Source organism: Polypterus senegalus, chromosome 2 (genome assembly GCF_016835505.1).
Source record: "Polypterus senegalus isolate Bchr_013 chromosome 2, ASM1683550v1, whole genome shotgun sequence".
NCBI lineage: Eukaryota > Metazoa > Chordata > Cladistia > Polypteriformes > Polypteridae > Polypterus > Polypterus senegalus.
The window spans coordinates 201,171,108-201,243,196 of record NC_053155.1 but is presented as its reverse complement, the minus strand read 5'-3'; the positions used below and the strand labels follow the sequence as shown (position 1 = coordinate 201,243,196).

General features: G+C 37.5%; 3 protein-coding genes across 5 annotated transcripts in view; 1 reads left to right on the top strand and 2 right to left on the bottom strand.

Annotated features, from left to right (window-relative positions):
- Positions 1–69, bottom strand: part of cpox (coproporphyrinogen oxidase) — a 20,572-nt gene extending 20,503 nt beyond the window's left edge. The window contains exon 1 of the mRNA XM_039745186.1: positions 1–69. This exon is cut by the window's left edge and continues 555 nt beyond it. The gene's annotated coding sequence lies outside the window, so the exon portion shown is untranslated.
- Positions 70–13,134: 13,065 nt separating this feature from the next.
- Positions 13,135–46,592, top strand: ccdc181 (coiled-coil domain containing 181). Of its 2 annotated transcripts, XM_039745185.1 has the most exons (7): positions 13,135–13,307; positions 17,048–17,093; positions 27,113–27,231; positions 38,136–38,957; positions 41,476–41,622; positions 44,179–44,336; positions 44,761–46,592. In XM_039745185.1, the coding sequence occupies exons 3-7, from the start codon at positions 27,124–27,126 to the stop codon at positions 44,930–44,932; spliced, it is 1,407 nt and encodes a 468-aa protein (XP_039601119.1). In that variant the 5' UTR covers positions 13,135–13,307; positions 17,048–17,093; positions 27,113–27,123; the 3' UTR covers positions 44,933–46,592. The 2 variants fall into 2 exon arrangements, with proteins under 2 accessions (XP_039601119.1, XP_039601118.1); XM_039745184.1 differs by lacking the exon at positions 17,048–17,093.
- A 5,123-nt stretch (positions 46,593–51,715) lies between these two features.
- blzf1 (basic leucine zipper nuclear factor 1) overlaps positions 51,716–72,089 on the bottom strand; it is a 24,976-nt gene continuing 4,602 nt past the window's right edge. Inside the window, exons 3-8 of one of the 2 annotated variants that reach the window (XM_039745181.1) lie at positions 71,469–71,521; positions 65,918–66,354; positions 64,658–64,857; positions 62,343–62,471; positions 54,639–54,858; positions 51,716–54,059 (exon numbers count right to left, since the gene is read on the bottom strand). In XM_039745181.1, coding sequence (XP_039601115.1) covers positions 53,874–54,059; positions 54,639–54,858; positions 62,343–62,471; positions 64,658–64,857; positions 65,918–66,354; positions 71,469–71,490 — 1,194 coding nt within the window. In that variant the 5' untranslated portion in view covers positions 71,491–71,521 and the 3' untranslated portion in view covers positions 51,716–53,873. The remainder of the gene's footprint in view (positions 54,060–54,638; positions 54,859–62,342; positions 62,472–64,657; positions 64,858–65,917; positions 66,355–71,468; positions 71,522–72,089) is intronic. The other variant, XM_039745183.1, reaches the window with a different exon arrangement.

Sequence of the window (72,089 nt, the reverse complement as noted above, 5' to 3'; positions counted from 1 at the left end):
CGTACACGGACTGAACGCGATACTTCACGTGCAAAACTGTTTCAAGAGTTCTGGGGATTGTAGTTCATACTAAGCGTAATAACTGACTGGCATGTCAAGCCCCAGGATGCAGTGCGCTAGGAAAGAAGGCGGGATCTGGTGGGGCCAACTCCTGCATAATAACTGATGCCGCACGGTAAATGCAGATAGCAAAAACTAAAGGCGTCATCCTTGAGAGATAGCTGGGTGTAGATACTAACGGAATAAAAGAGTGCTTTAGTTTGGCACGTATTGTTTCGGGTTTCAGTGTTGAGAATGTTAGTAAAAAAATAATTTAAAAGCGAATGACATTGAGGTCTCAAACCACCATGCAGTCCATAAATTGGTGGATTGAAGGCCAGATATCCACATGACTATCATCATCTAATTCTTCCATGTGAAGCCTGAAAACCATGAGAACTGATTTAGATCGTTTATGTTAGGTAGAATTCCAAGTAGGTGCTGGGCGGTGTCGTGGCCTCGGAACCCCTGCAGATTTAGTTTTTTTTTTTTCTAGCCCTCTGGAGTTTTTTTTTGTTGTTGTGGTTTTTTCTGCCCTTTCTGCCATCAGACGTTACTTTATGCTTTGTTATTTAATATTGCCTAATCTTATTTTTATATTTTTATTTCTTTATAAACTTTACTTTATTCATCTTGTTAAACACTTTGAGCTACATCATGTGTATGAAAATGTGCTATATAAATAATTGTTGTTGTCTCTCTTTTGCCTAACATTGGTAAATGTCCAACAGTGTTTCATAATTATGATACTTTGTAAGTAAGAAAAACATACCTGTGAAGGAATCCTACTGCTTCAAAAAAAGTCAATGTAACAAAAAAGGAAAAATTCACACATCTTGTGTTTTTAAGCATGACAATGTTAAGCTCATTCTAAAATGATCATAGTAATCTAGAAACTAGAAAAATGAAAAGAGCTGGTAAGCATTGTACAGTAATGTTTCCATGCAGTATACCGCATATTAGAAAGTATGTGACGTAAAACATTAATAATTTTAATTCTAAAAAACTTTGTTTTTTTAGTTAAATATTGGTTCCTGCCTTGTGCCCTGTGTTGGCTGGGATTGGCTCCGGCAGACCCCCGTGACCCTATTCGGATTCAGTGGGTTAGAAAATGGATGGATGTAATATGTAGTAGATACAGTAGCTTTGCTGCTTCAGAGAGCTCAAATCCCACTTTGACAACTTTGTAGAATGTGCATCATCTTCCTGTGTTCATGCAGCTTCCTGCTGCAATCCAAGTGTATGCAGTTAGACTGAGGCAAATATGAGTGATTGTTTTAAATGATGGAATAGTGTCCTATCCAGAGCTGGTTCCTTCATAGCATAGACTTCAACTAATTTGCAATACACTTATATGATGGGTACAATTAAAACAGCATGTTAAATAATAGGGGATATTTATTAATTTCTAAAGAGAATTGGTGGGGCACGCATCATTGATATTTATAGTACATTTTCCCTGAATATTATTGCATCTGAAATATGTCGATGAGAGGTGGGGTTCTTTAAAAGGAATTGTGTTTATTCAAAAGGCATTGACCAACATTTTTATTGCCTTTCATTTTTCCTGACATTCAATCCTCCACTTCCAATGCTTATTTTAGTTCTTGAGTTCCTTTTGAACCTTGACATAATCAGTCACAACAAATGATGTAGTCAAATACTTTATGTACACAGCTCAGTATGACTGCTCAAAACCTTTTCAGTGCTACAATACTAACAAAAACTACGTACACTACATTATATTATAAACAGAGTGTCTGCTGTTACTTTTAATAAAAAAAAGAATTCTTCTGTAACCAATGGTGCATTGCTCACAACTCTTAACTTTATACAAGTACTGTAGTGTGTTGGTATACATGGATTTAGGGTGGCATAGCTATCAGTGTTTTCCTATTAATGCTATTAATGAAGAGGCAGAAGTAGTAGAAAGCATTACCACATTTGGTAATCTGGTGTGACAAATGTGTTGTCAGATTTTTCAGGTAAGAAATTTTGAGTTAAGGAAATAATTTTAAGGAGGAAAGACATAAATTTCAAGGTAAGGTAGTTCTACTCACTAAGCATGGTACTAGAGACTGTTGATATTTTACATGTTCATTAGGTAGATAGATAGATAGCATATGCAAGTAACAATTTCATTGTGCTCTGTGTGTTGACAAATAATGACCTTCTAAATCTAAAGATTTAGAAGTTCTAAACAATAGGTTTACTAAAGCTTGTTTACTAAAGCTGGCAAAAATTGGGCTACTATTGGCCGAAGAAGGAGAAGGGGGGAGACGTGTCTGGAGGCAGGAGGAGAGGAGGAAAGTAAAGAGAGTGGAAGTGAGGGTATTAACTTTGAATGTTGGCAGTATGACTGGTAAGGGGAGAGAGTTAGCAGATATGATGGAGAGAAGGAAGGTTGATATATTGTGAGTGCAAGAGACTAAATGGAAGGGGAGTAAGGCCAGGTGGATTGGAGGTGGATTCAAATTGTTCTATCATGGTGTGGATGGGAGGAGAAATGGGTAGGAGTTATTCTGAAGGAACAGTATGTCAAGAGTGTTTTGGAGGTGAAAAGAGTGTCAGGCAGAGTAATGATTATGAAGCTGGAAACTGGAGGTGTGATGATGAATGTTGTTAGTGTATATGCACCGCAAGTTGGGTGTGCAATGGGTGAGAAAGAAGATTTTTGGAGTGAGTTGGATGAAGTGATGAACAGTGCGCCCAAGTGACAGAAAGTGGTGATTGGAGCTGATTTCAATGGACATGTTGGTGAAGGGAACAGTGGAGACAAGGAGGTGATGGGTAGGTATGGTGTCAAGGAGGGGAATGAAGAAGGTCAGAGGATACTGGATTTTGCCAAAAGGATGGACATGGATGTGGTGAATACGTATTTTAAGAAGAGGGAGGAACATAAGGTTACGTACAAGAGTGGAGGAAGATGCACACAGGTAGATTACATCCTATGCAGAAGAGTTGATCTGAGGGAGATTGAAGACTGCAAAGTGGTGGTAGGGAAAGTGTAGATAAGCAGCTTAGGATGGTGGTTTGTAGGATGATGTTGGAGATCAAGAAGAGGAAGAGAGTGAGGGCAGAGCCAAGGATCAAATGGTGGAAGCTGAAAAAGGAAGACTGCAAGGTTGAGTTTAGGGAGGAGGTGAGACAGGAACTGGGTGGCAGTGAAGAGTTACCAAATAGCTGGGAAACGATGTAGTAAGGGTGACAGCAAGAAGGGTGCTTGGCGTGACATCTGGAAAGAGGAAGGAGGAATAGGAAACCAGTTGGTGGAATGAGGAAATACAGGAGAGTGTACAGAGGAAGAGGATGGCAAAGAAGAAGTGGGACAGAGATGCAGAAAGTAGACAAGAGAGAGATAAGGCGCAAGGTGAAGAGAGAGGTGGCGAAGGCTAAGGAAAAGGCGTATGATGCGTTGTATGAGAGGTTGGACACTAAGGTGGGAGAAAAGGACCTGTACTGATTGGCTAGACAGAGGGACCGAGCTGGAAAAGATGTGCAGCAGGTTAGGGGATAAAGGATAAAGATGGAAATGTACTCAAAAGCGAGGAGAGTGTGTTGAGCAGATGGAAAGAGTACTTTGAGAGGCTGATGAATCAAGAGAACGAGAGTGAGGAGAGGTTGGAGGATGTGGAGATAGTGAATCAGTAAGTGCAATGGATTAACAAGGAGGCAGTAAGGACAGCTATGAAGGGGATGAAAAATGGAAAGGCTGTAGGTCCAGATGACATACTTATGGAAGCATGGAGGTGTTTAGGAGAGATGGCAGTGCAGTTTTTAAAGAGATCGTTTAATGGAATCTTGGAAAGGATACCTGAGGAGTGGAGAAGAAGTGTACTGGTGCCGATATTTAAGAATAAGGGGGATGTGCAGGACTGCAGTAACTGTAGGGGAATAAAATTGATGAGCCACAACATGAATTATGGGAAATAGTAGTGGAAGCTAGGTTAAGAAGTGAGGTGATTAGTGAGCAGCAGTATGGTTTCATGCCAAGAAAGAGCACCACAGATGCAATGTTTGCTCTGAGGATGTTGATGGAGAAGTTTAGAGAAGGCCAGAAAGAGTTGCATTGTGTCTTTGTGGACCTGGAGAAAGCATATGTCAGGGTGCCTCGAGAGGAGCTGTGGTATTGTATGAGGAAGTCGGGAGTGGCAGAGAAGTATGTAAGAGTTGTACAGGATATGTATGTGGGACGTGTGACAGTGGTGAGGTCTGCGGTAGGAGCAATGGATACATTTAACGTGGAGGTGGGATTACATCAGGGATCAGCTCTGAGCCCTTTCTTATTTGCAATGGTGATGGACAGGTTGACAGATGAGATTAGACAGGAGTCCCCGTGGACTATTATGTCTGCTGATAACATTGTGATTTGTAGCGATAGTAGGAAGCAGGTTGAGGAGACCCTGGAGAGGTGGAAATATGCTCTAGAGAGGAGAGGAATGAAGGTCAGTAGGAACAAGACAGAATACATGTGTGTAAATGAGAGGTAGGTCAGTGGAATGGTGAGGATGCAGGGAGTAGAGTTGGCGAAGGTGGATGAGTTTAAATACTTGGGATGAACAGTACAGAGTAATGGGGATTGTGGAAGAGAGGTGAAAAAGAGAGTATAGGCAGGGTGGAATGGGTGGAGAAGAGTGTCAGGAGTGATTTGTGACAGACGGATATCAACAAGAGTGAAAGGGAAGGTCTACAGGACAGTAGTGAGACAAGCTATGTTATATGGTTTGGAGACAGTGGCACTGGCCAGAAAGCAGGAGACCGAGCTGGAGGTAGCAGAGTTAAAGCATTGGGTGTGACAAGGATGGGTAGGATTAGAAATTAGTACATTAGAGGGTCAGCTCAAGCTGGACGGTTGGGAGACATAGTCAGAGAGGCGAGATTGTGTTGGTGTGGACATGTGCAGGGGAGAAATGCTGAGTATATTGGGAGAAGGATGCTAAGGGTAGAGCAGCCAGGGAAGAGAAAAAGAGGAAGGCCTACGAGAAGGTTTATGGATGTGGTGAGAGAGGACATGCAGGTGATGGTTATAACAGAACAAGATGCAGAGGACAGAAAGACATGGAAGAAGATGATCCGCTGTGGTGACCCCTAATGGGAGCAGCTGAAAGAAGAAGAAGAATTGTTTTTCCACTCTGTTGGTTCCATCTGGATTCAAACATTTTAACCATGTGACATTGAATGATAGCACAATTTATTGGGTACCCACATCTAATTGTGAATTGACCTCAGTTTTTAGAGTAGCAAGGAGTACTCAAGGAAGATTTAAAAAAATGCAGCACAGGGATACGGAGTCATGTTGACTCCAGAGTGTAACTTGGTTATTATGGATTTCTAAAAAAGGGCAGAGCAGGCTCTTTTAATGTGGGAAGTGACATTCTTCATATCTTCTATAACTATGCAATGTCCTGTGCAGTTTTCTACAAGATTGGCACACTGAGTCAACAAGCTAATTAAAAAGGAAAGCTTAGTTATAGGACATACTCTGGACTCCTGGGGGTAGTATCAAAGGAGAAAGCAAAAATGACCAGTGCTGCACATCCTCTGGCTAACACACTAACACTAATACTTTCACCCAAAAATGTATAAGCAGAAGTGCTTTAAGAAACACTACTGGGGCTCATGTTTACCAACACTATTATGTCTACATAATATCTCACTGTGACTGTAACAGCCAAGTTAGAAATTTTCTTTCTTCTTAATTTTATTCTTTAATCAGACCAAATTGCATGTATTTCAATTTATTTATTTACTATTCTACCTATTTATGTATTTATTTTTAAAGAGCTTCTGTAAAAAAACAAATTTTCCCTTGGGGACAAATAAAGATCTATCTATCTATCTATCTATCTATCTATCTATCTATCTATCTATCTATCTATCTATCTATCTATCTATCTATCTATCTATCTATCTATCATCTTGTTTGCAGTGTACACAGAGTTGCTTTGTGGGGGATATAGTATTTGCAGATAATATGCTTTTCTGCCATAAACATTCCATTGTTTAGAAAGGCTGCTAAATCAAGCTTAGATCACTGTAATCCTAGGACTTTCATCGATGTGTGGTCTGGAGTATTGTCCAGTTGAAATGAATGTTAATTTACAAATGGATGCACTTGACGAATGATAATGTTCAGAAATCCTGTAGAATTCAGATGTTGCTCTGCTGCTTTCCATGAACCCAGTGTGCCACATTACACATCTAATAGCACTATAATGCTATAGCCAGCCTGCATTGTTTAAATCCTGTGGTTTGGAACTTACGACATTTTTACCATATATTGGTACACTGGTAAGCATGAATAAGCATTACAGGGTTCATCACACAAAATAACGCTTTTCCAGCATGTGCCATCTTAGCCTATTTTAACTACTCACTTGTTTTTCATAGACAGGATTGGAACTCATGTATGTGTTGTAATTTGCCTCAGCATCACTGTTGTATTTACCTGTTAGATGGTTTGATGTTAAAGCTATTACTCTATACAAATGGTATCAGTTTATTTCAGACCCCGTCATTCACAGTCTATTTACAGTCATAAGAAAGGTGCCCCATCCTTGATACATTTATGTGAAAATCCCTTAGGGTTGTTGCTGCCACTGAGTGAGCAGTGAGCAAATCAGGAAGTACAAATATACCTAATAAAATGACCTTCAATATATTCCTGTCTCTGCTGGTTTACATTATCTAAACTGAGTATGGTAATTAAAAAAAAAAATCAAACAAAAATGAATTTACATTTAATCACAAAATAGAAGAATCCTCCAAGAAATCCCATACCTGCTACTACTCTCAAAGACTGATAGTTTTCACTTCTAATTTACAGGATGCAGCATATACAGGGTGGTCCAGATCAAATTATGCAATTAGGAAAAGGCAAACACATCGCACCAGCTATTTGACTGACAACTGTCTCCCCGCCATTTTGGAATGCAGGGCAGGAGCTGCCATCTATCGGCAACAAAAATTTTTTTGTGTGAAATTTCTATGTAATAAACTTAATAAGTTATAGCGTAATGAAAATTGCATAATTAGATCTGGACCACACTATAAAGGATTGTGTTATGAATCATTATATAGCCTGTAACTTTTATTGCCCTCAAATGAAAAATAGCCTTGTGCAAGACCTTTTTTCAGGTTGAAAAAAGAGAGGAAAACCCTCATATAAACGAACCACAAGTCCATTATTTAAACCTTGCTCACATCCATTTTCATTTTATGCAATCCATCCTCCAGAACAATCTTCAAATTTGACATCAGTTAGGCTCTGTCAGCTATGAAATATTTCATTCAGAATAAAGGTTTAAATATTCTTTCTATATTTATTAATTAATATCAGAGGCATCTGAACTATTCAATCAGCATTTGAAGTAGTACACATTTGTCACATTCATCCATCCATTATCCAACCCACTATATCCTAACCACACGGTCACGGGGGTCTGCTGGAGCCAATCCCAGCCAACACAGGGCACAAGGCAGGAAACAAACTCCAGGCAGGGCACCAGCCCACCGCAGATATCTGTCACATTTTCAGCAAACTTATCACTGTTAAGTATGATATCAGTAATAGTGATACAGAAGACCAAAAGAGTAGAATTACTAGAGAACCTAATATTATGGATGGTTAGCAGTGCATTTGTTTGTATACACAATAAAAATGCACAGTATAAGCAGACTTTTTTCTTTATGATACAGCAAGTAAATTCAACTTAGTCTAATGTAGTTTTTAATTGAAACGGGCCATATTGGTATGAAATTTGTAAAATGGTAAACACGACTATTAACAGAAGTGAACATGGGTGTTCTGGACAAAAAAAACTGCAAACAAATTTTGTGTGATTAAGTAGCTGAAAGCAGCCTCTAGCAGTAGGAGTTAGTGTATAAAGCTAAATGGAGACTTTTTAATAAGAGAAGAATATTAACATTCCTTAAACATTCCTTGATTTTGTACAGTTTTGGAACCCAATGAAAATGTCATTAAAGAGGAATATTTAATTTGTTTTCTTAGAACAGTCAAAAAAAAAAGATCTACTTCATTGTTTAGAGTCCTTTATGTTACAGATATGCCCTTGTGCTTTTTTGGATGTTGCACTAAAAACTAGGTGAGACTCAATGTCATCTGGCTGGCTGTTTAAACTTGTTTATTGATTCAGGGTGCAGTGACAGACAAAGCTGTCTACTGGTAAGCACTTTTGTTTTAATGTGACACTTAATCCGCATCACATGCCACACGCACGCACGCTCACACACACACACACATACTTATAATCTTGAGACTCAATGAATAGAACATAAAAGGGGCCACACAATTGATGTACTGTAGCTGAGACATGAATAAGGGCAAAAGTTCACTGCAGTGGGAAACCATGTGGTGTTGTCAGATCATTAGAGAAAGAGTATTAAAGGACTGTGGTTTTACAGGCATTTGAAGACAAACATGTGGATGGGCGAACTCACTGATAGAGAAAGGCAACACCTGCTAAGCTAGATCTGGTGGAGCAGATAATAGTTTGTTCAGTATTTACTTTGTGTTTTTATTTTTCAGCAATGTGACCCATCTGAGGTATTTCATGATTACCAAGATGAATACTACAGTATTATTCCAAATATAAACTTAATTTAAATGTAAAAATGTAGTGTTTTTGAATAAGGGAAATGTGCTGTTGCAGGTCTTTCAAGAACAGTGTCATTAAATGAACAATAAGTAGGGGAAACTTGCAATGTCATCGACTGATGAAAACAACACCCTTTGGAAGCTTTTGAATTACCTAGTAATGGTATTAGTTTACAATGATGTGAATTACAGAGGCACTGTTGAATTGATGATATGATGGATCCTGTTGACAGGAAATACAGTTTAATACATTATGGAAACTTAAAGAATCTCCTTGCACTGTGTTTCTCTTTCAGCTAAATCATAACACTTACTGTTGCTTGTCCTTATTTTGCTTTTGAAAGTAGGTGGGTTTTCAGTTAATTAATCTTTCATTTTGATATTGTGAGTACCGTACATAGTTTTGTAATTTTCCAAATAAATTGCTTTTCATAGCATGCAAAAGTAAGTACCTGACAAAAATAAAAGCCCTTCAATAGATGAAAAATATGAATTATACAGAAAGCTGTAAAATGATCAAGGAGTCAACATCCCATCATGCTTAAGATCATGTTTAAAAATGTAGAAAAGGCCCATTGGTTCATTATATTGGCTGCCTTGACTTTAGGAGGAGATTTCAATGACTTTGAGATAGGACATATAATTGGGGCAGAAGACTGCTGAACTTGGAAGTACTGTATTTCTTGGAGAACAGTGGCTGAGGTGATGATAGCATGAATGTCAGTGGGAAAGATTTTATTAGCTTGCAGTGTATAGGAATGAAAGTACAAATTCCATAATCATAATAATGTCCATGAAATGGAAAGAAAAAAATATGGAACTGTGTATCATTTTCCTGCAAATAAAAACTAAAAGTAAATAAAGGAAGTTTTATGTACTACTACTCTATAGAAAACTTTACAGAGAGGGGTACCACAATCAGGGTGGTGTATATAAAACTCTGATTACATATGAAAATATATTCATTCCAACGCCCATATAAATGAGGAGCTCACAAAACTGGAACAGCCCACAAAGGGAGACAAAACTAACGGGGCCTCATTGATAAGTAAATATCTCTGCTGCTGAATTTTGTGATTGTATTCGGCTGATCAGTTTATTTTTGGGACAAAAATGTTTGAAGTTGCTTTGCTAAGATTATGATTGTGGGGTCACAATCATAGTAAGGTACCTCTTTATTTGGTGGGTTAAATATACAGCTGATTTTTTAAATGTGGTCATATTGCTACTTAATTCTGATTTTTTACACTTATGTGACACACATTAGATTTCTTAAAGAAAAACTTAAACTAAAAAAAAATGCCAGAAAAATGCTGACCACAGTTGGCACATTGGTGATGTTAGGGGAACTTTTGCTGTAAATATGGCAATGACTCCATGTAGTTTTAATGCTCTTCCAGGTAAAGCTCAACATCCTTACTGGTAGCTTGTTTGTTATTCAAGTATGGTCAAGTGCTAGGTTTCATTTTGGGGTTTCAATCTTTTTGATATGGATGAAGATGACCCGCTGTGGCAACCCCTAACGGGAGCAGACGAAAGAAGAAGAAGAATCTTTTTGATTTAGATTTTTTTGCTTTCCTCAGTAAAGTTTCTTTTTTGATCTTTTGGATTTAAACCTGCCTAGATTATCCTTATTTCTTGTCTGGCATTACTGCAGGACTGACAGGTCTAGAGGTGAAAAATATTTGGGTCACCAACTGAGTCGTTCCATTAAATGCATAAGTCCAACAAAAATAGAGCTTTTCTGGTGTTTATAATCAGCCCTTTTGGGGGACATTAAACTACACAATTACTCCAGAACTTTGCCGTTTGTAGTCCGGTTGCTTTCAGAGAAGCTCTGTCTAGCAGTTGGCTCTGCTCATCAAAAGACACCTCCTTCTAGGTGGCCGGGCTTCTTATGTTATGCAGACCAGAAGAGGTGGGGCTAGGTTCATTCACTGGGTGGTTTCTCGGTGCTGTGGAGAGAGAAGGAGAAAAAACTGTTAGCAACACTACCCCCTCTTGCTCTTGCTGGTTTTCACATACCTCAAATGAGCCCGTGAGGAGATCCTTAGAAGCACATACATGACAATAGATATATAGGTGAAAGACAATAACAAACAACACAAAACATAAATGTATGCCTGGCTTAATTAAACCTTTTCCCTCCTATCGAAAAAGGTACAAAACTTGTGAGTTCTCTCTCTCAGCTTAAAGAGATAGATCTTTTTCTCTGTTATAGAAAAATGCACATTACTTATCCATAGCAAACAACTGGCTTTTATGTGCAGCCTTCTCCTGCTTGTGCACCACTCTACACTTTAGCAAGGCTTGAACTAGTGGCACTCTCATCTAACTCCAAATACAAATGGTCTTCCACACTTCCAGTCCTGCATCAGATTATCCTACCCTAAAAGTGATTGTTCCAGCCATTTTTATGGTCACACACCAGGCAATGGAGTCCCTACTATGAGCAGACGTTACTCAAAATACTCAAAACATTCCTTCATACACATCACACAAACAAAGCCATCAATACATATGCCATATCAATACTATACATTGGTCACAAACAGAACTACAAAGAGCTCCAAAGTAAAATACAAGCGACTCAGAAAACACAAACAACACCACCCCAAAGCAACCATAGAAAAATCACTCATCCACATGCTGAGGAAGGAAGGGATCTCATAGTTATAATTAATTTACACAAAATATACAGTACATAAATAATTTAATAACACTCTTAAAACACATACATCAACAATACATAAATCAATAAGAAACTAGAGAAAATATACAGTATTTATGTATGCTAACGTTACATACACTACATGGAGACACGCTACAAGGAACAAGAAACAACCCAACATATCACATAGGTTGTAAACTGCTGACACACACAGACTTCTCGCATAGACACAATCAGATCACAAACATTATACATCAAGAACTTGAACTACAACTCAAACTAGTAAACTCAGACAAATCATATTATAAGTACATCTAACATAGTACTAGAAAATGCAACACCAAAGTATACTGGGACAGAATTATACTGACAAAATATTCACTATACCAGACCAGGCATGACACTGGTAAACAAACAAAATAAAACTACACACATTATTGACATTGCCATACCAAACAGCTTACAAAATACACACACAAGTAAAATACAAGTAAACTACAAAGAAAAGAAATATGTTGCTTAATGACCAAGGTGATTGTTGTACCTGTTGTTGCTTCCACCATTGGTATCATCCCACATACACTACACAAAAGCCTACAGACATTACATATAAACAGAGGCTATTTTAAATGCAGCACATGTTGCATGGTGAGAAAATTCCTTAAGTTAAACACAGTTCCCTAAAACATATACATGTATACTCGGCAACATAAAACTGTCCCTAGTGTTGACCTACACGCTTAAAAAGAAAGTTGCCAAAGTGGTTCTTTAGAGTGATGCCATAGTGGAAGCAATTTTGGTTCCCAAAAGAATCATCTACATCAAGATTTCATAAAGAACAATTATTTATTTAGAACCATAGCAATTTCTATCAAAAACCATCAATAAATGATAACAGATCTGTAAAATAGTAGGTTTATGTTTTTATGCGGACTCTTGCTATGATCACAAAGGCCAACTTTTAGTTTACTTCATCTGTTATGCTAGGTCATCTACTATGCATTAAAGATTTCTGTTTTGTCCAATTCTATGAGGAACCACACCACCCAGTATAATGCCATAAACGAACTGTGCTGGGTCGAGGTAGGCAGTATTGATGGGCCTGTCCCAGAAAATACTTTGAATAATAATAATAATAATGTAACAAAAATGTATTTACTGTTTTTAATTATAATTTTAATGCAGCAATTACGTTTTGCTGACCAATAATTTGTGTGAGAGGGGATACACACTTAATCAAATAAAAGGTGGGTGTAAAGGCAGGCATAAAATGTTATTTTCTTCCCGAGCTTGTCACAAGAATCGAAAAACTATGAAATGAGCAGCAGCAATAAAGATGTGCTTGCCTACCGTATTTTCCATTTCTGACTGTAAAGATCATTCCTTTATTTATAATGACTCATTCTGATCACAACAGTAATAATAACAACAATAATAATAATACTTTAATTAGCCATTTGCAAAACATATCATTTGTTGAATTCTTTACAATCGGAGAATCTATACGGACGAAGAATGAATAAATTATTTTCTTATTTGAATTAAGTCTGAATCCGCTCTGTAAGAGCAGCACAATTCCATTTTTTGTGCGACTGTCAGTATTCTAAAGCTGATATACTCAGTCTTAAGTGTCGCGTACTGGTGAGTCAGGTTTTATGGTCTCAAATAAACAGAGCGATCAGTGTACTCCAAATTACGCCGATATTGGCGCGCACCTTTCATTCTGTGCACCAATGCCTTCTGCTTTTCCTGGTCCCGCCCTTTTCGGCTGCGCGCTTCGGTCTCCATGACAACAGCTGCCGCGCATAAGAGGATTGCTCACATTCTGTCGTCTAGCCTGTAACCAGATTACAGAAGTGCAGCTAAAAAGAAAAGGCACAGTAAACGACGGCGACAGAAAATCAAAAGAAGCCCCTGTGAACACTTTCACGAATTAAGACTTCATAGTTTGGACCAGTTTGTGCTGCAATATTGTGGAGGGTAAGAAAATAAACACTTCCATACAGCCTTTGTCCCAATAGTTGCGGTCTTCTCGAGTTTAGTACTGGTTACAGGGCCGTCTCTTCGCAGAAATTCTGGAAGAAACTATAGTTTGATTATTCACCTATTAAATAAGGAAAAAAACAAATATTTACAAGAGGTGCTTACCACGCTTTTACACCCTTTAACTGTGGTATGTGAGTCGGTTTGGTGCAGTGTTCTTAAGAAAACGTGCGTTTACAGTTATTACCCTTATGTATGATAGTTGACAATATCGATGTGATAGTGGAGCTGTGCCTTTCATTTGTTGGGGTCACATTATAATGAACTCTTTGAACAGTTCTATTTGTTTCTGTAAATGGGCTGCTCCCACTTATACACACTCATACTGAGCCAATGAAGCACCCAATGAACCTAACTTTCTTGTTTTTCCTCGGGGAAAAAATACGCGTCTACGTGTACAATTTTTTTGTAGGGAAAAAAGCAGCGCATTCAGATAAAAATTCATCAAGTCCCGGGATTGGGCCTGCATTTGTGTCATGAGCAACACGTGCCAGTCTGTTCTGCTATTGTAAGGACCATCCATCCATTATCCAACCTGCTATATCCTAACTATAGGGTCACAATTTTGCACTTTTGTATGTCAATACAATATGGACGTTTATCTCTAAATAATTATCAAATGTTCATGTACCTGCTTTAACAAAATGTACATTGTTAAATGTATGCTCTCAGGCCTGCTGGAGCTCCATTCAGGATTGGTACCAGTGCTTCAGATGCTTCCAGGGTGGATTTCACACTCTTATATCTGCATAGGAAGAAGCAGGTTCAAGTGGCTAAACAGATAATCCATATACATCTGTTAACTGAAAAATTATGTGAAGAGTGATGAGGCAGGCTTTGTTGAAAGAGATTTATGAATAGATTACAGTGTAACACCACTATGATTGAATAACAGAACTCAATTGTTATTTTCCAGAAGACATTGCCACACCTTTGTATAACTTTCATTACAATTTTTAGACATAGTTTAATAGTACTTTTAAATTTACATATTGCTGCAGAGTAAACAAACAAGTCAAGCACCTCACATTGGGGAGGGGACATTTCCTTCTTCAAAAGAGAGATTTAACAAAAAATTACTTAAATTTGTGGTTCTAGATTGTTCCAGTGTAGTGAATCACAAGCACAGAAGTCTAATCTCTCAATTAGAAAACTGTCTTTCATTTAGACTTGCTTTACAGCTTAAGACAAAGGTGGCAGAAAATGTTTTGCAACTTGTCAGAAAGAAAGCCATTTTATGAAGTTTGCACATGTGGTATGTTTAGTGGTAATATCAGTACTCTTGTAGTAGCATATTGAATCTGGTCTTATTAAAGAAGTCATAATGATATATTTAATACTTAATTTCCTTTTCCTTTCCTCCTTATATCTGTATTCATAACATCTATAAGCCTTCAAATATAGCCTTCAAATCTAACTTATTTTTTGCAACGTGTATTCTGTAAAAACTGTAAAAAATAATAGGATATCTTTTAGGACCTTGACTGTTGATGGGTTTGGAGAGTTCTGAACTGACATACTGAGTCTGTTACCACTGTGATTTTCATAAGGAAAATGGGCAGAAAATTACATGTGATAACATAGGAATTAGCTGTTGAATTGTTTTGCCCACTTTGGGCACTGCATATTGTCATGGTAGCCTATGCATTGTGGCCTTCATGTGGGTAGTGCGATTAAAACTATTTATTATTCCAATGCCTGATGTGCTTCAGTGATTGGATTGTTTGGTGGAATGAAAGGTGATTCACCTGTACTCATCTGGCCAAATGGGTGCTGCATAATCTTATACACTATTAATGACTAATATATTTATATTTTGTTCTTGTGTAAATGATTTTCTGTGTTTATATATCTACATTTACTGCCATGACCTTTGGTTATAATTGTTATCCTAGATATACAGCTATAATAAATTCACATGCAACAGAGTTAAAAAGTAAACCTGTTAAAGTAGCACACCAGAACCAGACCCAGTCTAGTATATGTGGATGAAGGGCTTTGCATTTTAATATTTGTGTAAAATGTTGGACTGTGGAGAGTGAAAATTCTACTGTAACTCCAAAGTTTTTCATGTGATCTAATTTTTCCATGTAAATTAATTTCTTTTTCCTGTATTTTTATGCCTATATGCAAAACTTTACCTTTTTCTGTATTTACATAAAATGTTTTGGGTTACATACAATTCAATACAGAATATGAAAATTTGAAAAATTTGTGCTAGATTTGCTTTTACTTGGTGCTTTTTTTTCTTAGAGTTTACCAGTGGGAGATTTTAACAAAATTACTACTCATTTTTGGTGGTAATGTTAGGATTTATGGAAAGAGTAACAATGGTGTTATGTACTGTACATTAGTTATTATTATTAATATTTTGTTTACATTTGTTTCAAGCAAAAAATAACGTTGGCTGTAATTTTATTAATGTAGAAACTGATAAGGTAGTTAACTTATTTGTGATTAAAGAAAGTCAAGCAGCTGTGTGATAAAACCTTAAAAGTTACTGTTCTTGGCTACAATAATGAAAACAAAAATGATCAAGTACCCTTCCAGATGGGTACGTATTTATGGTCATATGTAATACTGAATATAATACAGGAGATACTGATTTCAATAATGGCGCTGAATTAATAAACAACCAATGCTAAATTAAATACAAAATTTTTATATTGTACCACAAGAGAAGTCAAAGATTAACCAGAGGAAGACTATTTTCAACAGAATGTGTAATTGTTGGGAGTCATATTTATAATCCATCCTTACTGTGTAAATTGAGTGTAGGTGTCTTAAATGTTTTGCTCAATCCAAAATAAAAATAAATGGTACATTAGTCTAACTGAGCTACCAGGAAGCTTAAGATGCAGTATACTATATGGCAGGACACAGAACATTGCTTTTTATGTATAGAACCTTTCAAATGCACATTTCAGTAGGGGGAGGTTTACAGTGAGTCCTTATAGAAGTGGATCTGTGGGTTAAACATAGTATGGGGGAGTTAAAGGAAATTGGGATGACATGCTGAGAGGAAAACCAAATAATCTATTGGATTGGGATACATGATCCTGAGAGACACTTGATACTGCAGTTTAGAAGCTCCAAAAGGCAAACAGCATTCAAAGTTAACCTTATACATGTAGGTCAGTACATTAATAAACTTTCAGTCACCCCTTAAATATTGGATCACTCTATGAAAAACTACAAATATCTTTTGCTAACTTAAATTTATATCACTCCTCATGTGACAAGTGTGTGCTTTATTTGAATTGTGCTGATACCTGGATTTCTTTTTTTAATTCACTGAATAAATGTTTTTTGTGAATCACCCTGTGGTTCTGAGCCATTATTAGACACAAAGGAAAGCTGAATATTTGTCGAAGAACATAGCATCAGCAATACCTAGGGTTTAGAAACTTAAGTTACACATCTGGTTGCCAACTGGTGACAATATTCATTGACTGATGTGGACGAACATGATTGCTGTAACATTAAATCTTCTTTTACCGGCTTCTTTCTGACACCTATGGTTGTGGCCCAGGTACCCGTGATCTCTTGGACAGTGCAAGTCAAGAAAATTACTTGTATGTGAGAGTTTCAAGTAAACATGTTGATGGATGGTTTTGAAAATTATTTTGCAACATTTTACTTTAACTGACATTATCTTTTCATGTATTTACTCATAGGAATGCTGGGATAGTAAGTTATTCAAATATGGCGATTACTTTTTAGGTAAGTTCTCTCAGTTGATGGTAGATCTTTGAGTTGAGTATGCTTGTAATGGTATGATTTAGAGTGAATTATGAGGATAGTTTCTACATTATACAGACACCTTAATCATATATGTTGCCAATAGGATGTCGTTTTTTTATGTCCTTTACTGACAGTTGGAACATTTATTAGCACTAGAACATATTGCTATATGGAAATGCTTATAGGTCCTTATGTTCATGTAGAGAAAAAATTTTAATTATTATTTGTATGTGATAATCAATACACAACACATCACCATTCTCTGGCACCATGATTAGTGAGCAGAGCTACCTTGTGTCTTCCTTACCTGGAACAGCTCCAGTGGCCATGGCTTGTAGCTTTGTCCAGATGTTTTGGCATATTTCCAGAAACATTCTTAACATTTATGCTGACAATAGTTCAGACATTTGGATTGTAAAGCACAATATCACAGGTTCACCTTCTTCTACTGATCTACTGTGTGACTATGAAAAATGTCTTATAATTTAATTGTCTTCATAGTATTCATATAAAAAAGGATTTTTATGAGCTCACCATTGTGCAACTATACAGGTTAATTAAAAAGAAGGGAGTTCTCTCCCTTTTTAAGTTTTTGTATCAAAAATGCAATTAATTGTGGGAAGTGTACATGTGTTTCGTTTGTAGTAGGCATTGGTTCAATATAATGACCCAAGAATTTAAATTCCATCACTGAACTTTGGCAATAAAAATATGTAGTGTTTTCCATGATAATTAACACTTTGCCAGCATTATTTGAATCTCAATAAGAATAACATCACTTATAATCACGTAAGCAGAGTTTAGTGCAAATTTGGAAGCATTTATGCTAAGTGAATTCTCCTATTCATACAACATCTCATGCTGGTATACAGTATGTGGAAGTATAGTAACAATATTGATATAGGAGAGAGTGCACAGTGCTACTTAGTGTCCTTGTTCCCTGCAGTTGGTCATATTTCATAATTTGATTCTTGTATGGACAATTAAGTGAAATGTGGACACAGTACTGCTTAAGTTGAATAAAATAAATAGCTTTAAGACAACAAATGAAAACCGACCATGGGGTGCTACTAATTGACTATTCTTAAATTGTTAAAATCAATAAATATAATTGTATTCTGTTTTTATAACTTATTTCACAAGATATCAGTTACCATAACCTCATTTGAAACTGTCTCTTTCAGTACTGTGGCAATTTTACCGGTTGGTACATAATATGGCAAACTACTTAGTTATTAAAGATAATGTATCTTTCTAATGCCATGCCTAATTACATGTTGAGCTGAAGGACATTTATTTGATCTTTTATGTGCAATTTTTAGTATGCTAAAACTAGGATATTTGCATTTCCTCATCATAATTAAAATTATATATCCCCAGGAGCAACTTTTCATTTTACAGAAACTCAAGAAATATTACAACAAACAACAACATTACCCCTCAAACACAGAGAAGAATTGTAAAAAAGATGGAAAAGAGCAAACTTCTGACTTGGATAATACCAAGACAGTAGTCACAATAAGGCAAATTAAAAACATATTGGTTTAGGTATGAAGGAGTCCCATTCTCCCACAGTGGTATATCTAAGAGGTCTTGTATCAATGAGTATGTCAACTCCATTGAAAAAAAATATATATATATATGAAATTGAATAAAAGAGAAAAGTACATTGGTGGACAGTGTCAACAACATGTTTAGATAGTGGAAAATCATTAAGCTTCTCAACAAGGAGACTGAAGAAAAATATAATTATCATAGTATAATGAATTATCAAAGCCATGAAATCAAAGACAACTATGTAAAAATGTTTCATACCTAATGATTTAACCCAAGCATTTTGATAAAAAAGGAAAATGCTATATGTAGGCTGACCATGGAAGTCATGTAATAGATACTGATGACAGATAATGTGGAAGACATGTAGGAATGTATTGTGACTAGCTATTAAACAACTGGTGCTTTCACATTTAGATTGTTAACAAATGTCTATGTAAATTGACAACTGCCAATGTACCATAAAGACAAAAAGCACATAGTTAATGATTATTTTTTGTTAGGGTTGTGCTCATAGTGACTAATTGAGTTTATTGTATTTCTCATAAAAGGTGAAATGGTTGTGCAAATTTTTACTAAATTATCTGGAGCTAGTTATTCAGATAAGTCTTTATTTATCTTAAAAGATATTAGTTTTATTTTTTTATTTATATCCCAGTTAACCACATTACAATGAAGCTATATGTTTAAAAGAAAATATTTCAGAATCTGCAGGAAGCAAATGAGTTCATGAGAAGGATAAGGGTTTTCGTTAACTTTTGTAGGTTGCTTGCTTTTAATTTTTGTTTTTAATTAAAGGTTAATTGTATGTACCAAGCACTGGTCCTTTGTGTTTTAAAATGTCTTTAATTCATCATGGAAAATTAAAAAATATATATATATCAGCAGTTTCAGAGGCTAGAATAAATGTTTAAACTGTAGAGTACGATTCAGTCAGTGCATACATTTGTTTTGGATGTTGCAATGAGGAGGACTGTTTTTGCAAACTCTCCTAATAGTATCCAGGTAGAGGCTATGATATGCATGTGTGGGCATGTACCAAGTAACTGCTGGATTATGTTTGCTTCCATTCTAATGATTTAAGTAGTTTGTTTTGTATTTATAGCACCACATGCATGACGTTCGTTCAATTGTTCTTCAGACTTTACTTTTTTGTGGAATGTGTGTGTTTTTTTTTTTAAATGTAATAAGGAAGTGAAAACATTAAGGGCCCAATTATTTAATAGACTTATAAGTTACATTTAATCATCATAAGTTTAGTCTTTGACCTAAAAATAACAATAATTATTTTGTAATCTAATTATATGATTATAATTTGATTATAAAATTATTTTCTTTATTGCTGATTTCAATCAATTACCCTAAGGTTGAATGCAATAGATCTTTTCATTCAAAGAATTAAAAAATAAAATAGGTCAGTTTTCATTGAGCTGATAACTGTTACTACTGTAGTGTATAGTGGTTAAATGCAAATATTTATAATAGAGTTAATGATGAACTTCTTATAGGTTAAAATACAGCAAAGTAGATGTAATGCTGACTTGCCTTAAATCATGTGTTGTTTGTTTAAACTATGGTATTTTTAAATATTTTATCAGTACATACTATATATCACTACTTGCTGCGAAAAATGTATTTTCTGCATTAATTTTTATTTTTTTCTGCTGATTATTGCCATTAGTTCAGTCTTGGTGGCTTACTCAGTTTCCATAAACTATATGCCATTCTTCAACCCAGAATTTGCATATTGTACATTTGCAGTTGCTTTTGTTGAGGAGCAGAGATTCTATGGTGCAGTTATTTTAAAAAATAGTTAATATTTAAACATATATTTGTATTACTCCCAAGTCTTAAAAAATTCTGTTAAAAAGTATTATTATTTGTTAAATTATTTTAAAAGTAAATACATTAATTCCTCATAAAATACATTATTTGAAGAGAATTGCCTAGAAAATAATTTAGATCAATGAAGAAAGATTAAATGAGTGTGTAAGCACCTTAATAAGAGAGCTCTCTCCCTTGGTGTCTGTTCCCATATAATAACACCAAGGAGACCCAGTGTAGATAAAATAGCCACATTTATTTCAGAAGATATACACAAGGGAAAGATAAAAAGGAAACTACATGTACAAAAAAAATAGACTTAAGGAACCTGCTGTCCGACTGTGGTTTCATTGCACAGGCTTGAACTACTCTCTGTCTGACTGGTATGGTGGCTTTCCCTTGCTTCACCGTCAAGTATTACATGAAAATAGTCAATTTTCATCTCCTCTCACTCCCTCTGTCTCTATGTTTCTTTCATTCTTTTTTGACATCATCCACCTGCTTCTGCCAGTAAGCAATCAGTCTAACCCTGTGGACACATAGTAGACCTAGACTAAAACAGTTTTTTTTTATCCTATCTTTGACTTGTCTTCACCTTTAAATGAAAAGCATAGTCCCAGTGTTTCTGGATAGGAATGTGTGCTACCATCTAATAGTGTACAGTTCTTCTAAAGTTTTCCAGCATCACGGGGCTCTCACTCTTCAATGCACTGGGTAGACCACTTCTCTTCCTTCCTTTACTGGTATTCTGTTTCTCTTCTCGGTACTCAAATGTGACACTTGGTGCCATGGCCCACCTGCCAAGTTGTTTTGCCTGCCTAAGATAAAGTCATCCCTAATGGATGATCGCAGGAATCGTGGTGTAGAGGGGTCCTTTCATTGAATTGGCTGGCCCAGCACTGTTACAGCTGTGGAATGGCCAAATTGGGGAGGCAGCTTGATGGCCGAGGTCTGCAGGACTCTAAAGAAATCCAAATCATATTATGTGATATCATCTACTGTTAAATTCTGCTCCCTCTCCTCACCACGCTCACCAGGCCCACATACATTAGCAAATATTATGAAAATCAGATATATCAAAATTAAAAACTGCAGAACAAATTTAGCAGGGGGATACTGGAATCTTAGGGCATCTGATGCATGATTACAGTACAAATATAGCCTGCAGTATTTTCGATTCACAACTAAATATGCTTAAGAGTGAATAAGCAACCGAGACAAGAGCAAGCAGAACTTTGTCATGCAGAAACTAACGCTGCAGGCTCTCAGCATAATAAGCCAAAGGCCGGTTGTGTCAATCAAACAAGTGTCACCAGCACACATATGGAAAACAAACACAGGGCACTGAATATATAGCACTGTGCAATGAGGGATCATAAAAATAAAGTTAAGCTTACCATGGCATGCCACTTCAAAGAGCTGTGAATGCACTGCTGCCTTAATAGCTATCAAAATTATTCACCTTAGATAAAGTACAACTGCACCAGGGCTGGTGTGTGGTATTGCTTAGTATAAACACAGTTTACAAAAGTTTGCTAAGTCCGTAAGCTGGCACTTAAATAAAAGTGTATGATAATTTAAACAAAAGCATGGACAATATCAAAGTCTGATCATTTATGTGAGAGGATTCTGATATAATAATCTTTAACAAGTTTTATTTCACAAAGATAGGCTTAAAGTTGGGAAAAATATAAAAAAAGATGAAAACAGTTTGTAAATTAGAGTATCCAGTGTATGTGACATTTCAAATTTGAGTTAAAATTTACTTTCTGTAAGTGTTATTAACCAGCTAATGTTTCCTTCATACACTGATGTGTTCTCGCAACAGCAAATCTTATAAACTTGACAAAATGATTTTCTGTCAAACTTAAAAACTAATCTGATTTATTTTTTTATTTTATTATTTGTTAATTCATGTGGGAATGAGTATTGGTTTTACGCAATTGTCTGTTTCTCCTTTAGAGGATAGAAACTGTAAGTGAATAATTTAAGTATGTGCATGTGGTAAGCTAAATTGTATAGACCATGATCAAAATTTTCTTAATAAACCCCATACTGAAATCCTCCAAAATCAATCAACTTCCATCCATCCATCCATTTCCTAACCCGTTGAATCCGAATACAGGGTCACGGGGGTCTGCTGGAGCCAATCCCAGCCAACACAGGGCACAAGGCAGGAACCAATCCTGGGCAGGGTGCCAACCCACCGCAGATCAATCAACTTTTCAGCTAATATTGCATGGAAGTCCTTTTCATTAATTTCCCTCACCAATTTTGTCCACTCACAAGTCCTAAGTATGCTGCCATTATGAGCATGGACCTTCTTTTGTTCTCAGCTACTCACAACTTAGAACTGAATTTTTAACTGGGATCCTTTCAGACTCCATAAGGCTAGCCTCTGCTGAAATGCAGACATTTTTCCAGAGAGGAAGTTTCAACTCCCAAACAGTACCATCTGCTAGCCATTTCAGATACCCTATGCAATTCCATTATGTAAGATTATCTTGCAGATTTTCCAAAACCGTGTCACCATCAAGTCAACTGGTCAGTACCTCTGTGTGTAAGAGTAAGGGCCTCTAGTAAGATTACATGATTACAAACTCCATCAGTGGCATTTTATATAAGGTACTCTTGCAGCAAGTATACTTATAAGCAACCTTATATTCCTTCATGGTGTTTATTATGAACAGTCCATGGCCAGTAAAGAAATCCAATAAAATTCAGATCAGATTTAGATCTGCTAAATTCTTTTCAATCCTGCTTCATCTGGTATTTCTGTTTTTCCTGTAAGACCATTAAAAGTCTCATTCCAGGATGGAGGAGTCCATAGGCAGTACATTTAAAATGACCAAACATACTCTCTCTAAAATTGATGCATATGTGCCAACAACACACAAAGATTTTAGCCTTTGGATTACAAGTAAAAACTTTACCGCACTCACCTGGGAGCTTGGGGGTATCCCTAACTACACTTGAAAACTGCAAAGGAGGAGAGAAGCCATCTTTGATCAGGAAATCTGGTTGTGGAGAAATTTGTATGTGGGGAAGAGTCTGATTATATTTATATTTGCATATATGTATTTATCTTTTCATTGTTTTACATGAGATCTAGTTCCTTTACTTGCAGAGAATCTATATTGTATGTTCTTAAGGCCATTTTCTATTTTATAGTCTAGCATGTCTCAGTCTGTTACACGCATGCCTATTATCTGACTGGTGCCCTCTGACTGATGCCCTAACTGATCCTCAGTTTTCTAATTGTTGGTAGTTAACCCACAGCTACTTCATTTAGTTGAATTAGACCATGTTTTGTAAGTCAGGACAAATACCAACAGCAAGCTTGACTCCTGGAGTGGGTGGCGGTAACCTAAGATGAAAAGATATAGGTAATGATTACTTAAAGATACAGATAAAAATTGATTTGTGATTTAAAAAAAATCCAGAAATGAAATTCTCTGTGTTATGTACTTATACTAAATGTTTCTTGTGTGTTTTTTTAAAGAGCTGTTTTTAATTATTGACATTTTTGGTTTTATTACTGAATTTTCCAGCTCCATGTCTAAGCTTGTAAGCACTGCTTTATATAGAACTACAGATCACACCGTTAAATGTAACTGAGCATACCTGTGTTGTATAACCTCTTTACACACTGTGCAACTCTGGTCAGCAACGACAAGTAAATATTGAAATAAACCCAAGAATTTCTTATTGTACAGCTTGAATTTCTAACTTACATTAATTTTGTGAATGTGAATTCAAATGTTAGAAGTTGATGCTTTTTTTGTTAGGAGAAAAGATGTTGAGAATTTTCCCCAGTTTTTGTCTTATCAGATATGTAATAACTTCATCCATCCATCCATCCTCTTTTGCTTATCCGAGATCGGGTCGCGGGGGCAGCAGCTTGAGCAGAGATACCCAGACTTCCCTCTCCCCAGCCACTTCTTCTAGCCCTTCTGGGGGAATCCCGACATAGTCCCTCCAGCGTGTCCTGGGTCTTCCCCAGGGCCTCCTCCCGTTAGATGGAGGAAACTCATTTCGGCTGCTTGTATTCGCGATCTTGTTTTTTCGGTCACTACCCATAGCTCATGACCATAGGTGAGGGTAGGAACATAGATCAACTGGTAAATTGAGAGCTTTGCCTTACAGCTCAGCTCCTTTTTCACCACGACAGACCGATGCCCAATCCGCCTGTCAATTTCACACTCCATTCTTGCTTCACTCGTGAACCAGACCCCAAGATACTCCTCCACTTGGGGCAGGATCTCGCCCCCAACCCTGAGAGGGCACTCCACCCTTTTCCGGCTGAGGACCATGGTCTAGAATTTGGAGGTGCCGATTCCCATCCCAGCTGCGTCACACTCGGCTGCAAACTGATCCAGAGAGAGTTGAAGATCACGGCCTGATAAAGCAAACAGGACAATATCATCTGCAAAAAGCAGTGACCCAATCCTGAGTCCACCAAAACGGACACCTCAATGCCCTGGCTGCACCTAAAACGTCTGTCCATAAAAGTTATGAACAGAATCGGTGACAAAGGGCAGCCCTGGCGGAGTCCAACTCTCACTGGAAATGGGTTTGACTTACTGCTGGCAATACGGACCAAGCTCTGACACCGATCGTACAGGGACCGAACAGCCCTTATCAGGGGGTTCGAATAGACTTTTCCAGGGAGGCTGTGGAGTGTGATCCCTTTGTAGTTGGAACACACCCTCCGGTCCCCCTTCTTAAAGAGGGAGACCACCACCCCGGTCTGCCAATCCAGAGGTACAGTCCCTGATGTCCATACGATGTTGCAGAGGCGTGTCAACCAAGGCAGTCCTACCACATCCAGAGCCTTGAGGAACTCGAGGCATATCTCATCCACGCCTGGGGCCCTGCCACCAAGGAGTTTTTTGACCACCTCGGTGACCTCAGTCCCAGAGATGAGGGAACCCACCTCTGAGTCCCCAGGCTCTGCTTCCTCATTGGAAGGCATGTTAGTGGGATTGAGGAAGTCTTTGAAGTACTCCCCCCACTGACCCACAACGTTCCAAGTCGAGGTCAGCAGCACACCATCCCCACCATATAAAATGTTGACACTGCACTGCTTCCCCCTCCTGAGACGCCGGATGATGGACCAGAATCTCCTCGAAGCCGAGGAAAGTCGTTTTCCATGTTCTCCCCAAACTCCTCCCACGCCCGAGTGTTTGCCTCAGCAAACACAGAAGCCGCATTCCGCTTGGCCTGCCGGTACCTACAGTAGCAGCTGCCTCCAGAGTCCCACAGGACAAAAGGGTCCTGTAGGACTCCTTCAGCTTGACGGCATCCCTCACCGCTGGTGTCCACCAACGGGTTCGGGGATTGCCGCCACGACAGGCACCAACCACCTTACGGCCACAGCTCCGGTCAGCCACCTCAACAATAGAGGCACGGAACATGGCCCATTCAGACTCAATGTCCCCCACCTCCCTTGGGATGTGGTCGAAGTTCTGCCGGAGGTAGGAGTTAAAGCTACTTCTGACAGGGGACTCTGCCAGACCTTCCCAGCAGACCCTCACAACACGTTTGGGCCTACCAGACCTGACTGACATCCTCCCCCACCATCGAAGCCTACTTACCACCAGGTGCTGATCAGTTGACAGCTCCTCCCCTCTTTTCACCCGAGTGTCCAAGACATGTGGCCGCAGGTCTGATCACACGACCACAAAGTTGATCATCGAACTGAGGCCTAGGGTGTCCTGGTGCCAAATGCACATATGAACACCCCTATGCTTGAACATGGTGTTCATTATGGAAAATCCATGATGAGCACAGAAGTCCAATAACAAACACTGCTCGGGTTCAGATCGGGGGGTCATTCCTCCCAATCACGCCCTTCCAGGTCTCACTGTCATTGCCCACGTGAGCATTGAAGTCTCCTAGTAGAATGAGGGAGTCCCCAGAAGGTATGCCCTCTAGCACCCCTCCAGAGACTCCAAAAAGGGTGGGTACTCCAAACTGATGTTCGGCGCATACGCGCAAACAACAGTTAGGACCCGTTCCCCCACCTGAAGGCGGAGGAACTGTTGATTTGTAATAACTATAAAATAATTCTCTAGAGGAATATGATGAAAAATAGTTAATTTATATAGTTAATAGTTATTTAAAAAATGAATTGATCTACAGTTTGTGGAATATCTGAAGTATAACATGTGAACATCCTTGTTCATAGGTGATGGAAATTATTTTTAAATATGGCATTATACTTTATTGGTGGTTGTAAAAGATAAAAAAAACTTATTGTAATTGGGGGATGGTTGGTGGGGGGCATAATGGCACAGTGGGTAAAGCTCTGCTGCCTTGTAGATCCAGAGTCTTGTGGTAAACTTGTCTATATGCAGTTTTGTTTTTACCTGGATACTGTGTGTCCTAGATAAAGGACTCTGATAGTGATAGTGTAAAGTGAAATGAAAGTAACACTTATTATTCATAAGCATGAGATAATATAGGACTGGGACAACATTAAATATATTTTCTAATACCTTAAAGTCTTTTTCAGTTAGTTAACTTATCAAAACTTAAATGGGTAAATTTATTCTGTACCATTAAGTTTCTGTCATAAATATAATTTTTATGTGGTAATTTTATTAATTTATGTTTAGAACATTATAGGATGTCTGAAAAAGGGACAGACCAGATTATACATGAGGAGTATGAAGATGACTTTGAAAAAGACTTGGACTGGCTAATTAATGAAGAAAACAAAGCTGGTCATATAGAGGTGTGTAATACAATTTTTAATCCCCATAGAATGTATGTGTAAAATTAAAAGTGTTTTACTTGTTGCCAATTTGTGAATCAGTTTTTCACAAAATGTACTGATATATTATATGTCCTTTTATATATTTCCATTATCAGGGTTGTCAAACTCATATACCACAGGCCAGATCCAGCAAATGGATCTTTTTAAAGTAATTAACTTCATCCATCAAATCATGTTACATATTTCCTGAGATGACTTAGTTTTCTCAAAGACACCCATAACAAAAATTTCATATATAGACTTTAGCCATAATTAATTTAGCATTAAAAAGTACCTCTAGGGTCTGCTTGTATTTATCCGCACAGCTCAGTGCACTGCAACTATTAACCTATAGTTAGAATGGAAACTGGCCCAACAAGAAAAAGTGAAAATAGACTCTATGCCACACAGTCATAAAGAAGTTTAGTGTTTTAGAATGATACCAAATTGTCCTATGAAGGAGATGACAGCTGAATATTACACACATTGTTGCTGCCACACAGGGGTCAGTGTTGGACATACCTGGCTGTTGCCATCCCACTACATGGTTCTTTTGTCTTTTCCACTGACTTGATTGTTGTTTGTGGATATAAAATATATTTGCTTACCAATTATGTTAAATATGATAACTATCTATTACTGACCAACTCTTAATGTGATCCATCATAAGTGTGTTACAGCGTTAATGTGTGTGTAAACAGATGTAATTTGCTTTAGCTACAAATTCACACGTGCATCTAGACTGACGCTCTCGCTGGCTTTATACACTGATGTAATTTTTTCACTCAGTACTGATTTTGGTCCTGTGACTGCTGGTAGCTTTCCTAACTTCATGCAGTGTCCTAAAAAAGAAAACAATAGGATGTGTTTTGAAATATATGTTTAAAGAACACAGACAACTGTGAAGAGTTGGGGCACCCATAGGCAAACCCTGTATAATATAAACAAACGGTGGCTTATAAATGCGTTAAAAGAAAAAACAAGATGTCGTTTTAGACGCAAGTCTCCAAAACAGACTACTCAGGATGGCAGGGCTTTCATTGATAAGGACTTCTGGCAGGAAGAGGGAGGTCCAGGCAGGCGGACACTGGAAGTGATGGCCAAGGGTGTTAAAGAATTCAATCTTCCTGTCTGCAGAGGATGGAAGAGATAGGTTGTTAGTTGAGAGCTCCCTCTTGTGTTCCAGCATGAAATTATCATTATCTGAGCCTTTAAATTGCCCTCGATACACATGCATGTGACAGGAACCCTCAGCTTAGATACTTTGGGTCAGGCACTCTGAACTACGAGGTCATGAACCTGGGATAGAGAATTGGTGCTGGCATGGAGAAAGTCCTAACCATGAAAGAGTTGCAGATCCAAGAACCACCTGGTAAGACGAGGATACGACTCCTTGTGAAGAGTCATGCATGGTCAATCACTAGAGCGAACTCACAACCCCGGAGGTAGTATTGCAACTGGTTAATAGCTCATTTGATGGCCACGGCCTCTCTTTCCATAGTGCATACCTGCTTTCCTAATCCAGTAGTTTCTGGAACAGGAACATTACAGGGTGTTCAACAGTGTCGACAATTGGCTCAACACGGCACCGTGTATGAAGCGTTGCTCTGTAAAATAAAAGGAGAAGGAAAATTAGGCTGGTGCTGATGTAAGGGCCTGCTTTAAGTCACGGAATGCATCCTCTATTTTAGCATTCCACACTACTGAGTTAGGGACTTTCTTCTTTGTTAGATCAGTCAAGGACGCAGCTCTCTTAAAAAATGAGGAACAAACCGGCAATAGTAACATGGTAATCCAAAGAAAGCTTGGACTTGCCTCTTGATCTTCGTATGGGGCTATTTCAAGATAGTGTTTACTTTGGAACACTGTGGCCCTCACAGTACCCCAGCCCACCAGGTAGCCTGTCCGTGATGGCATCAATTTTGGCACATTACGGATGAACCGTACTCTTGCCCACCAACTAGCATAAATATTTTGCCTTGGTCAGTCCACAGAAACATTTCTTCGGATTTATGCCTAGGCCAGCTTTGCCTCAGTGTCAGGAGCACAGTATGAATGTGCTGTGTGTGTTCTTCCCAGGTGCTGTAATAGATGACCACGTCATCCAGGTAGGCAGTACTGTAGGTGCCATTGGGTTTAGGGTCTAGGACTATGGGGCAAGACCAGGGACTAAAATTGTCCATGATAACACCAAGGTCTAGCATCCTCCTGATCTCAAGTTCAACTTCTCCTGTTTTTGCTTTAGGGAGACAATATGAACATTCTTCAGTGACGAACCCTGGTTTTCCGAGTCGCTTATTAACCACTTCCAGAACAGACAAGATGACAAGATGGCTGTTTCAAACTCTTGTCATTGTTTGGGTGTTTTCAATGAAGTAAAAACATGGTTGTCCAGAGTAACAATTAGGGTTCTTGCCCTTCCGCATTTTTTTGATCTTTTGTTGAATTTATTAAAAGCATATACAGTAACATTCCATACAATCAAGTCAAACTTAAAAAACTAAATTCAAATTAACCCCCACCCATGAAAAAAAGAAAAAAGAGGAAGGCCAACAACCAGAGCAAAACTGTTGAGAGTAGTAAAGAGAGAAAGGCGTCTTTTCCCCCAATATAAATGCTTATTCCAAAATATTATGGAATCTTATCTTAAAAGAGATATATATTATAATGATTTATATATTATAATGGTTTCAACAGATTCACATGGTAAAGTTGTTCGGTTGGGAGACAGTTTGGCTGTTTTACCAAACAGTCGACCAGCCCCTTCCTCTCTTTATTTATCAATGTGCCAGTAATTTAGAGTGGGAAATGGAAAGCAAAACCATGACTCTGTCTCTGGATTGAAACTCCTGCAGTGTTGTGCCACTGTCATAATAGCGAGCCTGAGCTGATTGCTCATGCTCCATATTTTCTTTCAGAATTGGTTGAATTTTCAAATCTGTCATGCTCCCAGGTGGGCTCCTAAGAGATGGCCACGAGCGAGCTCTCAAACCTGCCACTGGTAGGCCCACAGAAATAGCAGCAATGACCACACTTCACCCTCATGCTCTGCTACATGATACAATAAATCATTATTAATTACAAAGTGTGGGCCCTGTGGTATTGGATAAGACATGCATTGGCTGTTAAAAGAGAACCACAGCATTTTTGGGAAACTTAAGGGAATCATCATTTCACTGTTCTCTCTTGAAAGAGGCCTAACTTAAAATTGTAAATTAGCAGGTTGATCTGGATTGACCTCAGTAACATCAGTCTCTGTAGAGATGTCTGAGCAAGACAGTGTTACATCACCCATGTCATACAGGGCTGCCATGTGTTTATGCTCTACTGCCGGCTGATGATGCAGCGTGGGGACAGCGTGAGAAGGCATCTATAATAAGGCACAGAGGTTTACCTTGGATGGTTCATGTCTTTCCGCCTTTAATGTATGATCACTCTCGCCCCAGTATCATCAGATAAGGTGGGGTGTGCAAGTTTCTGATTTATCCCACAGTTTGTTTTGATACAAGAGTCGGACATGTACTATCAAATTTATTCGTGAATTCAGGTCAAACTGGTCACTCCGGACTCCCATTGTTGTGGAAGCACGTAATGGCGAGCTATAATTGATATGTTACCGCCAGAATCAATAAGTAGAGTGAGCTGCAGTTCATTGGTTCATCAAAGAAGGGGCAGTATGGGATGGTTTGGTCCACCTCCTCACACTTGTAACAGCGGGCAGGGTTGACATGCCTCTCCTGTTGTCTGACTGCCAGTTCAGACTTGCATCAGGTAGGCTTAGGGGTGGCGACGTGCTGTATCTGGGGTTTTCGACGATCAGCAATGTTCAGAGCTTCTTACAATAAGTTGCTGGAAGTTTGGCCCATTCCTCCAAACAGAACTGGTGTAATTGGGACAGGTTCGTAGGCCTCCTTGCTCGCACACACTTTTTCAGTTTTACCCACAAACTTTCAATTGGATTGAGACCCGGATATCCATGGATAATGTTGGGGATATGGAAATTCATAGACAACTGTACATAATAATAACTGTAATATACATAAATATTTTATAAAAAAGTATTACATTTATTAATGTATACTTCATGTTTGTGGATAGACCTTTAAAACAGTCTAGTCTAGTGTTTTACATAGTGATTACACTGTGTTTTAAAGCCCACTACAATATTGAATGTAAAATTTCAAGCCAGCATGTATTAGGTATTTGTATATGGTGTATTTAACCTTTTAACTATCTACTTGTATATTTTCAGCAGTTTAGAGAATTCTCTGCACCCTTGTGTTGCCTATAACCGTGTAAAATAAATTACTATGACAGTCACCTGGTATATTCTTCCTTTATCACCTACATACAGTATGTCCATTTGATTCTAATGTGGGATACATTTTTTTATGATAGCCAGAGTGATGTTCTACTAAAATACTAAATGGGTGTGCATATGTGCTTGTTGAGGTAAAGTTACTTTGAAGGCTTCTGTAAACAAAAAACAAGCAATTAGACTTTAAAACATAGTGTCCTGGATTGACCAGTGTGCAGAAATAGTGTTCCTACCATCACAATTTCATGTACTTCACAATATTTAGGTTCAGATCCAAACCCGCTACAAGTTCTTCCCATGTTGCATCTGTGTAGATTTTTTCTGCAGATGTTCTGATTTTCCTCCCCATTCCAAAGGAAGTATGTGTTGGCCTGATTGGTGACTGTTGGATCCATGTGAGTGGGTGGAAGCATTTATGTGAGAGTGACCTGCAATGAACTCCGGTGCTGCTGGATTAGGCTTCACCCTTTGTCTCTCAGAAGGACTGAGAATATTTGGATGTATACATGTATGGATTCTAGCGTTTGATTAGGCTGGAAATTAAACGCAAACTGAGTTGCCCTTGATACATTAGAATGTTAGAACATTTCTGATGACAAAAGGCCATTCAACAAGCTTACCAGTCCTATTCATCTGGACACATATATCCTACCATCTAATGAACATAATTATCCTTAAAAGTGTTGGGAAAAGCCAAATAAAAGCTGGCAGCAATGAAACACTAAACATGAATTCATTGAAACACACAGCAATGAAATCACCATTTGCCTATTGTATTTACTTTTTTGTTCGTTGTCTGTTTGTCTCTTTATAATAAGTAAATTAACATACATTGTCAAATGAATAGACAAGAGCCAGAAAAAAGTTTGGGGCAGCCTCCCGTATACTTGAAGCACAGCTGCAAATTTGAAAATTGATTGCAACAGAACTGTTTTGGATGAGGCAAAGCTGGCGATTTTAAAGGAAAGCAGAAGAAGGAAATTCGTTAGGCCAAGGACTGGAAATGAAGACATCGGGGTTTGGGCTGGTAGTGAAGTCATCATGGCCTTGACCAGAAGTGACGTCATTGGACCCGGGACTGGAAGTGACATCATTGGGCCCAGGACTGGAAGTGAGATCATTGGAGTAAGGTGAAATGTCCTGTAACTACTCTGCATTTGAAAGAAACAAAGGATAATGTACTCCGCCACCCCCCTGGTCTAGTGTGGAATTATCCTCATTCGAGCACTTTAGCTGACTTCCATGCGCACATGTGTGACAAGACCCCAACCTCAGCCCAGAAAGAGCATCGGCGTTGATGTGGAGGGATTCACATCGACGAACAAGCGAAAACGTGTGGCTGTAGGTCAAGAAACCACCTGGTGACCTGTGGATTTGACTCCTTGTGAGGGGCCATCCACTGTAAAGGTGCATGATCCATAACAAGGCTGAACTCCCAGCCCAAGAGGTAGTAAATGAGCTGCGTAATCATCCATTTTATTGCCAATGCGTCCCTCTTCACCGCCGCATACCTGGTTTCTTGTTCCAGTGGTTTCCGACTCAGGAACATGACGGGGTGTTCAACACCATCGACGTGCTGGCTTAGCATGGCACCAAGACCTGTGTCAAAAGTGTCTGTCTGGAGAATGAAAGAAAGGTAAAGAAAACTTGGGAACTATCAAGACTGGTGCTGACATAAGGACCTGCTTCAAGTAACCAAATGCAGCATCTGCCTTATCAGTCCATTCCACATTGTTTGGGGATCTCTCCTTTGTCAAATCAGTCAAGGGGTGCTGCTTTCTTAGAAAATCAGGGTACAAACAGGTGGTAGTAACCTGCTAAGCTGAGAAGGGCTTGGAGTTGCTGCTTGGTTCTTTGACGGAGTCATTTCAATATGACATCCACTTTGGAGCACTGTGGCTTCAAGGTAAACCAGCCCATTAGGTAGCCTAAATATTTGGCTTTGCCCAATCCAAAGATGCATTTCTTTGGGTTAATCCTAAGTGCTTGTAATACCGCTTAGACCTGCTGTAGGTGTTCCTCCCATGTGCTGGAATAGATGACCACATCATCCAGGTAGGCAGCACTATATGAGTTACATATGAGACCGGCGCACATTATCTGCCAGGCGCTGGAAAGTTGCAGGTGCCTCATGTAACTCAAATGGATGAACACAATATTGCCAGTTACCGCTAGGGATGCTAAACATAGTCTTAGCCTTTATGGAGTCCATTAAAGGAACCTGCCAGTACCCCTTTGTTACATCAAGAATGGTCAAATATTTAGCCGGTCCTAGCCTCTGGAGGAGGTCGTCCACTCGTGGCATTGGATAGGCATCAATTTGAGAGACTTGATTAAGTCATTGCAAAACCTCCAACCTCTGTCAGGCGTAGCAACCAAGACGGGACAGGACCAGGGACTATGTATTTCCTGTATCACTCCTAGTTCCAGCATGTGCTTGATCTCAAGTTCTAACTTGGATTTTTTTTTGCCTTGGGAAGGCGATACAGGTGTTCTTGAACTATAACCCCAGGTTCTGTGATCAATATCATGGTCCTTTCTGGTGTTTCACTCACTACCTCAGGAACAGACAGGATAAGTGTTTCCAGGTCCCGTCTTTGTTTGGAACTCAACTCCGAACCGAAGTTAAGGATATTTTTGCGATCAAAGAGTGAGTGGGGCTGACCGGAGAAGGGATCGGGATCCCTGCACTTCCATGGCTTCAGCAGGTTTACATGATATACCCACTTGCTCGGTCAATGATTGGATTGTTTCACCAAATAATTGACAAGTCCTTTTCTTTCCTTAACTTTGTAAGGGCCTTGCCAGTGGGCTAGCAGTTTTAAATGTGAGTTAGGGACAAGGACCATGACACAATCTTGTGGGCTGAACTCCCAGAGAGACATGCCCGATCGTAATATTGGGCCTGTGCTGCTTGTGCCTCTTCCATGTGACTTTTGAGCAGGGGACGAATTTTTCCAAATCTATTGTGTAATTGTATGATATATTCTAATCTATTTGTTGAGGGGAGAGCCTCTTCCTCCCATTCTTCTTTTAAAATATCTAGTATGGGATATTATGGGATATTCAACTTGGGTTGTCATCCACACAACAGTTCAAAAGGTGAGAAGCCTGTAGAAGCTTGTGGGACCTACCGATAGGCAAAAAGGACTAGGTAGAAGAGCTGATCCCAGTTCCTTCCATCCTCGCTGACCACCTTGCGATGCATTTGTTTGAGATACTGATTAACACTAGAATCCCTGAAGTCTACAAAAAAACTTGTAACCCCAGGCCACCTTAAATTTCTTCGTACCTCTCCATTAGCGTCTTTTGTTTTGCAAATGTGTTGATCAGCACTGGCACCAGGCAGCCTTCTATCCCATCCCCCCTACCGTTGCAGCTCGTCGTACACAAAGTTCTCCCAGCTCAAGTCTGTTTATCTGGGTGTGAGGTGCCTTGAATTGAATAGGTTAAATAATGTATCGTCATTTGGAACACATACATTTCATGTGTGTTCCGTGTCTGCAACAAACTGTGTAAATGTAGAATGACAGGAAATGCAAGGCAATAAATGTTGAACACATAACTAGAACAGAAACTTTTCATGTTCTACTAATAATTTGCCAAATGCCTATGTGAAGTGTATTATGTGTGAAGACTGAAGTCCACATATCAAATAAACACTTTCACAAAAGACACAGATATAACAAAACAAGTGTGCTTTTTTTCAAGAATTCAACCAAAGTAAAAGAAATTGGGATAGGATACGACACACACACACCTATATATACGTCTGCTTGGCTGGTATAGAGGTAAGAACTGCTGTCTCCAACTCGAAAGGTGGCATGTTAGATCCCGGTGCTTTCATGCATTAACTGCTATTTATTACTAATATTATACTACCCGATATAAAAGGTCACTTTCTAAGACAAAGTGTGGACCCTGTGGTATGGGCTGATGGGTGCGTTGGTCATTGACAAGAATCACTGCATTCTTTGTGAATTTAAGGGAATTGTCATTCCATCATTCCCTTTTAAATCAAGCTGGTGTCTCCCTGAACTGATAATGTAACTGAGAGAGAGGGTCAGGACCAACCTGAAGGGGTCTATGACTAGGCCCAAAACAGGTTTAGGAGTGGAAAGTGTTAAACCACTTTTACTTTAAGACCAGTCCCACCCCAGAATCTCAGGGAACAGTGGATTTGGAATGACCGCTACAGCTATATTTTTTAGCGATCCTTTGTAACTGATGAAACAGGTGGCTGACCTATACCATCGGTTTTTCCCGTGGATGGAAGTTAGACTGGTCTTAACTCTTAGCCACTGTTGTGGTAACACATATCAGCGAACCACAATGGAAATGTGGAATCAGCAGATGGTTCGTAAGAGCACACCACCATTCCTCCTCTCTCCATCTGCATTCCCCGTTGTCACCAGGCAGACAGTGTGCCCACGAATCTGGTGACTTTGGTGCTTGCGCCAAATGGTGTTGTGTGGTCCTGTGCTTCGTTTGGGTTTGACTAAGGTGTGGTTTTGCTTTCCCAGCTGGTGAGGCTGCCCTAATAGTTTTAACAAACTTCATAAGCTTGAGCATGTTTGAATATCTTCGTCCCCAGATTGGCTGGGTGAGATGTTCCAGGAAGTCTGTTTATAAATAAGTAGCAGGCAACCTGCTCCACTATCTGGCGGGACTTATTTTCGTCTGGCCTTATCCAGTGTCCCACCTCAGCCCAGAAAAAGGCTTGGGGCAGCCTCCCATATACTTGAAGCCCAGCTGCAAATTTGAAAATTGGTAGTACAGGTTCGAGTTGGATGAGGCAAAAATGGCGGATTTAAAGGAAGGCAGAGAAAGTGAAGTCATCAGGGCCAGGACCAGAAGTGAAGTTGTTGGGGATGGAAGTGGTGTGACTGGGGATGGGACTGGAAGTGATGTCATCCAGCCCGAGGGATCAGCAATTACGTAATTGGGGCCAGGACTGGAAAGTGACATCATTGGTGCCAGGCAGAATTTCCCGTATCTGGTCTGCATTGGAAAGAGAGAAAGGATTAGCACACTACCACCCCATGGTCTGGCGTGGAATTACCCTCATTCAAGCCCTTTAGCTGCCTCCCATGCGCACTTGTATGACCACATATACATATATCACAAATTATACACAATATTATGATCTTAAACACCAGCAAAAGTCATATCTTTTTTGTTTTGTTTATATAGCAGAAAACGTAGACCCCTCCAGTATCCTTACATTATTGTAATTCTATTCATGCTCATTATTCTTGTATGTGCTCTGATGCATTAGGCACTCTAATTTACCACCTGGTAAATAGACTGTGACGTAATGGCACAAAATTGTTTACACATTGTTATTGTTATTGTAATAAAATCTGTACCACTTTTTTCTTTCAGGATAATATCATTATTTTTCTATGGACAAGATACTGAATAAGTTAGAATACTACAGTATTTTGATATACAGTAGAAGTAGTCACAGGTCAAATGAACATGGATGCTCTGCTGGGATTGCACTATTGTTGAACAATGCACCATAGTGAGATTTCGAACCAAAGAGAGTAAAGTTGAACCAGAGAGAGTGAAATCTGCTGAAATTCACTAAAGTATGTTGGCTCAGAATGGAAATGGACTCAATGAAAAGTTTATGACTAGATAGAAACGTTTAAAGCAGAAAGAACAAGCATAAGCAATGATGCTCAATCTGGTTGGCCATTAACATCACACACACAAGTCCACATTACCATGACAAATGCCTTCGAGAGAAAACCGATGGTTTACCTTGTCCACTTTTACTGCACATTTGGATATCAGCTATGGGTCCGCACATGCCATAGTGCAGACAGTTGATTTGGGGTGCAATAAAGATTGCATAAGATAGGTACCTAAATAGCTTACTGAACTATACAAGCCAACATCCTTATGTGAATTTCAGCTGGTGTCACTCCTTCTACACAAAGAAATCTCACTATGGGGCATTTTTCAACAATTGTGCATTCTTTCAACACAGTGCTGCGCTGTGCCTATTTGAACTACCCATAAGTCATTGCAAACTTGTTGTATTGCACCAGCTTCTATCTGTTGCAGTTACCATGTAATTTTCCTATTACCTGTATGTTTTGATTTACCTTTCTATTTTATTGCCTAGAAAGTACTTTTCTGTTAATTTTGTTGTAATGGGTTTTGTCAGTCAATCTTTTCCTAAGATGCATAATCCTGAACAGAGTCACAGGGAGTGCTGGAGCCTGTCACAGCTAGCACAGGGCGTAAGACAGGAACAAGCTCTGGACCTAGCGGCTGTCCATTGCAGGATGAACACACTCAACCTAACCACACACTATATCCAAGTTAGTATCAACAAACCATCTAACCTCATGTCTTTAGACAATGTTTGGAAACCAGAGCACCCAGAGAAAACCCACACAGACATGGAGAGAACATGCAAACACCATGCAGGGAGGACCCGGGATGTGGATCCTGGTCTCCTTACTGCGAGGCAGCAGCACTACTACTGCACCACAGTGTCACCATAATGGATTTTGTGGTAAATGTAATGTTTTATTTGTATTTTTAATAGGAACATGAGAATAAAAATTTTGAAGCTTTAATTGATAAAGAACTAGCAGAGGAGGGAGCAGATCATTCAGGAAAATTGAAAAAAAGTAAAGATTTTGATAGTGAAGACACAAGAAATGGAGGCCAAGAACCACCTCCTGAAATTGAGGGTTCCTTTTTGAAGGGAGAGAAAGATACTGCACATTCTGATGAAGAAGTAAAGAAATATATTACAGAGAAGATTGAGCAAGCCAATCGGCAGCTTGAAGATGAAGGACCAGCTGATGAAAATCGCGAGCGACGCCTAAAATTCAAGGACAATTTAGTCGACTTAGTTGCTCCACCAGCAGATTATGTTGAAGGTGTTGAAAATGAAGGGGACAGAGTTACAGGGCAAATGTCAGAGTTACAAATATCTGCAGGATCCCCACAGAGAAGCAAAGATGGTCAATCGAAAGACAGCAAAGTGCTTATTGAAAAAGATGGGAAGTTTGACTTGGTGAGCCTCAATGACATTGAAAGCCAGGGCCTACTTCCCCCAATACCTGGTGCCTCAAGTGAAGGTGAACAAAAACAAATGTCTCCAAGGCCCTTGCCAGATGGTAGTGGTGCTGATTGGTGCCCAGTGCATGGAAGAAGAGTAGATTCTGATGCTTATTCTCCCAAACCACCTTCATTTCCTCCCAGTGGTCGGCCTAGTTCAGCTCACAATATCCAAGGGACCACTTGGAAAAAACCATCAACTCGAAGGGCGCATTCTGCGCAAAGTACCTTTGCATTAACTCCTGAGCAAAAAGAACACCAGAAACAACTTGAACAAAGGAGGGAAAGGCTCAGAAAAGAGGTAAGTGATACTGCCATGAAATTATAATCTTTACTTCTTAATTTTATTCCCTGTCCCAATAATGGGTTGAGCATATTATTTGTAGCTGAATTTGTTTCATAAAGGTGATTCAGATGTGTTTTAAGTCTGGGAAAATGTGATGTAGCAATGAAATTGCAAAATTCTCTGTTTTCACTCTTCACCTGAGATAATGATTTGAGAACATTATTTGTGGCAGAACACATGATATGGGGGTGATTCAGAAGAGTGTTTTAAGTTTGGGAGAAGATGATAGAGCAATGTATATTTTTGATATTGTGTTTACTTTAAAACATGGAAATAACTTCAGGATTATATACAATACAGACTAACATTTCTGCTCATTTTTGTTTGGAATTAATCCAGCCTTTTTCTTAAGACATCACTGGAAATGTGAAATTAATCTTTATTTTATTAAACAAATCTCACTGTATGTACTGTAGAAAATTATGCTCTCTTAAGACTGGGCTGAAGCCATACCACTGTTTTAGTTCCCGCAGTTCCACCGACAGTAGAAGGAGGGCTGTTAATAAACCTTCAAGTAAAAATGTATTTAAATTAATTTTTTTTTAATCCTGACTGTACTTCCAGGGAGGCAGAGTTAAAAAATAGTAGACTGCTATATATTCTCTTTGTACTGACCACGGAACAGAAGGAGAAACAGTATTAATTGACTGGTTGGAGAACCATATGTGGCTACCAGCACATGCAACTAAAGGATAAAATACAGTTGTGTTCTAAAATTGTGAGGAAATAGGCATTTAAATTAAAAATATTATTTACTGAAAAACTGATTCAAACTTGGGAAGGCTCTGATTGTATTAAGTAGATCAGAAAATGAATATATAGATCTATGAATGATTCAGACTCATTTTCCTTGTTCCAAAAAAGACAGACAGTTGACATTTTTACTATGGTAGTGTGCCATACATAGCAACTCACTTCTGATGTTGCAGTATTTGAAATTGGACAAGAAAAATATTTTGCAAATTATTGGAGTCTAGTACTATTTGTATGTGTAAATCTATTCTTGTTATTTTACTTTAAATACGACTCACTTATTGATGATTTTATCTTGTAAAAAATGTTGTACATACATGTTGTGATGTTGTACATGCAGTAACATCACCTAAGTTTTAAATCCATTTACCTTTAAAACTCAATGTTTAACTCCATACATCCATCCATTCACTTTCCTGGTCAGCGACATGGAAAGCTAGAACCTATCCTAAGAAGCAAGTAGCCCAGGATAGGATGGGGGTCTACTGAAAGGTATAGTCATGCACACAGTGAAAGGCAACAATGATTGTTCCAATTTTTGTTACATGTCTATATTCAACCATTTGTTCAAAGTCCCAAAATATAATTTTGCTTATTTCTAAGCTACCTTTTGTGAGTTGACGTGCAGATAACTGGAAGGCTTTTAAAGGCTTTTCTGTAAATTAGTTTATGTGATCCAATTATTTTTCATTTAGTTGTTTTATACAAACAATAAACTAAAGTATTTTAAATAATTATTCTCAGAGTACATTGTGTTTATATTTAGTCAATTAACTGCATTTAAAGTACATTTTATATTCTAACCTCACCATGGTTCTTAGACATTTTCTCTGCCTTCTAGAGTTTATGTTTAAATTGCAATCATTTCAATTTTATCTTGAATAGCTTACATTTCTATTAGAGTATTTGTCAATCCAACTAATAATTTAAATGTATGAATAACTGGATATCCTGGCATAGCGTATTCAAATCAAAAACGATTCATCTCATAGTAAGTAAGAAAAATTTAATGTTGTCTATGTTGCTTGGAGGGCTACAAATTGTAACTTGCATCAACGAATATTTCATAGCTTGGGGGCCACTTCTGACTATGCAGTGCAACTAGTCTTTAAATTAAATTAGATTTTAATCGTACAGCAAATTCCTAAGTTAAATTTGCTTTTATTTTTTAATAACCACATCCGTTTTATTAAGCAGTAAGGAAAACTAAATAATAGCTTTTAGAGCCTCACAAATCTTAGTATAGATGAGTAGATATACTGTAGATGTGTAGCAGACAGAGCTTTTGTATCCTGGATATAAATGCACAATTCACAAAAGAGGACCACACATATTGAACAGATGGCAGTGGACTGATGCCAACTGTCACCTCAGTTGCACAGCTATGTACTGAATTGGAATATTTTTCAAGTTTGATATGTTTTCACAGTTTGCCTTCTCTGTGTTTTAACATCTGCCCAACAGCATAATAACAGCTGCTATTGCATAAGTAATGGAAATTAGAAAACATTTATCACCAATCCAATAAATTGGTCTAATTAAAGAGAATGTTCAGCAATTAAGGGCTTGAGTAAAAGCAAAACCAGAAAAAAAAACAGTATCTGGAGATTGGTTGCCAGCTTACATTTTGCAGTCTGTCCTTGGTCAATAATGTACCTTTGCCTATTAAATGTATCGGTTTTATTTGATTTATTTAAAAAAAAAACTTTGATTCTTTTAGGAAGAAGCTAGAAAAAAGGAAGAAGAAGAGATTAAAAGGCAACAAAATGAAATTGCCTTCAAAGCATGGCTAGTAAGAAAGAGAAGCATGCTGCAGGAGGAACGGCGAATACAGATGGCCAAGGAAATAGAACGGATAAACAATACGGTAAACAAAGACATTTTATCTGTCACTCAAAACTATTCTTTTCCTGTAGTCCTCTAAGTACAGCAGTAGCTCATAGAATTACTATCCACCACCTTATGTTTTGTTAATGAATGTGATTTTTCACTAAAAAAATTCAGAACAAATGAAGACAGATGAAATGCTTACCTTTTATATTGTTCAAAGCCAGTTATGTATATTAAAGCACTTTTTGTACATTTACTTCACGATTTTTGTTTATTTTCAAAAACATTTAAAGTAATTGTAGTGACTAATGTAAGTATTGGTACAAGTTGAACTAGTTCACTAAATATTACTTTGTGTTGCAATACAAAGTCATGCCTTATTTTAGATTTTTTGACACTGATCAATGAAACAATTTAACAGATCTTTCTAAATTATAATTAAAAAAAAATTTAAATTGTTCATTCCTTATATATACTTGAATTGCATGCTATAAAGAATGCATTGAAGGTATTAAATTTGAGTTATGATTAAAAAAGCCTGTTATGAGTAGTCTCACATTGGTTTGCATAGTTTGTAACACAAAATATACATATTGTGAGGGTAAAGGAACATTCAGAGCAGCTCTTAGATAACATCATTGAACCCACCAAGCCAGAGAAAGGTATACATTTTTTAAGACAATAATAAATAATAAATAGAATAGCTAATATAATAATGAGTAAGTTTAATATAAAGAAATTTTAAATGTATCACAAAAATTTGAAGCTGTGTCAACCAGGATCCATCAATACATTTTCTAAATCGCTTCATCCTGAGTAGGATCAGGGGAAAGCTGGAGCCTATTTCAGTAAGCTGAGGGCACAAGGCAGGAATAATCCCTGGACAGGGACCTGTCCATTGAAGAGTGAACATACACTTACACACTACATGCACACACTAGGGCCAATTTAGGATTGCTAATTCACCTAACCTGCATGTGTTTTACCATGGGAGGAGACCAGAAGACATGAAGCAAATTCAGATATTCTCCAAAACTGGTTGAAAAGAACACTTATGAGGGAAGTCACCAAGAGACCTAAGTTACACTAAAGAAACCTACAACTGAGATGGTATAATCTATGAAACCAATATTTATCTAGGTGCTTAGAAGATCTTGGCCTTATGTGAAAGAGGCATATTGAAAACCTTTGTTAAAAAATATAATCACATACCAACTGTTTTTTCCATAAGTCATGTAGAACATAGCGTGACCAAGCAGAAGGTAACTGATTTATCTGAGTGAACCATAATGAACTTTTTTGGATTTAATGATAAAAGAATGTACTTACTGCAAATATACCAATACACCTCATCCAGAGACCACCATACTCACTATGAAACGTTATGGATGGACTATTCAGATGTCAGTTTTTGTCAGGGCGTGTAGGACTTGTGAAGATATATTATACTAGCAAAAAGATATTAATTGAATGTATTAAGAATAAAAAATACATTTAATTAAAAATTGGAAATAATCGTAATTTTTATTGTGTATTGTTAAACTCCAGTTATAGTATGTTGTTTCTGTCCAAAAGAACTTCAAAGTGGATTGGTAATTTATTTTACTTTGTTTTATTTATTTTTCTTGTCTCTCTGTAATCATGATTTAAACTGATGCCGAGTTTGTATATGAGTGTGTATTTTCATGGCCATGTGTTTACACATTAATGTGCATTTTCTGTTTGTTTTCACTGATGTGAATTCTAAAGTGCATATAAATAGGAATATACAGTATAAAAACCAGACAAACAAATTAGCATTTAAAAAGAAATCATTTGTTCCATTTAGCTTTTTAGGACAACTAATGCTGCCTTCCATTTGTCTTGGAAGTAAGATGTCAGAACTGGGAATGACATCACATCCAAGTTGACTGTGTTCCAGTAAAACATTCGGAAAACCAATATGGGTGCCTACCATAAAACCTTTCTTGCACTTCTTCAGAATACAAACAACTACAGAACAACTCATTCCGCAGTATTTTGCACATCCAAAAACTGTAGCAACATGTCCACACATAGAAGCTGGACAGTACCAGTGTGTGCAACTGATTTAATGAGAAACAAATAGAAGTACTAATAAATGGTATAATAGTACAGTTTTCACTTACTTTTGAGGCGAAGTGTGGTAATCTTGGATTTTGAGGTCAATGTTAGTGAGGCTCACCTGACTTTCTGAGTACAAAATCTGATTTGTGGGGGTGTTCCAGTTGAAACTTCCTACTGGGAACTCAGAAATTATGACAGTTCAAATGGAACACAGCATAATACTGTAGTTAAGTAGGCCCAGCATATCACTTCTTAAAAAAACAAACTTTGACTTCACTTGTTATGAGCTTCCCGGTTTCTACCCTTAGTATATTTTCAGTTCCTTTAGCACTTTTGGTATAGCAGCTCAACTTTTTAAGATTATTGTTTTTTCTTCTTGTATCAGTGAAGATGTACAAAGAATTGTTTCTTTGCCATTGATATCATCTGAATATCAGGATTATGTTGTACTGTAACTTGCACGTTTGCCTTTTTTCATTTACAACCTTGAATCTTTATCATCCTGTAGCAGGAAATGCCAGATCCACAGGAAGCTTATAAACATTGGCTGAGGAAGAAAAATCAACAGCAGTCAAAGGAACGGCAGATTGAAGATATTAGAAGGCAAGAAGAAGAAAATGCTATGTATATTCACGGAAGAGAAGAGTGTGAAAGGGCATTTAAAGTGTAAGTTAAGGGAATAAATTTGCAGCATATGTCTCATCAGTTTTTGAATAATTTTCCTATAAGCTCCTCAAGGGTGGAGGAGGAATCTTGTTGAAAATGCAAAATGACACTCATAATATATCTGATAGCACGCTTCCCTATTCCATACGACCATGGCTTGCCAATAGGATTTTTATCCTGAAGTACTGTACAGTACATGTAAACTTTTTGAAATATTGTGGTTTATGTTTTATCAAGTAATTAAATTTATGAAACAAAATTGAAGGCTTATTGTGAAAGCCTTATATGGTAAACAATGTTTTGGTTCCCATTGCATTTATTATCATTCAGTATGGAATATGCATTAACATATTCATGATTTTCAGAGAAAACAAGCAATGTGATATTTAGTTTTAACAAAATTTATGCTTTACTGTGTTCACAGATGGCTTAAAAGGAAGAAAGCAGAAAAGAGATCGGAGAGGCAAACAGTGAAAGACCGCTCCAGAAGGCTTCTTACTGAGGCCAGGAGAGCAAAGAGAATGCGAGATTTGTTCTACACTATCAGCGAAGCAAAATTGTTTAAATTTGTAAACCAGAATGGCTATAAGTATTAAAAAAAACTTATGTGATTTCCAGTTGAATATATAAGTGATGGATAAAAAATAATCCACTGTATCAGCCTAGCCAAACAAAAATTAAACTTTAATCAGAGAAAGCTGAAATACAAACTAATTTGTACTGTATTTCAATGATAATGGAAGTATTGCATAAAGATTTTTAATCAACAATCATAATAATACAAGAAAGCAAATTATATTCTCACAACTTTGTTTCTTATTTGTATCCTTCAAGATAAAACATAAGAGGTAAGCAAGAATGAAAGTATCAACTTAGGAACTCCTGTTTGTAACCAGCTTGGGAGAAATCACATCTATTTTGTGTATCTTAGTGTTATAATCTGAATAATTTTTACTTAGTGAACAAAATTGTCATCCAAAGTTTAATAATAGAGCATTCAGTATTTGTGATGTAAGTAATGCAGGTAGCACTTTTAATTGACTAAATGACACAGCACATATTCCATGTTTGGAGTATTATTTGACCATTAGAGTTATTAATATGTTGCCACACATTTTTTAATACATTAAATACATCTTTAGTTTATTTTAAGGGAGATTTCATTAAGGACATGTTACAACACATCAGACATTCAGTCATGAGAATCTCATTCTCTTATGATCTTCTGTACATTCCTTCACATTCTTTATCTTCTAATAATAATAATCATGTGGGCTGATCAGACATCACAACTGGGCAAGAGCTCTTTCATTTAAACTACAGGTGAATCACTCCTTCCACATTCAATCTAATTTGACCAATAGGTAGTTTCTCCAAACTATTGAATCAATAATCTGTCATGTGGGTAATAACATGGACTTACATTTTACAATGCTAATTTCCAAGAAAGTAATTTGTGTTTAATTTGACATTTGATTACTGTCCTATCTGAAAGGCTATTTAAAAAGGGAAAAAGTATTGCGTTTTGTCACCTTCATCTCTCATTTGTGCACCTTGCACTGCAGAGCAAAACAAAGAGTATCACACAGCAGTTTTGGGTCACTAGTTTTATTTCTTAATATTGTGAAGTTAGCAATATGACTTAGGTTTACTGTGTTAAGATTTACCCTTTGAGCAGTTTAATCAAGTGCAGTTACAGAAGCAGGTCCTGTTTGTTTGTATTGCATTGTCTTGTTGATGATTTGTAGAATTTTCACTAAAATATATTTACCTAGACTTGCACATCAATGTTTGCGGATTACCAAAAATGTAAAATTAACCAATTTTTATTAATATGCTAATATAGCTATGAAAATAATTCAGATCACAATGGGGATAGAAATTCTTATTTCAGGCATTAATGTATCATTAAGAGATTTGAGTTGCATTAATACATTCATATGGTCCATATGGCTGGTTTCTGTCTTGAATTCAGTGCTGTAGGGACAGGCTGCAGAACCCAGCAACCCTGAATTAGAATAAGCATTTTTGAGGAGACTGTGTTAAATATCTGACATTTTTGAAGAATGTTTGAAATGTAGTACAGGGCCAGTGCCTTAAGATAAGCATGCATCTGAAATAAAATATAAAACATCTTGTATGAACTAACAGATAATGTCATAGGAGAAGAGAAACTATGACCACTGTGACACATGAGAAGTTGAAGTATAAAATGCACAATTCACTTTTTTTATTCAGATAAATAAAATATATATATGGAACAATTTTAATAATGCATGTGAGTGCTTTTCCTTTTTATTTTGTCTTGTGGACGTGAAGATTATTTTTCATTTCTTTTGCAGGACTGCACCATTTTATTACCAACTGAAAGTTCTCTTGGAATCATCTGGATGATATTTACAGTTTCTGGCTTATGTTTACAGGTGTTGGTGCATCAAGTGGTGTTGACCCTTCACAAAGCTAAGAATTTGGTTTTTGTGTATGCCAGGAGCTTCTTCTAGTAGTTTATCTGTTGTGTTTGTGTTTGAGTGTCAACTGGCTTTTCAAAGGAGACTGGTTTTGAGTCAAGAGGTATCCTGTTACCTTGATTGGTTATGCTAAAGACTTTTCTGGTGTGTGTGTTCTATAATGGGCATGTCTGTTATCCAGGATTGTTTCCCAACTTTATATTATTTCTGTTAGGATAATTTCTGCTGTCAATCTGAACAGGAAAAGAGGGAGCAAATGTGTGGTGGTGCGATAAGGAGGTAGCCTGTGTAGGGTCAGTTCCTGCCTTGTAACTGATGATGCCAAATTAGGGTATGACTCCCTGCCACCCTGTCATGAGAAAAACCCACTAGGAAAACAGCAACTGCACAAGTAAATCTCTTACCTCAACATTTTGGAGTAATTGGTATACTATGATTATGCTTCATCGGGGAGATAAAGATGACTTTAGCTCTGCTTTTTTAAAATGACATTTCAGCAGTTTACTTGTACACTTGCTTTTCATTGGTGCTCACAGAAGGATTTCCTCTTCTCTTTCTGACATCAAAATCAGGTTTAATGTTGCAATTATTACAGTTATCAAATTTTTTGAAAAGCACAAGTGATTATATACTTAATACTATTAATGTTCATTTTTTGTGTGTGATTTATCCAATTCAAGAACACAGAGACCTGGGACCTCATGTATAACGCCGTGCGTAGAACTCGCACTATAACATGGCGTAAGCACAAAAGCCAAAATGTGCTTACGCACAGAAAAATCCTGATGCAGGAATCTGTGCGTGCTCCAACTTCCACGTTCTTCCGCTACATAAATCCCGATCAGCGTGAAAAGTAACGCTCGTGCACTCGCTTTATGTAACACCCAAACTCCTCCCAGAATAATGCCTCTTTGAATATGCAAATGAATATCAATTGCCCTTAAGCGCAGCCTTCTGTGAAAAGACAATGGGAAAAGCACGGGGGAAAATATAAGAATTTCAGCGAATAATAAGTGGAGGCAAAGGAAAAACATACTATTTGTTCAAATAAACCGTGGTATAATCAACAAAAGGAAGTTGATCGAGTGACATAGCGTGTTGAAGAAACTTGAAAGCTCACGTTCACAAAATCGCACAGTGCCGGAAATAAAAAAGAAGTCACATATCAAAGTCGCCGTGAAAAGGCGAGTTGTAGCCCCCTGTCTGAGTGTCATATGAAAGCTTATTAGGGTACAAAAAAAAAAGGCACACAGTGGGGAAAAAGCACGAAATGTCAACTTCAATCTCGACATTTTCACTTTAAAGTAGAACATCATAAACTTCATCTTAAAATTGTTTAATTAGCCAGTTTCTCAAATCAATTCGTAATTAAAGTAGCACGTTAAATGCTTTGTTTTGTATTTGATCTTCTATGTGCTCTATGTGTGTGAATCAGTACTTTAAACCGGCTCTCTTCCTCCAACTGGACACAGAATCCATTACATTTGTGATATTACAGCTCTCTGAATAACTAAAATACTGAGATGTATACGTGATGTCATTTTCATGATGATAGGAGTTAAAGCACGTTATTAAATGTGTTTCACTTCGATGAAATAATTTATTGCAGCAGTACTCAGGGGCGGCTCTAGGCTTGTGGTGGCACTGGGCAGAGGAAGAATCGGTGGCTCCTTCGCCCGCCAATGTCAATAAGGTAGCTTATGCACAGTGGATGGCCACGTCCGTTGCAGACACTGCATAGCCGCCTCGTGCTCACGACACAAGCATTTAACTTTTGCCGAAATTTGTCGCTGCATTTTTAGCTGTGTAGTTATTTTCTCTTTCTGTTTTATATTCAATATATATTGGCGTAGCCGCCACTGCTCCTTGCTTTTCTTTCCCCAAATACCCAATCACCACACAATCAGCTCTGTAATAGAAGTTAAGCCATCTGTAAGCTTAGAGCGCCGGTTCTTCAAAATGTTTAAGGAACATTGAAATATCTTCGTAGTACAAGTTTAATTATTCTATCCTTCACGACACTCCCAGCGAAGAATATAGATTATTTAAATGAAGTTAAAGTTTTATGTGTATAATATAATAAACATATTTTTTTGCATTTTACCTTAAAAATGATATCGTCATCATATGTAAATACGCGCTTTATAAAGTGGCGCAGGTTGTGCGATATTATAACTGTAGTGCAAGTTTACAGTGGGGTAACTGTACTAATAATTACTAACAGTTCTACAAGGAGCAATTGATTAAGTGCATTTAAAGTTATTGGGATAAAACTGTTTCTGAACTGCGAGGTCCACAGGAAAGGCTTTGAAACGTTTTGCCGTGGCTGAGACAGCGTGTTCTTGAAGCTGTATACCGATAATTCTCTTTCCGATCAGCTGCTGCTGTGATTCACACTCAGATCAATCAATCAATCAATCAACATTTATTTATATAGCACATATTCATACAAAAAAATGTAGCTCAAAGTGCTTTACAAAATGAATAGAGAAATAGAAGACACAATAAAAGATAAACATAAGTCAACATTAATTAACATAGAATAAGAGTAAGGTCCGATGGCCAGGGTGGACAGAAAAACAAAAAACTCCAAAGGCTGGAGAAAAAAATAAAATCTGTAGGGGTTCCAGACCAAGAGACCGCCCAGTCCCCTCTGGGCAATCTACCTAACATAAATCAAACAGTCCTCTTTGTATTTAGGGTTACAGTGATACAGTTATACAGTGATATAAATATTCTGAATGATGCAGTGAGAGTAATATGGAAAAAGATGATCCGCTGTGGCAACTCCTAACGGGAGGAGTTGAAAGAAGAAGGTGCAGTTAGAGTAACAACGCTAAAGCAGTTATGGTATTTGGAATACTATAGCTATTCCCTGGACCATTATATTGTTACAAGTTAATTACAATCAGATGCGTTACACTAATAAACAATATGCGGTTAGTTTCAGTGTACAGTATTTATAAAGCCGTGTCAGAAAAATAAGGTGTAACCACACTGGAACAGTAGCATTGCTTTGACGCTGGGTGCCGCCAGTCTGCAAAACCATATGATGAAATACCAGAGTTGTTTTGCTAAATGCAGAATAGAATAACTGAGTTGCTTAAGCAAGCCATGCCACATTTATTCATGAGCCAGAATTACTGCACATTGCCAAAAATTTAAACTGAAAAGTTTTAACACTGGAAACTTTTAATCCTGTGCTAAGAACTACAGAATCCTTATAGATACCGGACACTGTAAGAGCCTGAGATTTATATGATGATTTGGGGTTCATTTATTGTAGAAAAAAATCACTTTTACAAAGCATACAATTTGCTTTCAGCATTGTAGGCTCATAATCCCACAAGTGGAAATATTAGGATAGCTGAAGATGGAGATGAGCATCTTGAAGCCAACTAACTTGACATATAAGCATAGTCGCACATACAAAGATGCAGCATCAAAGTGTATACATAGCATACCATATTCTAACCCTCTTAGTCATGAGTAGGGTTCCAGCAGGAAAGTGTTTACATTTATGCCCTTTATGAGTAATTTTTATATCCATATTGGTCTAAAATCATTTGAACTGTGAGTTATTCTTGTAATTATTAGATGTGCAACTTAGTTTAATGTGAATACAATGCTGCCTTATAGATCTGAAAATCAAACCTGATCCATTTTCTATACCTGCTTTTATCGATTATTAGGCAGCGTATTAGACAACAGGTGGTAGTAAATCTTCTTGCTTATGAAGGGGAGACCTGAAAACCATGTAACCATTATCTGTACTTTAGAAAATGTAATTTAATCCATGTTACTTTATGGAAACCAGTTTGCATTCTGGCTGGGTTTTACCAGTAAGCTAAGCACAACAAAATTCTTGCACTTGGTGTACTTAGTTATAATCTGCCCAAACATCACACCAACAGATCTATCCCTGTACTTCAGAGTAATAGATTAGTAAGTTAGGACGGAATTTATATTTTCATTCCCAGCACAATTTCCTTCTTTGTACACACTTTATTATGCCATGTTATTTACATGCACAGTACATTTTACATAGAAAGTGTAACAAGCCAGGTGTTATTGACATCTACTACTTAGAATGTTTATCTGACCTTTCAATGCATATTTAAATTATTTAATTTTCAGAAAAATATCTCTGAGTTGCTCCTGATAATTGCATTTTACCTTCATAGGTAAAAATTCCCATGTTCCTTTTTTTATTGAGAGTAAAAGAGCATTCTGTTACTTGCCTCTTTTAAAAATCAGTGACCAGTTTTCACTGTTAATTAACTTTTTCCCCATCTCTTTAATAGCCCTGTTAGAAGAGTTCAGCCCTCTGAATTGATTCATTTCTTCATTAAATGCCAGGCAAGCAGAAAATGAAATGCGAAATGAGCTAACAGATGACCAGCTAAACTGGGGCTTCAAACTCCAACCAATTTCACAATGAGAAGCCAATTCTTGCTGTTAATTAAACCCGTTATTTAATTCCATGGCTTGTTGCTGCTCTTATTCTGCCACATTTCGAAAACTGTTGTTTTTCTCTTCTTTCTAAGAGCACTGGCAAAATGTTTTGGTGACCTGAGAGATCAAGCTTATCAAGACCTTCTCTCTTTAATTTCAGATATTGTATGATGGACACAGGGGAGCTGGTCATGTGGTGGCTTGTTTTGTGTTTTATTATTGTTTGGCTGCTAATTAAAGAAAAAGAAACAACTATGGGGCCTGAGTTAACTTAATTAAAACAAGTAATCAGCAGCAAAAACTGGTCACTAATTAAGATGATGGTAAGAATGAAAACCTGCAGCCACTGCGGCACTCGAGGCCTGGAGTTCGCCACCCCTAAATATGTGTGCTAAATAGTTTTACTAAACCTTTTCAGTAGCTTTCCTCTACACAGCTATAGTTTTTTTTTTTTTGGGGAATAAAATTAATATTCAGTCTTATTCAGTCTTATACTTAAGTATTTTTTCATGAAATATGCCTAATTGTAATTATACTTCTGCTGATTCAACACCAAATCTGAGATTTTACTGAAACCAATAAAAAGTGTACTTATTTTTTTTTTTTTTCTCAAACACAAGGTCACTAGAAAAAAAAGTCCCCTTTATTCATAAAAACAACTAACAACAGTACAATTTATTGCCATTTTTAATTATAAATATATAAATTACATTATGCCAAAAAACTTTGAAAATAGATTTACTTTTTAAACTAAAACCAATTGCAAAGAAAACTTTATTTGTTTATACAAGGATAATGCATGTAACTACACATTTCCAGAAATGGTTAACAGTGTGTGGGAGAGGCATTATTCACAAGCTTTAAAATGTACTCCTGGTGCAACGAAGAAACACACGTCCAGGACTCAAATACTCTTTTTCAGTTTGATTCACAGTGTAGATTTTAACATGATGCTGAGAAAATACTGTGCTGTACAAGAAATGAAACGCACAAGAATTATTGGGTACTGTAATATCTTTCAAAAACATTTTATCTGATCTATGCATGTTGTTTTTGGACATTATTCTCTGATATTTATGAACCATAAGAATATTACTTATGAAGTCTTTAAAAATGCACTGATAGAAATTCAAAAGTGTTTCAGTAAAGTATATGTAATAAGTGTCCCTAAATGCTGCTCCTTCGTTATTTCCAATTAATGTATATATGATTTAGCACTGATAAAGTATTTTTATTTTACATTTTTATTAAATGTAAAATACCAGGAGTATAGAACATAAAATAAAAATAACATACAGTATGTCTTTGCTTTCATGCTCAGCACAGTTTTTATGATGACAAAATAAGATTGTTACGTAAACTTAATACTTAAGGTGTTTCTCCACCAAATACAGAAGGACCAGGTTTATGCATCTTTACATTTTCTCAGTATATTATATTTTAGAATGTATTGCTCTAGTACTACAAAGTAACTGGACCTTTGTTATTTCGGTTAAGCAATTCCAGTCAACAGAGTAATTCCACATGCTGGTTCATTCAGTTTTCAGTTCTTTTGTTCTTCTCCTAAAATATCCTCTCCATGCCTTCTGATGAGAAACTGTTTAAATAGATTATATGATTGAGACCACCAAGGTAATATTTCACTGCAGTGGTAATTACCAATTTTTAAAATGGTTGTAATACCCTTGATTGGGCTTCTTTATAAGATTTCCAAGACACCATGCTGCCCAGCAGCTGTATTCTACAGGCGAGATTTTTCCTGCGCAGTTCTTTGGTCTCATAATATTTTGGGTGAAGCAGCGGGGCACATCTGATAGCAGCTCCAATTCCAAAAAACCTCTCATTTGATGCATTACCTTTATTATGTGATCGTTTCAAGTTTCCTCACTCCTTTTCAACTTCAGCCCAGTTTCTGATCTGCAGTGAACTTGGTGTGACTTGAATCAATTAAAAAGCACACCATTTAAATATTTGTACTTGAAGAATCTGTAGTATGTACAACTACAGTTTATCAAGATACATTTTATCACTGAAACACACAGTCACATTAGAACAGCAAAAGGGTTAGCTATGCTAAGATTCAAAATCAAAGAAAACCCTTAAGATTAAAATCTGGAGCTTCTACTCATGCTATTGCAACAATACCTTTTCAAAACCAGGAGGTAGGTTAACAAGAATGTAAAGCAAGTGGAGGAGGTATAATCAACTCGGACAACAAATCAATGCATTTGATACAAGATTATGCTACACAAATACCCGTAACATGATCAGGTATTTTAAACTTCTGCCAGGACGATGTACGTTTTGGTGCCAACAGCCTAGCATTAGGGCTAAAAAATATTCTTGCTCCCAGTTTAATCAAGAAGCAAGTTGTGAATATCATCTATAATTTCAATTTTATAAACAAGAAAATACTTATTTAAATATGCCTTTCCATATAATACTGCAACAGACGTCTGCCTTTCTATTAAATACTTTAAGTCAATGTAACATTGTTGCCATTAAATTCTCCTAGTGTAATAAAAGTTGGTACCTTTAAAAAACATAAAATAAAAAAAGGCCTTTTTTCGCTAATCCAAGCAAGCTGTAAAATTTACAGATAAAAAGGAAGTGTTCACTGAACTATCAGCTCCCCACTGCAATGATTGCAACAGTTAAAGGTAATGTTTTCATATCTTGTATATGGATGAAATCGACCGATACTTTTTTTGTTAGAAAGCAGCTGACTAGTTGAAGATTCAGATAATGAAATGTCAGTGTTGTCCTCAATACATGAAGTAGGATCTAAGATCCTGAGCACCTGAAAAGAAACCAAAAAAAAAAAAAAGATGAAAAAAAAATCATTCATTGCAAAATGTAATAACACATCATCCAGTTCAAAATAAACAACAAGAACATTGGCCAGGTATTAATGCACAGAAAGCAAAATGTATAATTCTAAGAACCGGTTAAGGACACAAATTGTAATTCCTAAGGTCTGCTCAGTGCACTAACTTCACTAGTTCTGTTTATGTTTGTCTTTCTTCTACACAGATGAGGCAATATGTGCTTTATTGTCATGCCTAGCTCACTTTAAAATGTACTTAAATTTCTTTTCATCTTGTTAATATTTTGTTCGGTGCAAACTTTTTGGCATTTTTTCAGGACACTAGAAGAAATCATTCTAGTGATTATAAAATCAATAGATTGTGTACAAACATTTGATAATAACTGTGATTTTATAATACTGATCACATTCAACAGACCATGGTAGACACTACAAATAGAATAATTTGTTTTCAGAATGCAGCAGTAAGCGTCTATGATGACAAGGTGAAAATATTTGACAGCTGCCATTAGGGTATCATGGTAGACCTGCATGAAAGTAAAAGGTGCATACCTTTCCTGCCATTTTTTCAGCTGGAGTATTACATATTTCAGGTGTTTGAGACACCTTAGTTGCGGTGCTTGGGCCCACATTTCCCAGAAGGTGAGAGTTGATCGCTTTGGCCAGCTTCTCATTAGCCACAGCAATCTCACCAGTAGAGAAGGGCAAAGCACTAGGGTAATACGTCTGTTGTCTGCCCCACTGCAACGAAACTAACAGTTCTTCTAATAACCTGAAAATTAAAGACATTGTTATTACTTAAGTTCCTTAATATATAACTGCTATAAAGTTCTGCCCTTGATAATAAAAGTTCCAAATGTTCACATTCTGATTTTGCTTTGTATCTGCAGGCCAGGATAAAAGTGACCGAAATGCCCACACATCACGATATGGGTAATTATTATTATTAGTTCCTGTCTTTTCTCTAAATTATGCGGACACATCCCCCAGAATTAATAAATTCTGCTTTGGGAGAAATTCTAGGAAAAATTTACCATAGCGTAATACCTTTCAGATATTTTAACTTAGTAAACATAAGGATTGTTGCACAGGTGTCATTTAATGTGTGCACTGTAAATAATCATTTTTTACTTGACATTTCTTAAAATATGCAAATTGTTTTTACAGCATGATGTAAAAACACTTATTTACTCTTTATACACCGTCAGCACAGCGCTACCAGATCTAAACCATAGCGTGGGAAATTGCTTGCATACTGAAGTGACTTCAGCTGCAGGTGGAAGTCCCATTGTACTTAATGGCACCAAACAGAGTTGTGTTGCGGTGCAGGAATCTATGAGCCAGCGAAAGCGCTGTGAAGAAGCTGTCTGTTGTTACGGTTCTGCCTTTGTCTAGAAATGGCTTTATAATATTGACATTTGAACTTGGGTTTGCAACTCATTGACAGCAACATGCAAATTGAATGATTTTTCTTTGGTTATATTCTTGAATAAAGGCACACATGTTTATTTGATATTTGGACTAAAGTCTCCACACATCAAACACTTCACATTGTTATTAGTATCAAATGGGAAAAGTTTCTATTTTAGGTATGTGTTCAGCATTTCTTGCCTCTCATTTCCTGTCATCCTACATTTACACAGATCATTGTAGACACGGAACACGCATGAAATGTATGTATTCCAAATAATGACATATTATTTACCAAATACAACTCCAGGCACCCACACCCAGATAAACACACTTGAGCTCTGAGAATTTTGCAACGGACTTCAGTTCTGTCGGTGGAGAATGGGATAGCAGGCTGCTTGTGCTGATCGACACCTTTGCAAAACTAAAGGCGCTCATGGAAAGGTGCGAAGGAATTTAAGGTGGCCCAGGATTACGACTTTTTTCGCAGGCTTCAGGAATTCTAGTGTTAAGAGATGGAGTAACAAGTTATATGGAAGAGGTCTGAGGTATAATAAAGGCAGCCAATTTCTGAACATGCTGGACTTTATGGAGAAGCTTATGCGGGAGACCGAAGAGAATTACAATAATTAATGTGGGAAGTGACCAACATGCGAGTAAGGACAGTGGTGCTATTTAGTGTAAGGGAGGGTCACAGGTGTACATTGCTACGGAGATGAGAAAAAGATGACCGTGTAACATTACTGATATGGGATTCAAAATACAGAGTACTATCAAAGATAACCCCCAAACAACCTGTTGGGAGGGGTAGACTGAGGTAAGTTATAAAAAGAAAAAAAACTGTTAAGATTTTGAGAAACCAGACTTGGAGCCAATGAGGAGAACCTCTCACTTTTTCCCACATTTTGTTATGTTATAGCCTTATTCCAAAATGGATTCAATTCACTTTTTACCTCAGAATTCTACACACAACACCCCATAATGACAATGTCAAAAAAGTTTACTTAAAGGTTTTTGCAAATTTATTAAAAATAAAAAAACTGAGAAATCACATGTACATAAGTATTCACAGCCTTTGCTCAACACTTTGTCGATGCACCTTTGGCAGCAATTACAGCCTCAAGTCTTTTTGAATATGATGCCACAAGCTTGGCACACCTATCCTTGGCCAGTTTCACCCATTCCTCTTTGCAGCACCTCTCAAGCTCCATCAGGTTAGATGGGAAGCGTCGGTGCACAGCCATTTTAAGATCTCTCCAGAGATGTTCAATCAGATTCAAGTCTGGGCCACTCAAGGACATTCACAGAGTTGTCCTGAAGCCACTCCTTTGATATCTTGGCTGTGTGCTTAGGGTCGTTGTCCTGCTGAAAGATGAACTGTCGCCCCAGTCTGAGGTCAAGAGCACTCTGGAGCAGGTTTTCATCCAGGATGTCTCTGTACATGGCTGCAGTCATCTTTCCCTTTATCCTGACGAGTCTCCCAGTTCCTGCCGCTGAAAAACATCCCCACAGCATGATGCTGCCACCACAATGCTTCACTGTAGGGATGGTATTGGCCTGGTGATGAGCGGTGCCTGGTTTCTTCCAAACGTGATGCCTGGCATTCACACCAAAGAGTTCAATCTTTGTCTCATCAGACCAGAGAATTTTGTTTCTCATGGTCTGAGAGTCCTTCAGGTGTCTTTTAGCAAACTCCAGGCGGGCTGCCATGTGCCTTTTACTAAGAAGTGGCTTCCGTCTGGCCACTCTACCATACAGGGCTGATTGGTGGATTGCTGCAGAGATTGTTGTCCTTCTGGAAGGTTCTCATCTCTCCACAGAGGACCTCGGGAGATCTAACAGAGTGACCATCGGGTTCTTGGTCAACTCCCTGACTAAGGCCCTTCTCCCCCGATCGCTCAGTTTAGAGGGCCGGCTAGCTGTAGGAAGAGTTCTGGTGGTTTTGAACTTCTTCCACTTACGGATGATGGAGGCCACTGTGCTCATTGGGACCTTCAAAGCAGCAGAAATTTTTCTGTAACCTTCCCCAGATTTGTGCCTCGAGACAATCGGAGGTCTACAAACAATTTCTTTGACTTCATGCTTGGTTTGTGCTCCGACATGAACTGTCAACTTTGGGACCTTATATAGACAGGTGTGTGCCTTTCCAAATCATGTCCAATCAACTGAATCTACCACAGGTGGACCCCAATTAAGCTGCAGAAACATCTCAAGGATGATCAGGGGAAACAGGATGCACCTGAGCTCAATTTTTAGCTTCATGGCAAAGGCTGTGAATACTTATGTACATGTGCTTTCTCAATTTTTTTATTTTTTATACATTTGCAAAAATCTCAAGTATTCTTTTTTTCACATTGTCATTATGTGGTGGTGTGTGTAGAATTCTGAGGAAAAAAATTTATTTAATCCATTTTGGAATAAGGCTGTAACAACAAAATGTGGAAAGAGTGATGTGCTGTGAATACTTTCCGGATGCACTTTAGGTTGTTATCTGTGAGATGAGCATTAAGCTGCAACTACTTTTTCAAGAATGGTACATTTGATTTCTTTAAAATCTGAGTTATTATAGCCAATTTAAGGGATAAAGGAACAAAACCAGAACTTGGAGTTGACAGAATAATATCAGTTATAAGTGAAGAAAGTGAAATCAGTCAGGCTTTTACCAGTTTCAGTGGGCAATTCACAAGCTCATAGATAAGTAAAAGGAGGTTCAGTTGAAATATTTAAATAATAATTGTATGGTGTACATATTGAAGACACTAGCTGTTGATGAATATTATAAACTAGCAAAATACCTGCGCTTCGCAGTGGAAAAGTAGTGTGTCAAAGAAGTTATGAAAAAGAAAAGGAAAAATTTTAAAAATAACATAATATGATTGTTAATGTAATTGTTTTGTCATTGATATGAGTGTTGCTGTCATATCTCTCTCTCTCTATATATATATACATACATATATATGTATATGGAAATAAAATGGAAATGGAAATAAAAGTTTTCTGCCTACAGAGGGCTCAATTGTGTAGACACCCTAAAATCAGAGTTGAAATGAAGATGTGGCAGGCTAGTCCATTTTTTCAAAAACGTAATTTCTGCTACTCAGAATGCTTTTCAGTATCTTGTGTGGCCCCCACGAGCTTGTATGCATGCTTGACAACGTTGGGGCATGCTCCTAATGAGACGACGGATGGTGTCTTGCGGCATTTCCTCCCAGATCTGTATGAGGGCATCCCTGAGCTGTTGTACAGTCTGAGGAGCAACCTGGCGGCGCCTAATGGACCGAAACATAATGTCCCACAGATGTTCTATTGGGTTTAAGTCAGGGGATCGTGAAGGCCATTCAATTGTTTCAATTCCTTCATCCTCCAGGTACTGCCTGCATACTCTTGCCACATGAGGCCGGGCATTGTCGTGCATTAGGAGGAAACCAGGACCTACTGCACCAGCGTAGGGTCTGACAATGGGTTCAAGGATTTCATCTCGATACCTTATGGCAGTCAGAGCACCATTTCCTACGCAGTAGATGTCTGTGCGTCCCTCCATGGATATGCCTCCCCAGACCATCACTGACCCACCACCAAACCTGTCATGTTGAACGACGTTGCAGGCAGCATATCGTTCTCCTTGTCTTCTCCAGACTCTTTCACGCCTATCACAGCTGCTCAGGGTGAACCTGCTCGCCTGTAAAAGTACAGGGCGCCAGTGGCAGACTTGCAAATTCTGGTGTTCTTGAGCAAATGCCAGTCGAGCTCCACGGTGCTGGGCAGTGAGCACAGGGCCCACTACAGGACGTCGGGCCCTCAGGCCATCTTCATGAAGTCTGTTCCTGATTGTTTGGGTAGAGACATTCACACCAGTGGCCCTCTGGAGGTCATTCTGTAGGGCACGAGCAGTGCTCAGCCTGTTTCGCCTTGCACAAAGGAGCAGGTATCGGTCCTGTCCAGCTCTCTGAGAATAACAGCCATTCTCCTGAAATCTCCTCCATGTTCTGGAGATTGTGCTGGGAGACACATTAAACCTTCTTGCTGCAGCACGTGTGCATGTGCCATCCTGGAGAAGTTGGACAACCTGCGCAACTTCTGTAGGGTTAAGGAATCGCCTCATGCTGCCAGTAGAGATAATTACTCAAGCCAAAACTAGCACGAGGAAAACCAGCCAAAAAAGATCTAGAGGGAGAAACTTGAAATGACCTCCACATGTAAAACCAGTCCTGTTTTGAGGGTTTTCTAATTGTTGCCACTTTAGTGCACCTGTCGTTAAGTCCATGAACACCAATACAGCTGAAAGTAATTAACAATGACCTCAGCTGCTTAACCAACCAGAAAATTATAAAACAGGTTTCATGCCAGGCCCAATAAAAAAAGTGTTCCTTTAATTTTTGTGAGCAGTGAATATATATATATATATATATATATATATATATATATATATATATATATATATATATATATATATATATATATATATATATATACATACATACATACATACATACACACATACATACACACATACATACATATACAGGGTGGGCCATTTATATGGGTTTTTTTTCTCCCTAAATAATAAAAACCATCATTTAAAAACCGCATTTTGTGTTTACTTGTGTTATATTTGACTAATGGTTAAATGTGTTTGATGATCAGAAACATTTTGTGTGACAAACATGCAAAAGAATAAGAAATCAGGAAGGGGGCAAATAGTTTTTCACACCACTGTATATAAAGTCAAAAGTTGAATATATAAAGTCATCGCTGGAATATCTAAAGTCAAAATCTGAATATATAAAGTCAGTGTCAGAGTATATAAACTCATTCCTGAATATATAAAGTCAAAGTCAAAATATATTGATTGAAACAACTCGGGAACATTTTTAGTAAACTAAAAAACTGAAATAAGTTAACAAAAACGTATTCAGAAAAATAAATTAAAAAAAAAAAACACTGTTCGGTTAATGTTTTGAAAATGATGCATGTGCCCTGCCCAGGATTGGTTCCTGCCTTGCGCCCAGTGTTGGCCGGGATTGGCTCCAGCAGACCCCCCGTGACCCTGTGGTCGGATTGAACGGGTTGGGAAAAGGATTGATATTCCAGCGCTGACTTTATATATTCAGACGCTGACTTTATATATTCAAGTTTTGACTTTATTCCGACAGTGACTTTATATAATCAAGTTTTGACTTTACATATTCGGGAATGACTTTATAAATACAAGTTTTGACTTTATATAGTTAAATTTAGTCATCATTGCATAACTTTTTCTCTACCATAGAAATTTAAAGACTAAATTCAACTTCCATTCTTACCAAAGATATTTCTGGCGACTAAATAGAACCCACTTATACCCAAATTCGAGCTATTGAGTGGTCGCCTGCCTGCCTGAATAAGTCACCCTCGCTTCGCTCTTACTTTTTTACCGTTCATTTAATCATGGCTAGTGGTGGAAAAATGATAAAATGGAAGGAAGATTTGGCTTTACCAAAACAATTATTGATGGTGAATCGATTATTCATAAAGCTTCAATTGGTGATCTGTTTTTCTGTGTTAACCTCATATTTTTTCATACTTCTTCTCAAACCAAGGGGGTGCGAGGGTAAAATGAATCGGGAAGCGCTGATCAATGTAATCGGCGTACCAGGAAATCATGCATTGACAGAAGTTCCCCTTTGCTTGTAATGCAAAGTGTGATTAAATGCATTATTTTTAACGTTATGGAGCACATACATCGAAGCTTCTCAGCTGTGCTTGTGCTAAGAAAAGGAAACATTTTAAAAATAACGTAACACGATTGTTAATGTAACCTTTTGTAAGTAGTGCCTGAAGGATTCGGTGTGGAGAAACTCTATAGAGACAGCGTGTGTATTAACTTGTAGATTTTTCTGTGAGTATTTGGTGGCAGCGTCACAAAGTTGGTTCCTCAAGACCACGTTAGCTGCGGAGCTCAGCTCAGAGCGAAATTAGGTGAATGGGAGGGGAGATGATGACGTGACTCCCCCACCCGCCTTAACTGACAATCCCCCACAAGGACAGCCTTTTGGAATTTGCATAAGCACAGCCCTTCACCTGCAATTTTAACTTTGTTACAAAGTGATCAAAACTCTTGTTCATATCCTGCATCCGCTCATTAAACTTGTATCCCACATTACCCGTGGGCATAACAAACGCCAGCGGCAGCCTGTCTATGAACTTAATTTAAACTTTAGGTTTACACCGTGCTTTGTTTCCGAAGTAGCAGCACTCATGAATATGGTTGTATATGTCACTCGCTCGGTTCTTATTGTTTCACTGCCTTCTCAATTATATAATGCATGTTTTCTTCAGCGCTTTTTGGAGCTCTTCCTGGTTTTCTACGTACTGCGTTGATAGTCAGATCACATGATTACGTGAGAGGCGTGATGATGTCACACGAAACTCCCCCACGGCTTTCGAGCGCAACTCCATTACAGTAAATGGGGAAAAATAGCTTCCAGTTATGACCATTACGCGTAGAATTTTGAAATGAAACCTGCCCAACTTTTGTAAGGAAGCTGTAAGGAATGAGCCTGCCAAATTTCAGCCTTCTACCTACACGGGAAGTTGGAGAATTAGTGATGAGTGAGTGAGTCAGTCAGTCAGTGAGGGCTTTGCCTTTTATTAGTATAGATTTTGGTTTTAAAAAAGGTCAAGAATAACATCACACGAGGAGGTGCCAGAATGCTATTAATAATGAAAAAAAAACTTTTGTTACTATTAGGCATGATTTATAATAAGCAGATTTAGCTGCAGATAATGCATCTTTGTACAGATTAAGGTGCTCAGAATACATCTGAAAAACAACTTGAAGTATTTTAAGGGAATTATTGAAAGTACCTGTGGGTCTCAAGCATATGCTGTGAAAACTCCTGTCGTTCATTAAGCAAATCCTGAATTGCTCCTTGAGCCTCCCTCGTTTGGCGCTGAAGTGTTGCTCTGGCACTGGTTAACTCTTCAGCCATCACTCTAGTGCAGAAATCAAATTCATATGGATCAACATTAAGAATTCTCCAACATTTTTTTCTCTCTCACAATCCCCCCACTCTATACATCACATCACAGTAGTCAAACCATTACTTCAAATTGTGTCTAATTGCAAACTGATGCATTAATGTCAATATACAAACAAGTCTGCAATATGAAAAGGGATTTATTACTAGACATATCACTAAATCGAGATATCAGTATGTTATCTATGAAGACGTATCATCAAGTTTCATAACAATCACATAACTTAATTGCACAGGACAAGCAAATTCTATAATAGACAATCTTCTATTTAAGAAAAAAAAAAGAATGGAAATGGTGTTCACAGAATGTATACATAACAAATTAGGGCTGTACTAAGCAGTGGTCAAGATTAAAAATCTGTTTTTAGTAGTGTTGCTTTGATTGATTGGCCAATGAGCTAAAATCGGCTGATTTTCATTACAAATGACTAGTTGGGTGATTGGTAACACGGCTGATCTCAAACAATTGTTTCACTGTCTGCTTTTCTAATTTTTACAGTAGTTTTAGTGCTCATTTAGGCAAAGTATTCTGGTAGCTGAGGAGGCACACGAGTTGTTTTGCAGCCAGAATGTCCTGTAAACATAGGACAACCAAAAAGACTTAAAAAAAAAAAAAAAAAAAAAAGAGAGAAGACTGGAATATTGGCTTTTAAATTAAAGAATGTGAAGAAATACAATGAGAAAAAAAATCTGAGGAGACCATCCAGTTGAACTTTGCAAGAAAGGGAGAAGTTCAGTAGAAATTTACAAAAGCTAAGTTCAGAATGTGCACTTCTTGTCTGAATATGAACAGTGAGAGACCTTGTCTTTAATACTGCAGATCACATTTTTAATTAGAAAAATAATAGATAATGAAGAATTTGCCCTTGTTAGCTTAATAGCCAAATTTGTCCTTTTACATGTAAACTTGTTAGCCTTGCATCTTCTTGATGAGGATGTTAGAGATTATGCTACACAAATGCCCATTTCTAGTTATTGAAAATTGGTGATCGGCATCAATTTTATTTATATATTTATTATATATATATATATATATATATATATATATATATAGTAATATATATATATATAGAGTAATCCCTCGCTATATCGCGGTTTCACTCTATCGCGGATTTTAAATGTAAGCACATCTAAATATATATATCACAGATTTTTCGCTGGTTCGCGGATTTCTGCAGACAGTGGGTCTTTTAATTTATGCTACACGCTTCCTCAGTTTGTTTGCCCTGTTGATTTCATACAAGGGACGCTATTGGCGGATGGCTTAGAAGCTACCCAATCAGAGCATGTATTACATATTAACTCCTCAATGCTATAAGATATGCATCCCGCGCGGAGCTTGTTTGCTTGTCTCTGCCTCTATCTCACCCTCTCTGACATTCTCTGCCTGACGGAGGGGCTGTGAGCAGAGGTGCTGTTTGCTTAAAAGATACTGACGCTCCTCTAAAAAATGCCGCTTTATTGAGGTGCTCGCATATTTAAAAGCACATGTATTGATTTTTTGATTGTTGCTTTAATCTCGCTCTCTCTGACGTTCTCTGCGCCTGACGGAGATGTGAGCAGAGGGGCTGTTTGCACAGAGGCAAACGCCGGCAAACTTAAAAGCACAAGTATTGATTTTTTGATTGTTTGCTTTTCTTTGCGAGCTCTCTCTCTCCCTCTTAAATTCTCTGCTCCTGAAGAGAAGATCTATTTGCATTCTTTTAATTGTGAGAAAGAACTGTCATCTCTGTCTTGTCATAGAGAACAGTTTAAACTTTTGACTAAAGGGTGTTATTTCATGTCTAGAGGGCTCTAATAATGTTAACAGTGTGGGAGAGTTTATAAGGGCTTAAAATATATAAAATAACTACACAAACATATGGTTTCTACTTCGCGGATTTTCGTCTATCGCGGAGGGTTCTGGAACGCAACCCCCGCGATCGAGGAGGGATTACTGTATATATATATAAATAAATAATATATATAAATAAAAAAAGCAGCAGTTTAGTATTTTGTAGGTTGAACTTAGCGCCAAAATAATGTGACTCACTGACAATTGATACCTACAATTAGCAAATACTCCTAGCCCATTCAGAATTGAATTGATGCGGAAGTAACTTTAATCAAGTACATTTTTTAGAAAAAAAATATTTAAGTTACCTGCTTGCTAGGAACTTGCTGCGCCACACATCACACTGAATTGTCATACGCTCAAGTTGCTCAGAAATTTGAGCAAAATTTCTGCAAAGTGTTTCATTTTCTAGAATGAGTTGGCTTTTTTCACGGGACAGTCTCTCAAAATGATACTGCAAGTCATCACCAACAGATGCTACCAGCAGCTTCTTCAGCTCACGATTAACCTGAAGGAGATATTACATTTTATTTTGTTCTTGTCTTTAAAATGATCATTATCCATGCATCACCACCCACCAAAAAAGAAGGGATAGGGGGGAAAAAACCCATAATTTAATAGTTATCTCATTACATTGGTGGCTAAAATCTGTTTAATATACAAACTATCCAAAATATACCATATACACTCATGAATACAACAAGGATTTTAGGAAGAGTTTGGAATATCTGTAAATTAGTGCTTAATTTTTTAAGACACATTACTCACTTCAGGCATTAAAAAGGCCCCAAAATCCGTACATGGAAAGCAATGACAAAAAGCGGTGCACATTAGTAGAGTTATACCTGAAGGATAATTCTCTCACTGTAACTAATTTTCCAATTACATAGATAATACAGATGAGCCGATACTTGTCATTCATTATTCACCCATCTTTTCCTAATAACCAAATTAATCCAACAAAATATCTAGTCAGAGCCTGGATTGTATTTGCAAAGAACGTCTCACTGCAACACAAACTTAACAGTATAGCCATAAGCTCTATATAATACTCAGATTTGATCTGAGATCTCTCAAAATATGTGACACTCAGAAAAGGTATCTCATGACAATCTGAAGGAATACAACACAGAAGAAACTGGGACCATCTTTACTTTCAATACCATTGGACAAGTGATTTCTTAATCTCCAATTCAAGCTGCAGTAATCCATAAGCACTAACTCCTTTGGTGAAAGATATTTGTGGCATCTAATTTCAAAGAAAACTGAATTAATCTATTACATAGCTGTGAATTTGTAAAGAAGAAACATTGTAACCGATTTGTGTATACTGTTTAGCTTTCTTATAGTGCCCATGTCCTTGTTCTAGCATTCTCTATTCCATATTGGCTGCTAAAACGACTTTCACATTTTGCTACTCATAATAAATGACTTGGAACCAGGATGAAATGTCAGAGACAATATTGTAATTACACATTCTTGAAAGAATCTTGACCCACCTTCAATAACTAGGTGGAAAAAAAAAATGAAGTATCATTCAGAGATACTTGGTTTTAATCTTGTCTTACCTCTGTCTGAACTCTGAGTTGATTACAAAGCCCCTCCTTGTCCTGTAGAAGTCTCCGCTCTGAATTCTGCAATTTTTCAATAGTTGCTTTCAGTTCAACATTTTCTCGACGGGCATCTGGTACTTCTTGTTGGACAGTACTCTCTACCTTTTGATTGCTTGCTGTGTCTACTATCTTAGTACCCTTTACTGGAACAACATGTGAGATGGCAGCCCTGGGAACTACTATGCGAATTGCTTCCACCTCCATCGATGATTCTTTCTGTATCTTGCCCAGATGAAGGACTCCAGGATTCTGGGGAGTGGAAGATTTACTTCTTAATTTTGCTTGCACAGGACTACTTCTGATGAAAGGATCTGTATTTGTTTCTGGGGATTTGGAGGGCTCATCCATCTCCATGCCATCCCCATCACTACGCAGTGGCACAGTGGCCAAAGCTAGAAACAAGGACAATAGTCATTATCTTATAATGGTACTGGGTTATGTACTACACAGCTTTAAATATTTCTACTATAAAAGAAAATCTTGAAATGAGACAAGACTATTGCCAAGCTGGTCTCAACCACGTCCGGATAACGGCCCACAGCCACGATCCTCTCACCTCTTATTCGTGTGAATGTTTTTTGTCAGACACGCTTCCTGCATTCTCAGCTCTTATAAACTTTTACATTTTCCTCATTTTAAGTCGTTTATGAAAAGTCATCAGTTTCATCCTTTAAAGAAACATTTCTGTCAAGTATTTTTATACATACAATCTATTTCCTTTGTTGTAGTCCTTTTCTGGACAATAATTTTATATGTTCTAGATGACACGTCAACGACTAAGCGAAGAAGAAAGGGCAGTGCGTCGAAAAGAGGCCCAAAAGTGCATTAGAGAAAAGAATTCAAAAAAGAATAATAATATAATATAAGTGCAAATTCGGAATATAAGGAAAGTAATAATCAGCCCGGACCCAAGTGGAATTGAAAACCTACCATACGTTCAAAAATATCGCACTTTACACGAAATCTATCTGCAAAAGACGGACAAAGAAGTTTTCTTGGATTTCTATATGAATCCGAAAGATCAAGCTTGCAATTATAATAAACCAATATGTAACGAACTGTCAGTGATAATAGTTTTCAAAAGACAGAGATATCAAAAGACAGAGTTGATATTCGTGTTTATCTCAAAGTACAGCACGATTCATCGTTTCTGTCTAATAAATTGCCTCATTCTGATCCTTTACTCCTTCCTTTGTTTTCCCTGATGGCAAAACAGGATGATTGTATAATATGAAACACACAAATTTGATTAAACGAATAAAACCTACGCAATATTTTGGGTCAATATTAGTTATAAGACCCAATATATTTAACCCACTTCTGTCATCTCAACGTCTATCGCAACATTACATTATTAATGTGTACCTAAAAGTTGAAGCGAATCATCTGTTCTTTATTAAATCGAATCAAGCAAAACTTAGAACAGAACATATGCAAGGTATCACTGATCAAGTTCAAAATTCAAATATCAATAGTTCAGACAAATTTAAAGTAGGTAAAGCAGTAATATTACCATGATTATATCAAGGTAGTCCAAGAGTAGTTATATCATGATGCAATGGTAATATCCCGAACTATCGGTCAGCCAGATTTATTTATTACAATGACTTGCAATCCACAGTGGCCAGAAATTGGTCAATTCTTGAGAACAATGCCACCGGCTACTTTGGCTCTGGATTTTCCGACTTTCGTAAGTAGATTGCTTTATCAGAAAGTCTTAGGTTTATTGAAAGAACTCGAATCAGTGTTTGGTCAAATCAGAGCATACATTTACACGATCGAATTTGAAAAACGGGGTTTGCCTCACAAGAATTTATTGGTTACTTTGCAAAATAAATTATTAACTTCTGATGATATATATCGGTTTGTCTGAAATTCAAAGCAGAGAAACCTATCCTGAATTATGGTACAAAGTCATTAAACACATCTCACGGACCTAATTTTAAAAATTCAGTATGTTGGGACTCAAAAGAAAAAAAGTGTTTAAAGAAATTTCCTAAAGCTTTTGTTAATTTAACAGATATGACTAAGGCTGGAATTCCTGATTACTGCCTTAGAGATAATTATCACGAATAACACACTTATCACGGAAAGAAACATGAGTAGCAGAGCCATGAAGTAGCTGGCATTGGCCAGTGAAGCGAGCGTGGGCAGAGCCCCCTAGTTATTTTAAGTATCATTACATGTGCTCTACATATTATAATATGCACTATATTTACTTCTTTTAATTCTTTTACACTCCTAACACTGCTCCAGGTAAATCTACATACTGCAAGCTCACGGATTAAAAAGTTTGTTATTAATGAATCATCTTCTTTCGGCTGCTTCTGTTAGGGGTTGCCACAGCAGATCACATAAAACTGAACTTTTTGAAATTAAAATACAGTGTATCATGGTTTAAGTGAATGTTTGCTTCAATACTTAGTGTTAAACTCCTCATTCAACTCTTTCAGCTCATTTATTATATTGTGTGCCAGTTCACGTAAGCATTTTTATAACAAACTTTAGTGTACGGTTTTCATACTACTTAAAAATGTTACTATTCTGATATAAACATAAAATATACTCACACTTACTAAATACAGTATATCCCATTTAAGCCAAAGTATTTTATTTGTGTTGCTCATTATTAATCTTTCAAACAATTCCATTTCCTACTTCTTTCACCTGGGGGTGTGTTATTAAGAGAGGGATATCGCCATTATAATTTATAATTATTTAAATACAGGTTCATTAAAACGCTGCAGTACAAAAGAACATATTTCCAAGGAGCTAAAACCTCCTCTCGGAAACAGGGCGGTACAGTGGCAGTAACAAGGAGGGCTCATGTCCTAGGTGCTCCCTGCATGGAGTATGCATGTTCTTCCTATGCAGGTCAGCTGAATTTGCATTTTTAAATTGGCCCAAGTGTGCAAGTGTGGGCAGTCACTTTGTGATGGACTGGAACTTTATGCATAGATTCTTCCTGCTTTGGCCCCAGATTCCCCATGACCCATTCTCTGGGTAAGCAAGTACAGAAAATTGATGGATGGATGAGACTTCTTTCACTCTGCAAGATCCCTTACTTGCCACTAGTTGAGTATGTACAAAAAATGTCTTCTTAGCAATGTAAGTTGCCGATTTCGCTCTCAGTAAAAGAATCATGTTAAGAGATCCTTTTTGTCTTCTAAAAATGTAAAATTACTAAACCATCCTCTTTGAAAATACAAAAAAAGAATGCTTTACATTAATTAAAACTATAAGATGAACCCTGCATCTGATCTCTTACGTAATTCATGCACACCCTTGCAGTTTGTTGCTTACTATTCACTAAACTGACTTTTAACAATGCCACTGCCTCTAAACCACACACAAAAATGTTTTTCTATTCTGATGACTCCTTCTTCTCTTGTAAGTTTTGGTAAGTTCTCCACAATTCTGAAACATGTCAGTTTCAATGTGGAAACCTACTAAAATGGCAACATGTCAGCACTGCCCTCTATCTTTTTTTAAATTTAACCCACTTGGACATCTAAAAATATATATTCTTAAAGTTACCATCTCCCTTGTATACAGTAGGCTTCAAAGTAGGCTTTGTATTTGCTAACGACTTTTTTGTATTAATAAGAATGATATTAGCTTATCTAAATTCTGCAGCTATTTTTGTAAGGCAGGTATTTATATTATAAAATAGATGGAAGGATGGACAGACGGAGATTTATTTGTCCCCATGTGGAAATTGGGTTTTTTTATAAATTATATAATGAATTAGTTGATGCAAGGTAAGAAATTGCACACTGTCCCCATTTTTGGAAGAGTTTTCCCACAACCAGAAGAACTACCTGCTAAGTAGAATAGCATTTCTAAATTACCAAAGTGTGAGCTAATATTACAGAATGGAGTGAGTAGTAATTTCTTTAAGCTAAACAAGGAAAAAAATGAAAGCTTGGATCTAAACTTCAAATCACGTATTAACTATACTACTATGACTGCTTCCCCCCCATTTAGGAAGCAATGCAAAGGTCAGCCCTCTTAAAATATTTCAAAATTTAGGGACAGAAAAAAAAAAAAACACACTTGCTTTTAGCTGACTAGTCAGTGTAATGCATTCCTAATAAGGACTACCTAATAAAGATATAAATCAACTACAGCTACATTTTAGGCAGTAATCGAATATCTGAGAACATCTTTGTGTTACATTGGTTACCAATGTCCTCTGGAATTAATTTTAAAATACCCCTAATTGTATACAATACAATTTTTTTTTTGTATAGCCCAAAATCACACAAGAAGTGCCAGAATGGGCTTTAACAGGCCCTGCCTCTTGACAGCCCCCCAGCCTTGACTCTCTAAGAAGACAAGAAAAAACTCCCAAAAAAACCCTTGTAGGGAAAAATGGAAGAAACCTTGGGAAAGGCAGTTCAAAGAGAGACCCCTTTCCAGGTAGGTTGGGCATGCAGTGGGTGTCAAAAAGAAGGGGGTCAATACAATACAATACACAAATTAGAATTAATCCTCAATACAGTTTAAAAATAAAAATTTTAGAAGTACAGAGTAGAATTTAGCAGTAGATGATATCACATAATTTGATTTGGATTTGTTTTGGATTGAGTCCTGGAGACCTCACCCATCAAGCTGCCTGCCTCATTTGGTCATTCCACAGCTGAAACAGCACTAATCCGATGAAAGGACCCCTCTTTCCCACGATTCCTGTGATCCTCCATCAGGGATGACTTTACCTTAGGCAGGCAAAACAACTTGGCATTTGGGCCGTGGCACCAAGTGCCACATTTGAGTACCGAGAAGCTCTGAATAATCTTCCCTCTTCTTATATTTTGGATTGCCTGACCCCTTCCATTCTCAACTGTAATCTCAGACCCTCAAAAACAACTGGATTGCTTATCATTCCAAGACCTAACCACAGTAGAAGTGGTGAGATGGCCTTTAACCATTATGCACTAAAAATGTGGAATATCCCAGGTTAATACCATAGTTCAGTTTAAAAACCTCTCTAAATACTGGTCTTTTTCATTCCTGTGTTTTATTGTGTATCAGTTCTAATAGACAATGTGTACTGCAATTTCATATCTTGTATAGATCTGCACCCATTACTGACCTCTACTTTTTTTTGGTTTTCTGGTACTACTGCCAACTGATCACAGTACACCGTGGCCACCTTTGATGTTGGAAGGAATGTGGACACTCAAGTCTTTATAACTTTAATTTTGTCTTAACTTCTTCTACAGCTCTTTAAGATACATATCTTGCATGAAAACATGCTATATAAATATGTCATGTATATAATGTTCCATGTAGTGAACAAACAGCCTATCCCAGGATGTTGTTTTCTGCCCACTGCCTATGGTAATGGAATACATTTCAACCTCATAATTATGCATCTAGAGATGAAATAAAACATTTTCTTGAAATGTTATTCTTCAATTTGCTAGAAGAGAATGAAATTAAATAGTAAATTGTGTGTTAAAACATGACAGTTTTTAAGAGCATCTTTATTTCTTCCACTCACCTTTCACATTTGTAACAGACATTATTCAATTTCTCTATAAATTTGTTTTTCTGCTGAAACAAAAGGAAAAATTAAACACTTATTTGTTCATTCACAACACAAACACAAACTTAGATCCTATGTAACATATATTTGATAAAGGCTTGAAAACCAAAATGCTCTTGCTTTGATTTGGCAAACTTCTTCCTGCTGTAGTACCATTAGTAACTACATTTTGGACCATTACAGAGCTTGCAATGTATAATACTTATATACTAAACATTTTAATGAAAATATGTAATAAATTAACCTGTTAAAAGGCTTCAATCACTTTTGATAGTGAGAAATTTAGCATTGTTTAACAATCAATTTATAAATAAAACTAAAAATGCACTTAGAAAAAGATGACATTTGGTGGACTGGAATGTCAAAGAACTCAGAACACAATACAAAACAAGAACCACGAGCAAATGTCAAAAAAAAAAAAAAGAATTCAGAAAAACAGTTACATGGGATGCCTATGCTTACTCCAGGTACAACTGGACACAAGGTATGGACTGTGGACAAGATGCAAATCCACCACAGTGCACAACTCCTCTAAAAATACACATTCTGGATGGATGAAGAAACTGAGAAACCCAC

Excerpts from the sequence above, each read along its gene's own strand:
- ccdc181 (XM_039745184.1), top strand. The coding sequence starts at position 27,124 with ATGTCTGAAAAAGGGACAGACCAGATTATACATGAGGAGTATGAAGAT. Across the intron at positions 27,232-38,135 it reads ACAAAGCTGGTCATATAGAG|GAACATGAGAATAAAAATTT; the intron begins GTGTGTAATACA and ends TATTTTTAATAG. Across the intron at positions 38,958-41,475 it reads GGGAAAGGCTCAGAAAAGAG|GAAGAAGCTAGAAAAAAGGA; the intron begins GTAAGTGATACT and ends TGATTCTTTTAG.